General features: G+C 35.0%; 2 protein-coding genes across 3 annotated transcripts; one reads left to right on the plus strand and one right to left on the minus strand.

Moving 5' to 3' along the window:
- Positions 1–925: 925 nt before the first annotated feature.
- On the minus strand, positions 926–59,785 carry LOC149080565 (protein SERAC1-like). Of its 2 annotated transcripts, none has more exons than XM_089239695.1 (14): positions 59,606–59,785; positions 46,696–46,796; positions 46,215–46,321; positions 43,197–43,361; positions 34,553–34,674; positions 31,481–31,603; positions 22,458–22,734; positions 22,051–22,204; positions 20,481–20,655; positions 15,269–15,369; positions 14,630–14,727; positions 3,951–4,139; positions 2,212–2,355; positions 926–1,687 (listed from the first exon to the last, which is right to left on the minus strand). In XM_089239695.1, the coding sequence occupies exons 2-14, from the start codon at positions 46,791–46,793 to the stop codon at positions 1,503–1,505; spliced, it is 1,938 nt and encodes a 645-aa protein (XP_089095821.1). In that variant the 5' UTR covers positions 46,794–46,796; positions 59,606–59,785; the 3' UTR covers positions 926–1,502. The 2 variants fall into 2 exon arrangements, with proteins under 2 accessions (XP_089095821.1, XP_089095822.1); XM_089239696.1 differs by having other exon boundaries at positions 46,215–46,318; positions 59,606–59,744.
- Positions 59,786–69,849: 10,064 nt separating this feature from the next.
- LOC149080566 (uncharacterized) lies at positions 69,850–70,389 on the plus strand. The gene has a single exon (XM_089238791.1). The coding sequence runs from the start codon at positions 69,850–69,852 to the stop codon at positions 70,387–70,389; it is 540 nt and encodes a 179-aa protein (XP_089094917.1).
- The last annotated feature ends 1,700 nt before the right edge of the window (positions 70,390–72,089 follow it).

The raw sequence follows: 72,089 nt of genomic DNA on the forward strand, positions 1-72,089 counted from the left end.
TCTTTTTTTATCCTTGAAAAATTATAAATGATACAAATAATTGTTTGCATTGTTTATAATTTGCAAAAAGAAAAAAAAGGACTTTAAAATTTATTTTTTTTTAGTTCAATGCATCAGTAAATCATTGACTGATTTCACTGATCCTCTTAATCTTTGATGTAAAACATACACTTTAATATACTGTATGGATTCAGTTATAATTGATAAAATGTTTTTGATATATCAACACATTTTATCCTATTAAAATCAAAATTTCATATGAACAATTCAAACATTTTTTTATTTCCTTTCAAATAAAATTGCACATTCAACTTGAAATTTTTGCCAAAATTTTCATTTTACGCTTAAAGAATTCTTTAATTCTTATTAATATTCATGCACCCGTGTATTGATAAACGGTGATCAATAATTATGTCCAGGTTTTTATGGATTTAAGATATTATTGCTTAATAAATCAATAAAGCACTGAAATTATCTAAATTATATCAATTACTGAAATTTTTAAATGAATGTAAAATGTTAAAGCTGATCACATTCATGGATTCATAACTTGTCTCTTGATGTCATCATACACAGTTCTATATCAGTCAATGTCACTGCAACACAGATTGATACTAATCTTTGTCATTCCTACATAGGATGCACGACAGATTCACAGTATGAATCTAAGTCTCTTAAGATGTATCACCTTCTTATCTTTTCACTCTATCTTGAGAGACACAGATCTATATCGTGCATCTGATATAGATCTTTTTGACAGATTCACGATATAGATCTATCTATGTATTTCAAACTATATTATAATTAATTTATTGTTCCAAGTTGTTTTCCTTCAAAGCAAACATTATTAACAGGGAACCAAATACATATTCGATTAAAAAATTGAAGACTTAATCAACTAATAGCATAAATAATTTGCACCATATAGGACGAGATCTGTTTTATACTTTAGTTACAACATCTGATATTCCTCTGACATTCCAATATATAACGATATGGTCCAGATATTGTACTACGTAGACAGGTCCAGATTGCGCTACTGGGGTTGGGGAAGGGAGCCACATGTGACAAAATGTTTTATTCCACTGTACAATAGAGGCCACAACATCCATCACAGCATTTAAATCCATGCCCATGATTACAAAAAACATTGAGGTAGGCTGCATCGGTACACAGCTGCAAATTTTCAACATGAATATATCATGTTAATAAAAAGAGTTCAAGAAAGATAGTTTTCCTAAGGTGCCTATATATATATGGGTATTTCAATGGGCTCTATTTTTTTCCCAATCAGCTATGTATATTATCAATATCACAATACTGAATAGCTTTAACCATTGATTGCAATATTTTAACAAAATGAAGATTGAAGTCAATGTGGATCAACCACTGAGTAATGGGTTTTCCTATGTTTGTTCTTATTATATTTGATTTTCAGTTCATATTGAAAGATGAAAAAACATTTTTTTATTCAGTTCAATTTTATAAACCAGCATAGCGATTCAAAAAAAGGTGAACCAGTCAAACACTGAGCAGCCTATTTCAGTATGACTATCCTCAGCATCATTAGAAATCAATTTTCTAATAAATTCTATTAAAAGCACATAACTTGCAGACTCTCTTGATGAAGGTTTGCATGAGCTCAAATGATTTGTTGGAACTTCATAGAATTCACCGAGATCAGGATCTGAAAATGTAAAGAAAAACACTATACACAGGGTGAAAAGTTACATCTGTTTCAGTTCAAATAACTTGTGAACTGTTGGTTATGAGAAAAAAATCTAAATAGCATGGCTATTTTGGATGTCTTTTTTACTTGAGGCCATTTATGTATGGAGATACAAAATTTAATTTTCCATACTGTCCCTCGTCTTTTAACTTCCAATTAGAAAGTTGTGGTCCTGTGTCTTGAGCCCAACAAAAAAATTTCTACATTTCTAAGTACAATATTAGCCGATATACTTGAATTCAAAAAGAGCTAAAATGAGGGAAAGAACAGCATATATTGAGAGAGCAACCACAATTGATAGTTCTGTGCTGTTCATAAGCTTTTTTTCCCTCTCATTTTCAGTGATTTTTGAATTCAAATATCTCAGCTAATGCTGCACTGAAAAACATGTGACTTTTTTATGTTGGTACAAAAAATATTGAATTCCAATGCACCTAATAACATATATTTGATATTTATATACATCATTAAAAAAAAAATACCTGCTGAATCATTGGGAACCAAGATAGCATTCCAATTGAGGCCAATTTTGCTTTTTATAGTTTCTCCAAAACTAAGACATTGTACATCTTGCTGATCAACTAAACGTTTGAAATTTTCATGTAATTCCAAAAGTTGTGGAGATCCTACAGGAAAATATTTCATAAATATCAAATTTCACAGACTTTATTTGTAATTATTAAATTTTTAATCCAGTTGAGTCACTATATAGGGTTCTGTCCATTTCATTCCATCAAGAAATTTGTTATGTAGAAATACTTTTTAACACAGAATAACAAACATAGAAATACAACATAATAATAACGATAATAAACATAGAACAACACCAAAGAAATTCACAAAAATGTGAGCAGTTCAATAAAAATTGTTTTGATTATCATATAAAAACTACTGTATTTTCTAAAATAAAAATTAACTTCGAATATTAGCCATATGTTTAGAGATGTACTAAAATGAAAGTTTTCTCATAGCAAAGACCTCTTTCATGAAAAGTTAGTAAGAATATTGCTGAATCAAAAAAAAAATACTTCTTAATAATAAATAATACTCACCCTCCAATTTGCTAATATTACAGTTTTTCATCTATACGCTATTCAGAGTTTCGGTGACGTAAAGATAAAAAGGGTAAAATATGGCATCCATCCAAACATTAGAAGCAAGTAACAACTGAAAGTTCATGCACTCAAGGTACAAAAAAGAACTACTATGTTATGAGGTCACTACACACAACTGCAAGAAGAGCTCCTAAATATCATTGTAACTGCCTCAAACTACGGCAACTGCAGTTGCTTTGCTGATATAAAGTGAATTCCAGACTGACTGTGCAGAATCAAACAAAAACCTGGAGGGAAGCTGGTAGATCTGGTGCATTGGGCAAAGGATGGAGCTGCAATTCACACTTTAACCTCTCCTTCCACATCACATGGGGAGGAAAAATTTGTGCTTGCTCCAGCTGAAAAAGAATTTAGTTGTAGCCCTGGAGAAGACTGAGTTGAAGAAGCACAGATTAATGAAAATCAATTTCATTCCACAGATTGAAATAATATCTTGAAAAAATTCAGAACAAAAATATTAAAAAAAACAAAAAGTGCATTTTGAGATACACAACACATTTTGGCTTCATTGTATGGAACATCTGTGTCTTCATCTCTAACTGATATCTGTAGCAAAAGGGGGGGGGGAAGAAAAAGTCTAAATATGAGCTCAAATCTAGCACTCTCACAACCAAAACATTTTGCATAAGATGAACTAGTTTTTGAAACTTTGTACATAAAGAAAACAGGGAAAAAACAATATTCCAACAATTTTTACATTTCTGGAGCACATTGTTTCATGGCGCAATGATGGACACTCTACTTGGTATACAAGTACACAACCAGAAACACTTGGCTCTGTCAAGCATTGTTTCATGCTCTTCTACTTTGTTTTTGAACTCACCCCTGTACGGAAGTGTGATCAGTCTGCAACCCAGTTATCTTGCTGCTGAAGAAATTTGAAAATTTAATTTTTTGCTGAAATTCTGAAAAGAATTTTCCAATAATTTCGGAGAGCATGAGGAAGGGTGAAAAGAATCAGGAGTCCTTTCCCCTATTAAATCTGGAGAACTGATATGTCTGCATGTACATAAAATGACAGTGGTATAGCAAAAATTACTGATTGACCAGAAAATATTTAAGTAAAAAAATGTCGCCAGTAAAATTCAACCAATTTGATTCTCTACCTTTTTTTAAATGTTGAATCTCAGCTGAAGGTTTCAAAATCATCTGATAATGGGGAGAGAAACTAGCAACTTCAGTTCCTTTATGTGGAACACTATAGAAAACCACTCCAATGGTATTTTGGGCAATAACATTGATTTCTTCTTCATCACTTTCAGCAGCTTCCACTAACATCTTTTTCACGATTATGCCTGAAAGAAAGCATTTTAGTCAGTCAATTGAAAGAAAAATATTAGTGAAACACAGATAAATAGAAATAATTACCTCAATAGACAAAAATACACTAGCATACCAAACTGAAGGAATGGTTGGTGTTTTAGCAGTAGTTTTGCATCAGTGCAACCAAAATGAATTAAAAAGTCTTACCTCAGAGACCTCAAAATGTACCAAAGAGGAAATTGAAAACATATTTGCAAAAATAAATTCAAAGTTTAGTCGGCTGCAGTGTTTCCTTTTCCACAAACATAACACTTTTCTTTTTCAAATATGTGATATGGGAAACCATCACAGTTTGCTATTATTACATTTTATGAAAGCTTAATAATAATATTATTGTATGAGACCATTATATAACATGTTTATTTCATGAAAAAATTTAATTTTGGTCTATGAGATACCGACTTCAAAGCAAGTAATTCCATTTCATTCATCATAAAAGAAAATATCAAAAACATTTGAGACCAACATCGCCTCAAGAAAGGCTTATCTAAGGAAGTTACTAAAGGCGCGTATACACTAACGCTCGGATCTTGCAATGCATGACCCTTTGCAGCAGTTCTAATCCGCTTGTGGGTACACAAACTTCCTTTGTGTTCCTTTCTTTCCTTTGTATTCATTGAAAAAACCGATTCCAGGTGGGTGTTTCCAGTGGGAAACAGTTCAAGAATCTTTCACAACACTGTACAAATTACTGAACAACCAATTGCGAATGCGTTCGTTGCATGATCCACACGCTAATGTATACATGCCTTAAGAAGTGCCTGCAAAGTGTTACACATCATAATGCAGAAATACCCTTGCCTTCATCTTACCATGCATTGTAATTTTTCAAATGTTTAATACAGCACAAAGAGGGGTTTCTCAGTAGGAAATATAATATCCTCCATGTAATGGTTGTGAACCACCCAACCATAACAATGGTAATTTTGCATCATCTGGTCATACTCAATACAAAGTTGTCCATGAGCTCTCTCATTGCTCTATTGATGCCCATTCTAAGTGATAGACATTATCAACTTGTAGAAATGTTGTCAAATGTTTCTCCAGAGTGCTCTATATTTTTTCTATAGAATTTAGGCCAAAAGAGAGCGCATATACCAATCCACATAAGTGATAGTCTTATATCATCATCATCAACAATTTTCAATTCACTTCTGAAAATGAAGGTCTCCTCTACATTTTTCCATTTTGCTATGTCTGATGCTTTAGCTTTCCAGTTGACTCCAGCCACTTTTTTGATCTCGTCGATCCATTTTGCATGGGGACGCCTTCTCAGACGTTTAACACCATGGGGGTATCAATCTAGAATACTTGTGGTCTATCTATTGTCCTGTCTTCTTGCAATATGTCGAGCCCGTTTCCATTTCAGACGTTTAATTTTTTCCATGATACCATATACTTTTGTATGGTTCCTTATCCAAGTGATTTGTTTTATGTCTCTTCTTGTGATGCCTAGCATACATCTTCCCATGCTCCTTTGTGTTGTCTGTAGCCTTTGTATCATCTTGCTTGTGAGTGTCCATGTTTCAACTCCATAAGCAGGGGCGTCGGAAGTGTTTCGAACCTGTGGGTGCCCGTCTTGAGATTCATGTAGGAAGTTTCAATTTTTGAATCAATTCTGTGGGTGCTCGGAGCCCTTCTACAAACTTCCGTGGGTGCTCGAGCACCCACAGCACCCCCGGCTCCGACGCCAATGTCCATAAGTCAGTGCTGGTAGCACACACTGGTTAAACACTTTTCTTTTCAGGCATAGTGGCATGTGACTCTTCAGAATTACATAGCTTTTGCCAGAAATGCTCCATCCAATCCTGATCCTTCTGTTTATTTCATTAATGATTTCATTGTCCATGTTAATTTCTTGTCCCAGGTATACATAGCTTTCTACTTCTTCTATCTCTGCATTATTGAGCAAGATAGTCTTCTTAAACGTAAAGGAGTTGAAAATTTTCCTTTATCCAAACGAATAGTTGCAGTTGCTTTTGTCTTTTACAGATTCATTTTCAAACCCACCTGAATACTTGCCTTCGCAAGTTCTTGTATCATTTCTTCAGTTCATCTGGATTACTACTAATAATAACAATGTCGTCCGAAAAATGCAAATGGCTGAGAAATTTTATTTTAATTCCTTTCTCATCCCAGTCCAGTTTTCTGAATACTTCTTGTGAAACAGTGGTAAATAGTTTTGGTGAGATATATAGTATTACCCTGTCTGACTCCTTTCCCAAGTTTAATCTTTGCTTTTCCTTTATCCAAACGAATCATTGCAGTTGCTTTGCCATATATTTTCTTGATGATATTGATGTTTAAATCTTCTCTACCCCAATTATTACATCTAGAGCTTTATCAACAGCAGATGTGAAGACAGAATCAAACACTTTCACAAAATCAATGAAGGTGATACACAATGGTAATTCATATTCCTTGTGTCTCTCTATGAGTTCACTGATTGTTTGGATGTGACCCATTGTACTAAATTCACTTGGAAATCCTGCTTGTTCTTTTGGTAGGGCTTCGTCCAATTTGGATTCAAGCCTATATGTCAGCACTTTGGCAAAGATTTTATAAATTACTGATAAGAGACTGATTGGTCGATAATTCTTGATATCCTCTTTTTCACCATTTTTGTAAAGAAGAACCATCATTGCGTTATTCCAATCTTCAGGAACATCCGATTTTATGAGACAATTTTTGAACAAAGCAGCTGGCATACTGGCAAATTCTTTTCCTGCTTCTTTAATAATGTCTATTGAAATCCCATGTGATTCATCGTACTAAATCTACTTTGAAATCCTGCTTGTTCTTTTGGTAGGGCTTCGTCCAATTTGGATTCAAGCCTACATGCCAGCACTTTGGTGAAGATTTTATAAATTACTGATAGGAGACTTATAGATTTACTGAATTAAAAATATCATCAGTTTCACACAACATACCAATATCAGCTGGAATATATATATATAGGGTGATTATAATTAAAGTTCGTTTTTGAAAAGGCTGTAAAAAAAGAACCATTGATCAGAATGACCTGATATTTCACCTGAATATACATGAAGCAATGGGATTTTGTCTAGCAAAAGAAAAAAAAATAGTTCAAAAAATTGAGCGATAGATGGCGCTGTATTCGTAATAAGATGCAAATTAAAAGACATGACATGCGCACTAAACATTGCAATTGTGATAAAAGGTAGGGAACATGCAGTTCTTGTTATTCTCTGCGTCCGAGGTCACCATGACGTTATCATTTAAGGATTGGGCTCTGCTTTTGAAACTTTTTCACAAGAACAGTGACTGTGGAATCTGCATTAAAAAAATTCTGGACATTAAAGGGTATTAGAAGCGGCTCTGGGCCGATCTCTGCAAACGGTCTAAAGAAGATGAAAAGTTCTAAATTCAAAGAGACGGGTCCATTTGGCGTGCAATGTGGCAGAGGGAGGAAAGCAATTACTTCGACATCAGTGGAGCAAGTGGCTACAGCCTTGCAGGAAGCATCAAGCAGTGCTTTAGAAACGTGCAGTGCTCGGGAAATTGGTTGAACTTTAGACATGCTTGTCAGCATGGTTTGTAAAATTTTGCACAATGCTATCCATACAAAATTAAGTTCAAGAGTTGTTTCCTGTGAACCTGCCAATATGAGAACCTTTCGCCCTGCAATTTCTTGCTCGGATGGAAGTGGGCCATGGAACATTTTGTGTTCACAGACAAAGCCCATTTCCATCTCTAAAGGTTATATCAATACACAAAATTGCAGGATAATGGGGAAGAGAAAATCCCAGTTCCAAATGCAACCATTGCCTCTTTATTCTCCAAAAGTCACTGTATGGTGCAGGTTTACGGCAGTGTTGATCATTGGCCCTTTCTTTTTCAAGGAGCCGGGTCCTGTAATCTGTACCGTCAATGGCACACGGTATGAATCTCTTTTGCGCAACCAGCTCATTCCAGCACTGCAACAGTGTGGATATCACAATTTTCATGCACGATGGCGTTCCTCTGCATATTGCAACACCAGTGAAGCAATTGTTGAATCTCCATTTTGGCAATGACAGAGTTATCAGTCGCCATTTTCCAGCAGTTTGGCTGCCACGATCACCTGACCTGAACCCTTGTGACTTCTGGCTGTGGGGTCATCTAAAAAATGTTGTGTACAGTGGTCCGATTATGAACTTAGCTGAGTTGAAAAACCGCATTTACACTTCGATCTGTTGTGGAACATGCTGTTGTGCGCTTTTGGCTCATAGGAGAAAACGGCGGACAGCATATTGAACATTTCTTGAGTAGCAGCTAATTTACCACATCCTTTTCCTGATGGTTTCATAACTGTTTGCTTTTCTACGATATGCATCTTATAACGAGTACAGAGCCATCTATCGGTCAATTTTTTTAACTATTTTTTTCTTTTGCCAGACAAAATCCCATTGCTTCATGTATATTCAAGTGAAATATCAGGTTATTCTGACCAACGGTTTTTTTTTAACAGCCTTTTCAAAAACGAACTTTAATTATAATTACCCTGTATATACAGCATGATTGAGTCTGGCAAATCATCTAAGAAAATGAGCCTGGAATGGATGTCATCTTGGGCAGACATACTGGAAAATTATACCTCATTGCAATAACACACAGTTTGCCTTTATTGAACCCCTTTAGTGAACAGGTAGCACAACACAATGCTTCAGTACGATGCCTTCCCCTGATAAGAACAGTTTCTCTTCCATATTGATCTCCTTCATTAATGCTTGCAGTGATATGGAGTTTTGATCTCTTTTTCAGATATGCTGAAATGAAGTCACTCATCATACTGAATAGATTAGTCATAGAAGAACATTTTACCCTATATTTGCAGGGCCGCCCTTAGAGGTGTGCGACAGCTGCGGCCGCACCAGGCCCTGCGCTTCTGGTAATAAAAAAAATAGAAGAAAAAAAAAACATTTTTTTGCAAATTTTGTAAAAATTTCAATAATAAAGTTATTTCTGCATTTTGACAAAAAAAAAATGTTCCAAATAATCTAATGGATAAGTGAAAATTATTCTTCACACATATGCTAATTATATACAGTAATGATAAAACAAAAAAGAATCATTATTTGTTGAATGCAGATGTGGGAAGCAGTTGGAAAGGATGCACTAAACATTTCAGCTCCAATATGTATCTATGGGAATACATATATGCACTCGTATTATATCTTTCAAGATTGTATCAATAAAAAGTGTTGGAGTGTCTCCCTCGTGCAGGTGGAGACAGCCACTGAGACCGACTTGTATGAACATTTTGTAGCACACATTGCTTATATATAAGCCAACATAAACACATATAAGAAGTACAACATACACTGACCGTCATGTGATAGGTCGAATATTAGCAACACGTTTCTCATATTGAAGGTCCTTCCAAAGAGAAACTAAGAGGAGAAAAATTGCATGCCTATAAATGGGGGAAATTTATTTACTCTATACGGTGTTGACATCCAGGCTAAATGACAATTTTTTTTAATGTTCCAACTGCAACCTTTTGCAAAACTATGCTATGGTAAAGTTTCTGACTGTTTTTGAGATGCATGGCATTTCGCACGTGTATACAGAGCAATATTTCAATCTAACATACTTGCAAAGTTTCTGTGTGAGTGTGACATTGCAAGATTCAAGTTTTCAACTTAGGGCTATCTTCGTAGTAATAATATCCTCAAATGAGCGTGCCAAATTTTGGAAATATGAATCTGGTAGTGAAAAGGCTAAAAAAAAGGAAAAGTGAAAACAATATTTTAACACACAACATAGTGCATTTGAAAAATTTCTGCAGCCCACATTTCAGCCTTCTGGTAAAGAGGAAAGGATGATATTTCACAAGAAATGGAGCCTCAGCAACCAATAATATGACTGATAGTACGCATATTTGTATGGGTGTATAATCCTCTGACATCAATGTTATTACTTCATTCTATATTTCTAATGTACTCGAAGAATCTGAAAATCTTCCAGAGAATGCCAGATAAAAGATTTATTGACCTCTATTGTAGATCCTGGACAGTGGCCAGACAATTTGAGTCATTTAGATAAGGAAAACAATCAAAACAGGGCCTATCCAAGTTGTCAAATTTGAGTTTCCTTCAAACCAAGATGGCAGACATTTCTCTACACAATATTACAGCGGCATCCTACCTAACAGGGGAAAAATTTTAAGGTGGTGGTTAATTTATAGCAAGAGCAAAGACTTGGCTTTTTGTTTTTGTTTCTATTCTGTAACAAATGTGGAGGAAAATTGGCAGCTGATGGTAATAACAATTGGCATCATCTTAGCAGTAGGCTGCAAAGCCACGAGCAATCACCTGCACACGATGAGAGTTTGAAAAAAGAAAAGAAACACTGGCGAGAGGTATTGAAACATATTATGTACTCCTTGAAGTACCTAGTCAAGCATAACATTGCTTTTAGAAGTTCAAATCAAACAATTTTTACACCTAAAAATGGCAATTTTTGAGGATTAACCGAGATGATTGCCACTTTCAATCCTGTCATGCAAGAGCATATTAAAAGAATAAAAATGACGAGATACATGATCATTACTTAGAAAACCATATCCAAAATGAACTAATAGAACTCAGGGTCAGGCAAATAAAAGGAAAAATATTGAGCGAAATTAAGACATCCAAATACTTTTCTGTTATACTCGACTGTACACCAGACGTTACTCACCAAGAACAAATGTCTATGATCATAAGCAGGGTTGGGTTTTTAACATGACAAGCGTCAAAAACTGGTTTAAACCATCAAAAACTGTTGAAAACATTCAAAAACCTAAATGAATGCTTTTGCATAATGTTTTGAACACAATATGTATATAAAATGATGAAGACACCTTTTTGCATATTACAATGCTTTATTTTTAAACACTAATTTATTACAATAATTAAAAAAAATACCAATTATAATTTGCAATTTAGAATTTTTCGACACACAAATATTCTAGAACAGATAATACATAATTTTATGGTTCATTTTATGTAAACTATTGATTATCTTTGTTCAATTTACTAAGTCAAATAGAGTCGTTTATTTAAAATATGTGTGATAAGGGTTTTTGACCTCAGAAACAGTATTGAAACAGTGAAAAACTTATTGTCAATATTGTCAAACCGTTTTTTTTTTCACCTGATAGATATATTAAATAAAAAAACACGTTCATGTAGATTAAAGTGTATTATATTTTGAATTATAATTACTGTGTATAAAATATATATTTCAATATTTTAAATTTTCTGATCTGCCTAAAATTTTATTCCATATATTAAGAGTGTTCGTGCAGCTTCTGTCAATAAATACACTAATTAAACTAATTTATTTTCACCTAAAAATTTCTTAGCTTAGGTTGTATAAATTCAGAGTTTTAAAGAGTATTTTCAATCAAAGCAGAGCTGGCAGAGCTTGATATACTCAAAGCATTGTTTTGCACATTTAAATACAGCTTCAATTGGAAAAACATTGCATTATATAAAAATGCCAGTAAATATACCATATCATAGTCAAACTTATTCTTACTTTTGCACTTAGAATAAGTTACAAGAGTTTCTTAAGCACCATATATAAGCCAGCACTCTAAATTAAAAGACATTTTAGTCCTACAATTTAGTATTTTCATTGCTAGATATATTTTACTGTTATGCACAATAAGGATATTCTTTTAAATATCAGTGATTATCTAGATAATTTAATAATAACAGAAATCAACATTACATATATGACATTTTTGAACACCTATTTGTTATAAAAAGAGTACAGCATGTGGTTTATATCAATACACATATATAAGCAGTTGAAGAAATTTCGGAAGGTCGAGAATCATTTGGAATTGAAGAATATCAAATAGTTCCATAGTTTTTCCTTCAGTTTTTATGGTATGCTCTATTCAAATTGTATATTTTATACGAAAAAAAAATATATATATTGTACAAAATAATTCTGTAGAGAGTACAAAATTATTTTACAATGATATTCAGTATATTTTAAGTTTTAACATTACATGCAATTAACGTGTGTATTTCCAATGGGAATTTTTGTATTGAAAAGAAATATTTGAGGTTTTTGACAGATTGACAGAAATGACCGCTGACCACCCAGAGAGACCATCTTGGGATGGTGACAGTTTGACAAAGGTTTTTTGACTGAGGGTTTTTGACATGACGGTTTAAACCATCAAAAACTGCCATGTGACAAAAACCTACCAACCCTAATTATAAGGCATGTAAAAGTCGCAAATATTGATAATGATAGTGATGGCGTGTCTGTTGAAGAGCATTTTATAACTTTTTTGAATGTTAAATCGCAAACAGGAGAAAATTTATCTGTTGGAAACACTAGAAGAGTAGGGGCCAAGATTATAATGGATCCAACATGAAAGGAGTAAATTGTGGTATTTAAGCCCACATTCTTCAATTTAACCCCAGAGCTTTTTATTAACTTTGTGCTAATCATATAATTTAAACCTTATTCTATGTGGTGCTTCTGAATGTATGGCAAAAGCTGTGCTATTTTTTTGAAATATTAGGCAGAATTTATACTTTGTTCTCTGTCTCACCCAACCACTGGAGTATTTTGACCAATTCGGTCCCCAACTTGAGAGGACCAAATTGGCTGAAAGAGTTAGAGAACATACAGGGGCAATACGGTACAATATTAAAGAAATACGAAATGCACTAACTAAAGCATCAGAAACTGCAAGCGACCGCAAAACATGATTTACTTTTTGCTGTGAACAGTGTTAGCAATAATCTTCAGTCTCAAAAAAATGCATCTTGGATTATCCTTACGATCACTAGAAGGATTGATACATTTTTTGCAACATTTTTGGAATGAAGGTTTTGTGTAATCAATGACATGTGCTAAAGAAATGCGTGAAAATTTGGGAATACAGGCAAATTTCCAAGAAGTCAGACATAGAAAAAAGCGAAATTGTTTCACTATGAATCAGAAAGTGCATCTGCTTGCACTTCAAGATCTAATGAAGAAAGTTTTTTAAAATCAAGTACTTTTACCTCATCGTAAATACAGTGCTACAATCCATCATAACCTTTTTCAACAAATTAAAGAATACAATAATATTTTTGGATATTTGCTTGATCTCAGAAATTTGAGAAGTATGGAGGAAACGAGCTTAGCAATAAATGCAAACATCTAGAGAAAACATTAACTAATGGGGATAATTGTGATATAAATGGTGAGGAACTGTTAACTGAAATTAAAGTTCTTCACGAGTTATTAACAGATGATATTCAAACTGCTGTATTCATTTTAAAGTTCATGAAAAAGATCCTTTTCTGAATGCTTTCATAGCATATAGGATATCGTTTACTGTTTCAGTAACAATGGCAAGTGCGAAAAAAAACTTTTCATGATTAAAAATAATTAAATCTTAAGATCTGCAGTGAGTCAAGAAAGACTGTCATCTTCAGTAACATTATTCGAAACAGACATAGCGGATAAAATAAATTTTGATGATGTAATAGAGGACTTCGCTAGTGTGAAAGCAAGAAAAATAAAACTTTTATAAGGTGAGTCAATTCAAACAATTAAGCTATTAAGTTTTGTTGAAAAGCATTTAAAATAAGCTGTAGTCAGTTGTATTGTTTTAAATACATTTATTTATTCATTTTTCTTTACTGCCTTTTACTTACTCATGTATCAACATTTTTACATAAATCTTTTACTACTGAATAAGATTTTTTTTCTTTGGGGGGGGGGGGCAGGAAGAGAGCACTGGCATCAACTAATTTTTCTCTTTAGGTTCGATTGACAAAAAATTTCTGTGATGCTCACAGGGCCCTGCGATTAGTTTTGCACCAGGCCCACATCTGGTAAGGGCAGCACTGCATATTTGCATGACCCAATATTCTTATACCATTTTACAAAAATTTGATGTTAACATAATGTAACACTTGTCATCTGGTGAATAGCCTATGGGTAGAGATACCACCTATGTAACCCAGCTATGTCTAAAGTAGAACCCCTGTTTAAGAAACACTGGTGTAGAGTAATACAGTCGATGCTCGTTATAGCAACTCCATCGTCCCATCGAAAATTGAAATTATATTGGGTGGTCGTTGTACCAAAAGGAAAACATATATGATAGTGGTTGTATGAAAACATTTGGGACCTATCCACCTGTTGTTGTAATGGAATGGCTCAAGATAGCATAGGGGGCATTATAACAAGCATCAACTGTACTATTTTTTTGGCTGGTTATGTTTATCACTATACAAAAATTGTGAAATAACAAGGTTCTTAAATTTTATGCAGCAAATAACTTTAACTTTATTTAAACAATAACTGAAAGCTTTTATTTTGCCTCAAAAAACCCCCAAAAAATATCCACCCGGAATCAATTATCTAACATTTCATTATTTTTGATAGATATTCACAAAGACTACAATTCAGTTGTATTAAAAAGTTTTAAATAGCAGTTCTTTGTAATTCTTACCACCCATAGAATGTCCAACAAAAATTACTGGGTTTTTGCCAACTCCAGCTCTCTTCAACTTCAAAAGCATATTAGTAGATCGTGTTTGCAAGTCTTCACTGAAAATGTAGAATAATTATTCTATTATTTCTTCTGTACCAAAACATAATGATGAAAACTTTTGATGAGTTTTACAAAAACTATGCAACCATCTAGACCACTCATGCTCATGGCCAGAGGTGCTTTTGTGTGTGTGTTACTAGTACCTTCCTTCTAGAAAAAATTTTCCAAACATGGTGGAAAAATCATTTTAAGGAGTTTTCTTTTAAAGAGTGTTAAGGGGATTAAAAACAAAATTAAGTATCAGGTCATCCCAAAACTTCTGAGCGTTTTTCTTCTAACTTATCGAGCAAAGGGAAAAAAAAGAGCTGAAGAGTTGACAGTACAATTAACTTCCCTGTATTAAAACAAAATGCTTATTTTATTAGTATGATAAAAAGACACATCAGCAGCTAAAGCATATGCACATAGAAAAAAGATCAGAAATTTTGGGAGGACAGCCTTATGTAAGGTAGGGTCGCTTAAAAATATTTAAAAAAAACATCTTTTCTGTGATAATAGAAATATCAACATGCTAAAAACAGTTATTAGAAAACTAACTTTCCTTGATGAGCATCATATTTTTTTTTCCACTCAGTAAAGTGGCTGTTGTAATTCACAGCTATTACACGAACAAATGGCAAGTCTTTAGGAAGCCAATCCTGAGTAATACAAATATAAAATATGAGCTGCTTTTTAAGGAGATTAATTGGTAATACATAGAGAGAAAACTGTTAGCAGAAAACACCAAGAGCCTTTTTTTCTGGATGGATACATTAACATCCACTACAAGTATAAATCAAAATAGATGCATTAGACTGCGTGAAGAATGCTATAACATTTTGCAGTTTCATATGAGAAAAATGAAGTAAATTTTATTCAACTAAAATTTCAGTAAGTCATAACTTTATCAAATACAGGGTGTCCCATAAATTCACAGCTAATTTGAAAATTCATAAAAATTTAAGGAATTGATTTGTTTGAATGCAAACAATCAATACCAAACAAATCAATTCATTTTTTTTTAATGCAGTTTGCAAAAAAGTTATTCTCACAAGGGGGACTTTTTTTGGTTCAGAAAAAAAGTTCAAATTTTTTGTTGATAGTGGAAGCTGCACAAAAGTAAATCACAGAATTTTGGACCTGAACTTTTCTTCAATCTCTTCTGTGTCCAAAACATTTGAAAGACATCAGCCAGCGATTTGTGCTGAAGTAAACCAACTTCACCAATAGTGCTTCATCTGCCAATGCCAACATCAAAATAAAAATTTCATGTAAGTGCCAGTAACAGGAAAATTCAGAAATGAGCTGTTAATCATACACCCTGCATTTTATATGATGCTGATTTGCATATGCCCAGTGATTTGCTTTCCTGCAGTGCTATCTATTGACAAAAATTTGAACTAAATTTTTTTTTCTACCAAAAAACATTTCCTTTGTGAGAATAACTTTTTTGAAAATCGCATTCAAATATATTAATTTCTTAAATTTTTGTGAATTCAAGAAAACAGATATTTTTTGGATATTATGCAGAGGTGAACTTGGAAAGAAAAGTCATCTTGTCTCTGATGGAACACGAACCCAGGCCCTTTTGCATACCGGGCAAGCATGCTACCATCTACACTACTGGAGACACGTCTCACCTTCCTTATTTCACTCACTGTGGCATGAGGCGCTGAAGTAGAGGCATCAGTAGCCTCTCTTAACTTCAGGAAATGGCCTCCAGGTGGGACAGTATAGAGAGATAGATGGCTTTTCTTTCTCAGCCCAAGATATCAAGGAAACAGATATTTTCTGGATATTATGCTGAGGTGAACTCAGAAAGAAAAGTCATCTTATGCCAGGACATGAGTGTCAGGCGGAGTGTGATGGACTGTGTCTTCAGTGGTGTACATGGTAACATGCTTGTTGGTATGCAAGAGGGCCTGGGTTCGTGTCCCAGTGGAGACAAGATGGCTTTTCTTTTCGAGTTCAACTCAGCATAATATACAGAAAATATGTGTTTCATTGATATCTTGGGATGAGAAAGAAAAGCTATCTATCTTTTTCTGAATTTTTAAACTATTTACGAATTTATGGAACGCCCTGTATATAACTAGAACACACAAAAAACATCTTACTTTATTAAATATAAATTGTACTACTGTTTAACAGTACAGCACCTTGTAAACATTCCTCTTGGGAATTTCTAACAAATTGGTTAGATGCAGAAATACAGTATGTTGTGTGTGTATACGTGGTCCTAATAGGCTCATGATGTTTGAGCAGGGCTCTGTCCAGACTTTTCTGTAGAGTCCTGTTTTTGTGAAAATTTTCCTTATTTTTGTGAAAAAGGTCATTAATTTTGTGAAAAATGAGTAATTTTGTGAAAAATGAGTAATTTTGTGAAAAATGAGTAATTTTGTGAAAAATGAGTAATTTTGTGGGAAGTGAAATAATCTAGTTGATCTATTACAAAAAAATTGAAATGTCAAATTTATGGTTTCATTTTTTTATTTTGTGAAGGGTCTGTCTCCAGGTACAGAATTTAGTGAAGCGTCTGGAAAATCAACCCAAATTTTAGTTAGGCAGACCTCTGTTGAGTTATGCTTGTTTCATAAACTAAAAATCTTATAGTGGTACCTTGTTGTTTATAGTGGTACCTCGTGTTATCAGCATGTTGTGCTTAGATTTGATACTGTCATGAACACAACACTCGGGAAAAACATAAAAAAATTCAGTCAAGTGTCAAATAAACATTAATTTATAGTTGTTGCAGCTGGAATCAGTAAGTGAAGAACTATTCAAATATTTTTCTTTAAAAATCTCAAAAAAAGTTGAAAAATAATGTTTTTTTTAGTTTCGTTTTTGAATTTAAAAAAATGAAGCCAAAAAAGGGAATATTAGCCATGGCCGAAGAGAGAATTAAATAATATTAAAAGCATTCATAGAAATTAATTACTGGATAATTAATGTAATCAATTACAGAAAAAAAACCTGAATTCTCTAAAAGATAAAAAATGTGTTATCCAAGTAGTTGTGAGAAGGTAAATTGCTCTGGCGATGCGAGAAGGAAAAAAGGTTGGGAACCAAGACATAGATGTACCTGTTATGAAACAAAAAAAACAAGAATAATTTTTTGACCGTAGCATAAATAACACATTGGTGTATCCAATGCTTCTTTCAAAGATAAAACTTAACTTTGATGTAATTACTGTTTCCTGGTATTCTACTAAACCTAGTCTGAAGAGTTTAAATGTAACAGTTGATTGCCTCAAACCACAATAGATACTATTCATAATGAACACACAAAATGCAGCAATCAAATTGTTTTTTACATGAATATTATTTTAAACAATTTTCTTTCATTAATTTTTTGTTCCAGAAAAAATGAATGAAATGGTCAAAAAAGTGTATGGTGACGCGGTCACATGAAACGGCTTTTTAATGGTTCAAGATTTTCTCAGAAGATGGACAATTACCAGTAAACGAGGCAACTTTAATGCACTTTCAACTATTACAAAGACTGTCATTAATAAAACAATAACCATTGTTTTGCAGAAATAGAAATAAGTACAGAAAAAAGGGTGACAGTTGGCATTTACATTGTAGAAGGTCTTGGTTAAATGAAATTAAATGTTATACAATACGTTTTGGAAAAGCTAAAACACTTTGAAAACTCCTATAAGACGGCCACTCGGCGTTCCTTAAAAAAATGGCCATCTGCAGAGGTGACTGCCAGATAGAGGTTTTATGACAGGAAAAAAACATTTCAAGGGGGAGCATGTCAAAATAACAGTTTTCAATGTCATAAAAAAATCTTATGCCCAATTTATTTACAATGCCAAAAAAAAAAAAACAGATACATACACAGTGAAACCTCACTAAAATGATACTCGATATAATGATAAGTCCCTGTACAACAGTGTTTTTTCAAATCTTGTTCGGAATCACCTATAGTCTGTAATGTCAAACTCCTCTTGATACAACAATCTCCTTTATTATGATAAACCCCTCTATAATGATATTTTATAAGGATTTTGAAATGACTGTAACATGTTTCTTTTGCTCGAAATATCCTTCAATATATTTTTAAACAATACAAAGGTTTTTAACAGCTGGCTGATGTGAAGATATATTTAGGAAAGAGAAAAATAGCTCTTGTAAGAAATTGAACCCACGTCCTTTCAGACAGTGCTGGTAGTAAGGGGGAATGGCCTGAGGACGCCATTAGATGATGGGAAATGTGATTACCGCCCACCTGGATGGAGATCAAGACCAGCTCCTCTTTATGATTCCCCATTGGTGCCAGAGGAACTAAGGTCCAGTCTTAAACACCTTAGACCACTAGACTACAAAGGCAACAAATCTCTTGGAGCTCGTGTACACTGAAAAATTTTCTCTTTCCAAAAAATTCATTTCGCAACAGCCAGTTGTTAACCGCCTTCATATGGTAACAGAGAGTGATGTCATTCATTCATAAGGTGCCATCTGGTGGCAGCATCAGCAGTTGTGAGCTTGGCCTGAGTCAGGTCCACCCGTTCACGTACGGCCCCTTTCAGTGTGCATGAGCTCCAAAGAAAGATTGAGAGATTTGTTGCCTTTGTAGTCTAGTGCGTTCACCCAGAAAGTGAAAGGACATGGGTTCGATCCCCGCAAAAGCAGTTGAATTTTCTCTTTTCCAAAAAAATTCATCTTCACACAACAGCCAGTTGTTAAAAACATTTGTAAATCTGATGACACCTGATGATAATATTACCTGTCGATAAAAAGATAGCCCTACTATACAATGATATTTTTTCTTGGTCCAGCATTGTTACATGCATCCAGGTTTTACTGTATTTTATGCAGAACTTGAAATACTAGATCACCCAATCAATTTCTTAATCTGTATTATCAGGGATCTGTTCTTTCCTTATAGCAAGTACTGTACATGTTCTTTCTTCACATTTCTTTTACTCCCACACTGTTGTTTGATTGAATCTCTACGTGCAAAAAAGTGATGTGTCCACAAAGCTAAAACTTTCACATCTTTTACCAGTTCAGTAAAGATCATAGGTTATTTTTGTCTTGTTTACCCTGTCACTCTTTGGTTGAACAAGTTTTTAAACTGTCCTATCAGCTAGGATCAATTATATAGCATTAGCCTTTGTTCATTTTATTTACAAATGTTTCCAACCTGATAGTGTCACCCATGAACTGGAAATCTGATTGATCGCGAAAAAGTTATTTATAAAGATTATACAAAGAGAACTATCAGCTCTGAATGCATTGGAAAGAAAAAAAGCAAAAAAAGTTTTTTATTTCATTTCTTATCTGTAAGGAAGTGGCCACAAACAGGTTGGCTACTGACCGCATATAGAGGTAACAGCAGAATAGGGGCGATTTTTGTATTATGTATATGGAGCACATTGTTCGTTCCGAGAAAAACTGACCGCAGATTAGAGGTGGTCGCCTATGGAAGTTTCACTGTATTTGTTTTCATTTCAACCTATCAAAGACAATTTTAGAAAGCAACAGCTTTTTTTGCAGTCAATATTATAATTTAATTATTGAAACAAATTACACACTTGCATATCTGTTTTTATTAAATTTAAAACTAACATAGCACATTTAAGCAGTTCAGAAAATATGTTTTTTGCAGTAAAAAAAAATAATTAGAAGGTAAAGAAGTATATATAAAAGGAAGAATAATTTTTTTTGTCTGATGCAAGAACAGAATTTGCTGTCACTTTATTAGTTTATCTTTTCCTTTAGTATATCACATTTCTGTTTGCAACAAAACAACGTATACCTTAGGCCAACAGTATGAGTAACCAATTTTCTCCCCTTTCTCACTTGTAAAATGCATATCTTCTTTTACACTTCTCTTAGATGTTGGTCTCATGTTGTCATGTTGCCTCCATGTACTAAAAGCACTACCCATTATACCATGTACAAAAACTACATCAGCTACATATGGATTGTTTCTAGAAAACAAAGATTTCTTTTATTTGAAAACAGTCATTACGTGTGCAAATTTTTATAACTTATCAAAGAGATCAACAGCATAATAGACCATGTATTAACTGACTTAAGACACAAAACTATGTAAGAGATTTAAGACAGCACTCAAACTTGTTACATACAGAGGTGTAATAAGTTTGAGTGCTTCAATAAGTTTGATTATTACTTCAACCAAATAAAGAATATCATGGTTTTAGCATAAAATAATATAATATTAGTATTAAATCACAAAATTTAGACCATTTACACTAATATACTCCATTCATAGTAATAGCTGCAAGGGCTGTTTGATAAGTTCATGAAAAATCTAAGAGATGGCACCATTAGCAGGGCAGTCTTAAGAGCATCATGGGTCCCCAGGCTAAGTGATTTTTCTCAGGCCTTACCTGGAAAATTCTCAAAAAATTCAACTACTTCTCGTTTTTCGGAGGCCCTCTTCTGTTGAAGCCCTTGGGCCATTCCCAGGTGGGCCCATGTGTTGAAACGGCACTGACCATTAGTATGTTGATTGTATGTATTGAGTTTATTTTAAATGTCTGGGGCAACTGTTAGAGGCTATTACATTGAATTCAGTTAGATTGGTTCATTACTCAATGTTTAACATTCATTTGAGAATTGAGCAGATGCCGCAATTTGTCAAAAATAAATGAAACAAATTTTAATGCCATGAATAACCATTGAATAAATAAATAAACTTTATTTGCCTATGGGGCTAGACCCATGCAAGGATGACATACAAAGATAAAATAAACAAGTAATAGATTACAAATCATTAATATACAACTCATTAAAAAAACAGAACATCAATATAAAAAATTCAGAAACTTCACAACATCGTTAAAAAAATAAAAGTTTTCCAATTTGAACTTCAGAGAGGTATGATATTTATAAAATAAATTTTTTTTGTGGGATTGGGGAAAATACATGATTAGCATAGCTCTTTGTAAATTAAATAATGGACATTCAAAAATAATATAGAATACATTGCAAGAATGATTAGAGTTATAATTGCAAATTTTTTAATTTAGGCTATTTACTATTTTGTAAACCATTTGTAAATTAATGTTTATAATTATTATAATAAACATTAACTTGGAAAAATATGGTTGAAAAGAAATTTTTATCAAACAAGGAACTTATAGCCAAAACAACTGTATATTTTGAAGAATTGGACAAAGTATGCTTTTCAGATAGGATTAAAAATCTTGAGCATTGTTGGACTAGAGTATAAACTTGAATATAGACTATGTTGAAAAATAAAAAAAATTGTTGCTAAAAAGTTATTTTGCCTTTAATTTTTCCATGGTCTTGTCAAACAACCCTCACATACTTCAATTAAATGCAATCATTTGGTTTACCTAATTCTAAACTGAGGATACAATAGATAAATGCCATCATCATAAATATTATTATTTTCATAACTTCTGTCCATATTAGCAAGTGCTTTTGCTGCAGATAAACTTAGTTGATCATTAGATGATCTAGACCATGAGGCCAGAATGCCTAACCAGCCTGAAAAAAAAAGTTTATAATTGTTTTTGTATAACATATTGCAAAATAAAGAAATCAGTGTCCTTGTTACTACAAAAACATTGGTGGAAATGACCATAGAACATATAAAATCATTTCATCATTAAAAAATAAAGAAACTTCAATTAATACACTACAAAAATTTAAGTTTCATGTGTTATATTATTATGAAATTTAGTTGATAAAACACTATTTGTTATACAATGAAATGAGCATGAATAAGTTTTTTTCTTACCTGTCTTAAAAATATGTTGGTGAAATTTTTCTTCAACAGCAATGTTAGCAATGATCTGGGCAATTATAATTTTTATATCATCATCATCATCATCTTTATAAAGAGTATGTAAAACTGACAGTAATCGCTTTTGTATCATTAAATGTCTATGCAAAGGAACAGTCGAATGAGTAAGAAGGGCAACAAGAGGAGTTTTGTAGTCAGCAAGTGAATGATTCTTTTGATAATACTGTTCAATATCGGGAGTTCCAAAAATATTAATCTTAGAGTGGAATCCCTGAAGATAAATAAGAAACAATTAATAATAAGAATAAAATAATAAACAATTTAATACAATATTTTGTAATATTGAAATCACATTATAGCAATGTTATTTGGTGGGATAAAATATAGTGTGGTATAAAAAAAGTGAAAAAAATTTATTTTGCAAGTCATTATTCTAATACAGTCAATGCCACTTATTATAATCATGGATATAATGCTATCATTTAATATTGTTATCACTAGGACCTGGATGTTGATGAAATTTGCATTTTTTGCCTTTTTTCACTTTAAGGGCATTTTTTCATGTTCCGGGACATCTTTTGGAATTTTTAGGATATTTTTCACTTTTCTAAAAAAATTTCCAGAGTATAAAAGGTAAAAGAAATTAAATATATGTGTGTGCTAATTACATTGAGTATTATCGAAAACATCATTTATAAAACACTTGAATCAAACTGCTTTTTAAGCGAACTATGGCTTCAATAGTGATAAAGGAATTCAATTTAAACAAAAAGCAAATCACACATTACAAAAAAATATTTTCATCCAAATGTGGGAACCAGACAGAAGAGAGCATGTCTATAATTTGGCTGCAGTCACAGAGTGAAGAATACAATAACAGATCACATTGGTATATGAACTTCAAAAGTCTTTCGCCAAAGATAAGAAGTCAGTTAAGCCGTTCATCGGCAAGAGGAAGCAAAGGAAAAGAAGTGTTAGATTATAAATTAATGCATCAAAATGGAATGAAAAACATAGCCAACTACTTGGAAAGGGTTCTCACCACACGATAGGTGTCTTTTGAGCAGCAACATATTTTTTTCTTAGAGATAAATTAGAGCACAAGAGACTATAACTTGAAAATTTTCTCAAGCTTTTGCACTGAAGCTTGTGTGCTAAACAAGGATTGCTGAATTTTGAATAATGCCCAAAAGCAAACCATTTAAATTTTGTCTCTTGCAAAAGCTAATTAAAGAATTTTGGCGGGATGTTTTTCCTACTGATCGGATTATTTTGTTTTGCACAAACTGTGTGAAACTGAAGTTGCAGCTGAAAAGAAATTTACTGTCGCACAGCATATTGGAAGGAATAAGCATAAAGAGAACTGAGTAGTCAAGAAAAAGTCTCTATCATCTCAACTCTTCTTTAAACAGTGTAAGCAGTCTACATCATCTTCAAAGAAGATATCCTTCTTCAAGGAAATGTGTGACACGTTAATATCAGCTAACATACCTTTTGAAAAACTGAGCAATTCAAAGTTTAGGGATTTCTTGGAAAAGTGCAATGGACATTGTATACCTGATGAATCAATGCTGCGAAAAAATTCTGTGAGTGATTGTTTTATTGAAATGAAGGACAAGGTAAAATATACCGTATCAGGCAAAAAACTTTTTGTTTCAATAGATGAAACAACTGATGCTGAAGCCCGCCTTGTTGCTAATGTCATCATAGGAATTCTCGGGCCAGATCACCCAGGAAAAAAGTTTTCTATTAAATTTGAAGATTATAGAGAAAGTCAATCATTCCACTATCTGTCAACTTTTTGACGAAAGCATGAATGTTTTGTGGCCAAATGGTGTACAATAATATTTTACTTTTCTTGACTGATGCTACTCCATATATGATAAAAGCAGGGCGAGCGATCAGAAACTTCTATCCAAAAGCTGTGCATGTAACTTGCTCTGCTCATGAAATGCATAGCATTTGTGAAGAAATTTTATCATGCTGTTTGAACGTTGACCACCTTTCCAATGTGAAAAGGTTTTTGTGAAATCTCATTATACCATAGAAACTTTTAAAGCCAAAGCTCCTACATTAGCTGTACCTCCAAAGCCCACTATTAACATGATGGGGAACATGGCTAAATGCTTGCATATTCTACAGTAAAAATTTTCAAATAATCAAATCCATACTAAATGAATTCAATAAGGAAGTACTGCATGCATTAAAATTTCACAAACTTTGTTTTGCCAAGGAAACACTGAAGGACAGTTGGAATACATATGATCAAACTTTAGTATTTTCGTTTCTACTATCCAGTTAAAGTTCTAAGGCGTGCCAAAGGCGGGGTAGGTCAATCTGTTGTAGCAAGCAGGGCTGCTGTCTTGACGGGAAAGTCTGAAAATTTTGAGATTGAAGAGGAACTAGCTGTGAGTGAATCAGTTTTAATTTTTATTTTTAAATATGCCCCATAACATCTAAACCTTTAAAAAGGTGAGAAGTTTGAATATACAAATTATTTTTTATTCATTAAGTGGATAAATACACTTTTGTGATACATATTTGTATATATTTCCACTTTCAGATTAGATACTCTATTCAAAAATACAATTTTCTATCAGGAAAATTCTATTGGTAATTTTTGATGAAATATAATGTTGAGAGAAGTATGGGAATAACTAAAGAAAAAATCTGAATTTGTACGTCTTGAAACATTTTACTTAGACTTTTGAACATAACTGGTTTTCAAGAACTTTGTATTGTTATTCTGATGCATGTTTTGTTATTTTTAGGAATTTCTTTTCAAGTTTTTAGGGCATTTTTTAGAACTTTTTAGGTCAACATCATCTGGGCCTTGGTTATCACTTTGCAAAGCACAGTATAGACCAGCGGTTCCCAACCGGTGCTTCGCTTGGGGCTCCGTGTGCACTCTCTAAGGGCTCTGCGACCAATCAAGAAAAATATAAAAAAACAGTAAATTTGAAAAAAAAAAATTATAAATATTTTTAAATAACAAATATAAATCAGTAACTTTGATAAATGATTAAAAAATGGGCCTACAGGGCTTTGTCATAGAAATTGTATACCAAAAAAGGCTCTGCAAGTCAAAAAAGGTTGAGAACCACTGGTAGAGACCATTATCATAACGTGGGAAAAATTTCACTTATAAGGACTTGAGTTGAGGTAATCAATTTTTTTATTCAATTTTTTCATTTTCTTTATGCATATTTTTAAGCTAATGTTGAATGAGACTCATTTTTTCCCTATAAGTTATCATTATCAACCTGCAAGACTATGTAGGAAGTCAGAAAGCTCCCTTGTTGACAAAAGTTTTTGTACTTGGTTCATAATGCCCTAATCAAGCCGTAATATAGCAGCAATGATTCATGTACTGGTAGCACTGTTTTTGCAATGGCTTTCCTATAGTGAAGAAATGTGTAAGGTAAAAAATGCCTCTTTCTTTAGTTTATGGTCAGATTCTTTCAACTGACCACATTCACAGTTCCTCAGCCATAAGATTTTAACAAGGGATCTATGAAACATATTGTACATTATAAAAAATTTCATGATACATATTACACAGTTCCATTCTAACTCCTAAAAATCTCTGAATAATAATAAAGCAAAAGAAATCCTGCTTTAGAACAGTATGAAAACCAAAAAAAACAAGGCATATTTCAACATTTTGAAACTAGTTAGGTGGGAAGGAAAATCAAAGTCTGTCCTATTTTTATACATTCTGTTCAACCAAAAAGATCATACGGTCATCCTCATCATTCTTTGGTGTCCCATGTGAAAAAAGCTTAGGCAAATTTTGCCCATTACTCCAACACCAAGTAGTGTAACATGAGTTGTGGATCATGTAGATGAAAAAATATCATTCTGTAGAAATTTCTCAAAGTTTTGCAACAGCGGTGGGAACAAAAGGCATAATATCTGTTACCATTTTACTGAACTCCTGTACGTGGGATATTATAGTAAACTGCAACCGATAAAGGCCACGTATCTAAATAAATGAGGAGGATGCTCCTGTCTGCGATGCCTTTTTTAAGAAAAGGAGCAGAGGAGGTCTCCCAGGGATATGGCCAAGAACTCAACATGAAGTTATTGGAAAATAACACATGAGAGTTCAAATTAGAACAGAGAATTGATACTAACCATCAGTTCAAGTGTTTAGTATAATTAAGAAAATTTATCAAGTTGTAAATGCTCTCTGGCTTCATTTACTACTTCACTTAGTGTCACCTGATGATAGCCAAAGTAGTTCCTTCTTGGGATAGAGAAGATGGTACATCGTCCCACATAGTGGAGTGGAGTTTTGTCTTCCTCTCCACACACAGGACAAATAGGTGAATCTGCATAGCCACGGTTGTGTAGGTGTTTCGCTAGGTTAGCATGACCAGTGATGATCTGTATAACCCCTGCCCAATCTATTTTCTATTCAATGAAATAAGTTTTTTGTCAATATTCGGTTGGGTTCCCAAGGCCAGTTTGGCCTGTCTGCAGTTCTGCCTCAAGTTCCATTGCCGATAATGTTTATTTTCAATCTACTGTTTGACATCTCCTTTTATGGTTGACATCGAAACAGGATAGAAAGATTCAAGTACAGATACCTTCATGTTTGCTGCCTCTATGGCTATCGGGTCTGCAAGTTCCTTTCCCTGGAAATTTACATGTCCAGGAACCCAGTAAAGGTTGATGATGTTGCCTAATACTGCCAAGTTATTCAGCATGTCAGTGCAGTATTTGACACAGTTTAAACTTGAGGAAATTGTCAAGAGCAATTAATGCCACTTGGCTGTCAGAGAAGATAACAATTTGTTTGCCATGATACTCTTTAGAAATCAGGCTTTCAGACAATATGGCTATTGCCAGTACTTCAGCTTGGAAGACTGTAGTCGTTTTGCCAAGATATAAATATATCTTATGGTAGTCATGATCCACTCCAGAGGTGTTGAAAATTGCTCCAGCCCTGGTTTTGGTTATCCTGGAGCCATCTGTGTAACATTCGATAACTCCCGTTGAGATGTTATTATGTTAGCAACTTCATTTCTCCCAGGTATGGGGATGGTAAATTTTTTTTTGGAACGGGAGTCATCATACAGTCATCCTACTCACTACCAGGGCTTCTTTTGGAAAAAAAGTTATAGAATGGTTATTTTTAACAGAAAATCCAGAGTCCTGGGGTGATAAAATTAAGTGGCTGCACTTCAAAAATCGATTGTGTTTTTTATGGATTTTGGTTGCTTTTTTTTTGGAAATGACAGGAGTGTTGTCATTACGTAATTTTTAATACTAAAGTGTATGAACTTAATCTGGTATGGTCATAAATAATAACATGGCAGAGCCCCTCCCCTTATTTGGCCCAACCTGGGCCGAAGACCAGCCAATTTAGAGAAAATCCAAAAAACTGAGGGGATTAAGCCCAGTGTGAAATTATTTCTTTATCTATTGTATATTGAACCTATTAACTACTTCATGGAGAAATATTGCATTACACATACAGTAGAGCCTCAATAACCTGAGGTGAACCACCTTGGAATTCTGAAAACTTAAATTATTGGAAAAACAATATAAAACTACTTCCAAAGAGACAGGCAGTGTTCCCTCTAAGCTTTGTGTACACTCCTGAGCATGGCAATAGTGCTCCCAATCAAGCAAAATGATGAAACTCACCATTGGGATACATGACAAATTGCCTTACCATTCACAAAAAAAAAAAAAAAAACAGCTCAGTGCATGTAAAAAAATAAGAGGGAATGTTAAGGGGAGGGACAACAATATATTAATTCTATGTCAAATATAAATATAAATACAGTAAATACACTGAAGAGAAAATAAAACTGGTACACCTGCCTAATATCGTGTAGGGCTCCCGCGAGCTCGAAGAAGTGCCGCAGCACGACGTGGCATGGACACGACTAATGTCTGAAGTAGTGCTGGAGGTAATTGACACCATGAATCCTGCAGGGCTGTCCATAAATCCGTAGGAGTAAGAGGGGGTGGAGATCTCTTCTAAACAGCATGTTGCAAGGCATCCCAGATATGTTCAATAATGTTCATGTCTGGGGATTTAAGTGGCCAGCGGAAGTGTCTAAAATCAGAAGAGTGTTCCTGGAGCCACTTTGTAGCAATTCTGGATGCGTGGGGTGTCGCATTGTCCTGCTGAAATTGTCCAAGTCCGTCGGAATGCACAATGGACATGAATGGGTGCAGGTGATCAGACACCTGTCACCTGTCAGAGTCGTATCTAGACGTATCAGGGGTCCCATATCCCGCCAACTGCACACGCCCCATACCATCACAGAGCCTCCACCAGCTTGAACAGTCCCCTGTTGACATGTAGGGTCCATGGATTCATGATGTTGTCTCCATACCCGTACACGTCCATCAGCTCGAAGCAATTGGAACCGAGACTCGTCAGACCAGGCAACGTTGTTTCCAGTCCTCAACAGTCCAATGTCGGTGTTGTCGGGCTCAGGCGAGGCGTAAAGCTTTGTGTCGTGCAGTCATCAAGGGTACACGAGTGGGCCTTCGGCTCCGAAAGCCCATATCGATGATGTTTCGTTGAATGGTTCACACGCTGACACTTGTTGATGGCCCAGCATTGAAATCTGCAGCAATTTGTGGAAGGGTTGCACGTCTGTCACGTTTAATGATTCTCGTCAGTCACGTTCTTGCATGATCTTTTTCCGGCCGCAGCGATGTCATAGATTTAATTTTTTACCGGATTCCCGATATTCACGTGAAAACCCAAATTTCATCGCTACCTCGAAGATGCTATGTCCCATCTCTCGTGCGCCGACTATAACACCACATTCAAACTCACTTAAATCTCGATAACCTGCCATTGTAGCAGCAGTAACCGATCTAACAACTATGTCAGACACTTGTTGTGTTATATAGGTGTTGCCAACCGCAGCGCCGTACTCTGATTGGTCCCATATCTCTTTATTTGCATACGCGTGCCTGTACCAGTTTTTTTGGCCCTTCAGTTTATCATACAGTGAAATATTAAGAAAATACAGGGTCCATTCCCGGATCTTAATGAAGAAATGGAACTTATTTTCATTTGATGAAATATAATTGTTTCAACTTGTTCGTTTTTTTGATTTGACTCTTATCTTTTTTTGTTTTTAATTCATCTGGCTAATTCATTACACATTAGGGCTGGCTGCCAAGACCCACAGTCACTTTATAAGGAAAGTTCATGGAGGGCCAGATGTCAAAGCCATTATTTTTACTATGAATTTACTATAAATATAAACACAAAGGCCACAACAGGCAAACGAGGTGGTTGAAAAAAGATGCCCATAAAAATATGGATGTCAAATATCAACATATAATACAGCATACAATCAAAAAGAAAAACTAATGAATACTATAAAATACACCGCCCATAAAAAAGCTTATGGTTGTCTTATTCCAAGTATGGATAGATCTCGATTTATCCCACCATGTTTATCCCACTTCTTTTAAATGTGTCAATTGTGTTAGAATTCATGACCCTTGGAGGTAAGCTATTCCATTTATTTACAACCCTATTAGAGAAAAACTCCCTGCGACACCACATCCTAGAATTGTCCCTTACTAAATAATACTGGTGTCCCCTTGTTGAAGCAGTTGACTGATGATGTATTAATAACTTGTGGTCCATCCTATCCATCCCATATAAATTTTCAAAAACTTCGATCATATCCCCCCCCACACATGCATTCCTCCAATGTAAACATATTCAAGAAATCAAGTTTTCCTTCAAAGCTCAAGCCTTGTGTGCCAACAAGAGCACACGTAGCTGTTCTCTGCAACTCCTCAATCAAGTCTATGTCTCTCTGTAGGTATGGTCTCCAAAACCTTACAGCATACTCCAGTCCAGGACAAACTGAGCTTCACAAAAACGAAGAGCGACTGTAAGAGGACATTAAAGAGACATTTTTATAGAGATGCCCAAGAAAAATTCTAGCCTGAGAGTTAGCTGAAAACTCTAGCAAAAGGATCAAGTATGACTTCAGTCCCTGTGAAAAACTCCCTATCAACTGAAATTACTCAAATTCGTGGGAAAAATAAAAGAAAATGTGTTCTTTGCCAAAAAATCAAGAGAGGTTTTGAGAAATAATTTGGAAAAATTCCAGCACCTCATATTATCCAGATCCTGGAAATTTTGAAACTCAAATTATCAAAATTTAACTGACCTGCATTTAAAAATTAGGCTAATAAATTACAATGAAAACAGGAGATAGTATTTCACAGAGCAATTTGTATGTGAATTACAGGGGTGTGAAATTTAAAAAATGTCTAAACTACATAAGTGAACACTCTGGCTATATATACACTGGTATTAGAGAGAGAAAATGTTCATCTGAATCTATAACTATGTACAAATAAGAGAAAAATTATGTCTCATAGCTTTTTAATTTTTTTAGTTACACAAATAACGACTGAAAACAATTATAATGAAATATGAGTCAACAACACATAATGATGATTTTGGAAAGGAAACTTTCATGAATATAGAGCCAAAATGAGAAAGCAATTGCTATGAACCATTGATAATGGTAACCAATATTTTTTTCTAATACTTTAGTACTTCACACAATACTTAGTTTTAAATTCAATTCATTAGTTTTAAACAATATTTTTTCAGTGTTGATTCCAAAATCATAGATAACATTAAAAATTTCTGTATATATGCTTCTCAACATCATCTGATATGTGGAAACTATATTCTGTAGCAAGAAAATACATTTTTTCTACCCCTCTCTTCACTGCAAACTTAACTGCAAAGATTAAACAATGTATAATATACTATGTATAGTACTTAGTGCGCTATAATATTACGGTGGCTACATTTATTAATGATAGAAGGGGTTTAAGTATCTCTTGAAATCTTTCCTGAGAAAGGAGCAGATTTGAACTAGATTGAACATTCAGAGATGTTATGAATCAAACTCCCCATTAGAACTAGATGATAACTATTCAAAGCTCTTGTAATGAAAATATATGTAAAATATTAGAGGAATAATAAAGATTTAAATTACATTTCCAGTATTAAGCAAATCTATAGCTTCTCTCGTTTTCAGATTAACAAATCTATCTGTTATTGCTGTTGTAGATATTGGAAGTGCAGACAAAATCTCCATGAGATGTTCTTCATTGGAAACCTGAAACAAGAAAAGTTTGCTATTATGAGAAGTGATCTTAAGAAATATGAAACAAAAACAAATATAACAGGTATTCTCAACTTTACATAGCAGTGTTTTGATTCAATACAAGCATTTGGCTTTCTCTTTCTATTCTTGTTTTTTTATTGATTAAACATTGAACAAATTATTCATTTCAAGTTATAAGAAAAAAACCAATGTAACAACATTGTAAATCAAATGTATAAGGCCAGGATTACATTATAAAAGGTAGATAACAGATCTTTTACAAAACTTCAAAAATGCAACCAATAAGTGTATCAGTTAAATTCAAGAGAATATTGTTGTAGACATTCGACAGAATGTAACCAATAGACTTATTGGTTGCTTTTTTTTCAAGTTTCATGAAAGAACTTTTATCAAACTTTTATAGTGTAATCTCGGCCTAACTGAATAATATATCTAAATGGATAACAAGAAAACATATACAGACGTGCTAACTTTTGGAATCCAAAAATCCGGGGATTCTCCCGAGGGGGGTACCACCCCCCCCCCCCCGGCACTCAGACTCAATAAAAAAAACAAATTCACAAAAAAATTTTCGCAATTTTTTTTTATCAATTAAGAAAAAGTTCCATCCCCCCCCCCCCAAGGCAGGTTCTGTATTGCCCTTGAGCAGAGTACAATTCAATGTCAGTCTTTCCATGCAGAATAAAAAAAATCACATCTACATACTGTTCATAAAACAGTATCTGTTCAGTACAGTTCATAAAAAAGTGTTTCCTTTCATGGATGCTATCAGTGATTGATAATCTTGGATATACAAACTCTTAAAAGCTTTATATTTAGCTTCATATAGCTTAAAGTTTTATATTTTCTTTCTGAAGACATGTTTAATCGGAGGAAACAATTTAAAAAACTTCAAAATACAAAGCTGCTGATGAAAAAACTTGTGTTTACCACATGGCTGTTAATGGAATACAATAACAATTATACGGGAATTTCGGCAACCAAGGTCATGCCCATGATAAATGATTGCAGATAAACGCTACGTAAACAGTCACGTCTTTGCCAGTTGCTTAAATGTGGTCACCAATACTTTTTTTTACGGCTGTTCAATTGAAATGACCACGGCTGTCCTCTGTGGGTGTTTTCCCTAAAGACAACGGCAGTCATTGACGCCACAACGTGAAAGGTCGCGTAAAATCTAATTTTCTGCCAAAATCCAGAGAAATTTTAACAAATCTGGAGAGCAGTAGGTAGGATGAAAAATTCGGAGAGTTGGCAGGTCTGCATATAGATAGGCAATATAGAAATAAAACTTTTACATGCAAGAAACACAAATTATTTTGTTGATGGCATTATTATTTTTTTTACATTAAGGAGAATATTTTCAAACAATAACAGTTTCCTCTCAGGAAATTGTACGCACAGTCAAATTTGTTTAATACAAGCTCACTGCTATTATGACTCATGAGCATTCCTAAAACAATGTTTGGTTTGCTATACAGGGTGTCCTGTAAGTGCTAGAATGGTCTTTATCTCATCAACTGTTCATCGTAGAGGTATGATTCCAGTTTAAAAAATGCTCAATGGGCATTCAAAAATTACCCTGCACCAGTTTTGAGAGTGAAAATACAGTGTGTAACAAAATAAAAAATCTAAATTATTATATGCCCCCTCCCTGCTCGAACTTTCATTTAGAAAGTTGTTGCCTTATCTCTCCTGATGCCAACAAGTTCTTAACAACCTGTTCCTAAGTGCAATATTCAAATCCTAAAAAACACAAAATTTGGGAAAGAACAGCGTTAAATGCAGGAAAACCATTTTACTCGCATTTAATGCTGTTCTTTCCCAAATTTCCTGTTTTTAGGATTCGAATATCTGTGAATATTGCACTTAGAAACATGGAACTTTTTTTTGTTGGCATCAGGAGAGATAAGGCAACAACTTCCTAATTGGAAGTTTGAGCAGGGGGCGTACAACAATTTAGATTTTTTATTTTGTTACACACTGTATTTTCACTCTTAAAACTGGTACAGGGTAATTTTTGAACTGCTGAGCATATTTTAAATTGGAATCATACGTCTACAATTGGCAGTTGATGAGATAAAGACACTTACAGGACTTACTTATCTTGTGTAATTACATTATGAATTTCACACTTTTTATGTGAGCAGTCAAATAAAAGTTTGGTTAACATGCGCAAATTTTTTTTGGCTCTCCACATATTGTGTTATTAAATTTAATACACCAAAAGGAAAATTTGTAACCACTGAATTTTTTAAAGTAATTTCTTTTGTTAGTATAGTGAAATGCCTAAATAACAATAATTAGGTGACCAGATAAATGTATTATTCTTATAGATGGAATTATAATAACATATTAACACAATGAAGTGCATCAGGACCAGAGAGTAATATTGTTATATAGGAATTTTCATTGTACATAATAATGCATGTACTGTACTAGTGTTCTTCAGAAGCAGGATGATTACTAAGAGAATCCACAATATAAAGATACTCTAATTTAAAATACCCCCCCCCCCCACACACACATTTAATTTTGTGTTTGGCGAGAAGTAGCAGCACAGGTGCAGTCACATCATTAGCACATTCCAACAGTTACATTACAGGTTGTACAATTATCTGATAAGATGGACACAAGATGCCCTCAGAAGGAAAAAACTAGACAATGTAAATAAAATGAGATTTTAAAAATTTCAAATAATAAATAAAATTTAAAAATACTTTTTGTTTGAGAGAAATAATTCTCAATGTAAATTAACAGAAATTTATGGATTCCAGTAAAATTTTTGTTGTATGGAAAAATTTATGAAATAAAAGTTTATTATTTAGATACTCTACTGTATAATAAAACAATATAAATTGTTAATTTATGACTTTATTTTGTCAGGATCAATTGCATCCATAAGTTGGCAACAACGTGTACACTGATTTCTGTCATTACCTTGGGATGAAATAAGAGTGGTGAAGGAGAAAGGAAAAATTTGAGTGAACAATTTGGTGTGCGAGCAATCCCAACTGAAGTTCTCATATCAATAACTTGAGCCAAAGTTTTGTATTGAAAATCTATAAAAATGAAAATTATATTATTGCAAAGAGCAATAATAGTTCTTATTTTTCAAGAACTGTATCCACTTACACATGCAATATAGACATAAAAAATATTCCACATCAAATGAATTAAAAAACTCTTCAAGATCTGAATTCATGTATCGATAAAACTTATGGGAGTTGCTCTACCAATAGCAAAAGCAACCCATTGCAGAGCTACGTTCAAATTGTAATTTTGGAAACAAAAAAATTTCTCATATAAATCAAAATTTAAAAATGCGTGTGTGTGGGAAAATTTTCTTTTTATTTCTTAAAAATCAATTTTTTGGATTTGATCCCTTCTCTCTTCAAACTGATGATTCAATAATACCTACAACTCGCAAACAGTCAAAATGTGTACAGATGCAGATATAGAAAGGAAACCAGTAAGAATGAGTCACTTATAAAAGATTAATATTTCCAGTAGCTTTAATCAAAGAGGCTTCCTGAATTGATGTTATAATCATCACAATCCCTGAAAACTGAGCAAAACCAGAAAACAATCTACTATTTCATGGTAGACTAGAAACCTAGGATAGTCCTTAAATCTCAAGGAAAGAGAATGAACTGTTATTTGATTTATAGATATGTCTATTTTAAATTATATTACACTATAAAATATAATGGTGTTTGCATGATTATATAGTGTATCTAGTGATGAAAATATATTTGTCTTTGATTCATTACTCTTGCACTAATTGTACACTAATGAAATTCATATTCATCAGATTTGATATTCTTTTCAGGACTGTATGTATCGTATTTCTTGGCTTATTCACTATGGTACTTATTTTTTTTTAAACATGATTGCGGAAACTTGCAATACTTGCATTAAGGGGGTTGGTGCATGCAAATTTTCCAAAAAACACATTTTCCAATTTTTAAATACTATGAAATTTTCTGCGTCTAACTGTGTTTAAGTTTTTGTTCTACCTGTAATAAAAATATTTTTAAAGTATTTTTACATTAACTCTTTAATGCCCAGATAGAAAACCTGGGAGGGTCGTGAAAATACCAAGTTTTTTGTGTTCGAAGTGGACTCGTCCAAATTTCGGCCACTTTCCTTCTCCCCGCCCTTTCTCCATGAGTTTCTATTCATGCCACCCTTTGCATTGACGTTCACCCTTTCATTTCAATGGATTTTCGGGAGATAATTTGTCTATATACTGAAAACACCCCTTTCCTCACAGTATTATCTCTTTGTAAAATGCATTGAGTACCCTTAGTCCATTCTCAAGGAACATTCTAGTACATCAGCTTTTAAAATCCCATTGATAGGGCATTGCAGTTGTCTTCTCCGTTCCCGCCTCTGACAAGAGCTTTCATCTCCTTCCCCGTAGGTGACAAAAGCCCACCAAAACATACCCATACCCCCTAGCTGGGCCGACTTGAGGCGGTTATGGGCATTAATCTACTCGGCCGACTTTGGGCGATCTGGGCATTATAGAGTTAACTGCTGGCAGACATTACACATGCTAATGTTTTTCATTAAAATGCATTTTCTCAAAACTATGTTTATTGTTAGATAAGGAACATTTTTTTCGAACACCGCTCATTCAAATGTCGTGAAACTTCGTGTGTCTCTCAACACTTTAGTGTTACACACTTTAACACGAGGATTTTTTATTAAAATTATTTTAAAATTTTTTATGGCACAAAATATGGGCAAATTTTGATGATTTTTGAAAAAGTTGCATGTTGTTGGAGTTAAATTTCGATAAAAAAACAACCAACAATTAAAAAATCCTAAAAGCTCATGTTAAAGTATGTAACACTATAGTGTTGAGAGGCACACAAAGTTTCATGACATTTGAATGAGCGGTGTTCGAAAAAATGTTCCTTATCTAACAATAAACATAGTTTTGAGAAAAACGCATTTTAATGAAAAACATTAGCATGTGTAATGCCTGCCAGCAGTTAATGTAAAAATACTTTTAAAATATTTTTAATACAGGTAGAACAAAAACTTTAACACAGTCAGACGCAGAAAATTTCATAGTATTTAAAAATTGGAAAATGTGTTTTTTGGAAAATTTGCATGCACCAACCCCCTTAATACAGCACACATGCATTTGATTTTTCTGAAAAACACAATCTCTAAGAAACTGAATACAGATATTATGATATAACATTCAAATATGAACTAATCAAAGTGCATTTTAACTATTCAATTAACTATTCTCCCACTCAAAAAATTAGAAAACGTTGGACGGGGGAGGGTACCCCCGTTAGACAACATAATCATAGCATAATTAAAAAAATCCCTAAAAAATATTTTTTTAAATTAAAAAAAAAAATTCATAGCACTATTTCAGTATCTTGTAAGATTGACTCCAGCCAAAGCAAAATTACAAAAATGACTTCATAAAAACAATTTTTGGCCAAAATAGGGTACTAGCAACCACATAGTTTTTCCTGTCTCTCCTCACAATATATATTACATTATTTTTCTGCCAACTCTCTTCGACAATGCACACAGCTAATTATGAAGACAAGCAAGTTTTTTAAGAATGATGCTCTTTCTAGATTACTTCCAAAAGCACAGTGCAAAATGTGTAAATTACAAGGTCTGATATAAATAAGTCAAGGTGGACCAATAGTTATACTGCATTGTCCATTAGGGTGGAACAAAAATTTTTTTTTTCGAAATTGCCATTGTAATAGAATTTAAAATATGCCTTTCTGTGAAGAAATGCCATTCCTAATTTTTTCCGTCAAAATTCACACTTCTTGAGGTTCCTCATCGCCTCTAAAGTTTTAGGCACGTGTGGAATTCTGTAACATGACACTGCAGAGGAGGCTTTCCTATTCTTCGTGATTCGTTCAGTGAACTCAATGTTTTTCCCTTGTTTTCAGTATTCATTTGCAATCTCTCTTACCCCTTAACTGAGAAGGTGTATAGCAGTCAAAATAATGACCAGAAGCTTTTATTGTTGTGACATTTTAGGAAAACTCCCTAAAGAGTTGGATTCTTGGATCTTGCCCACCTATGGCGATATTATGCTTTATTTGCTGACTCAACGCAATATAAAGGCACAGAAATCAAGAAAAGATCCAGCTATTGCAGACATTCTTGAAATTATCGTGCCAAAGACAAAATATTTGTAAAACTGCTTCAATTCCTATGGTTTCTTACCGCCAGATATGCAAAATTTGCAAAGACTTTTACTGTAAATACAAGAATCTTCAGAAAAATATGAAAGCAAGGAAAGATTCTCAAACTTTCAAGTTGAACTCAAAATCTTTTCAGTGCGAAGCACGGAAATTGTTTGACATTGCAGCATGCAAATGTGATTTTGAAGACTGTAAATGTGACAAGTTGAGAAAGGTCCTAAATTTAGAGCGAGATTTCTTGCAAGATCATAGCAAGAAGTACACACAAGATGGCTATTGTTCGAGTAATGTCCTAACAACGAAGAAATTGAAAACAATGAACAAAGGAAAATGAAAATGGTATCCCATTTGAAGTCATCTCAAGAAGAAATGGCGCAAACTAGTACATCAACCACTGAAAACTCATCTATATCCAACGATTCTGAGGAAAGTGATCTATATGAGACAAAACACAGTTTACCGTTAAGAGAGAAGTTAGCATTTCCATCTACCAGTACCTGAAGAAGGTCCATTAATCGGTGTTGAAGCAAGTACTTCATTTTTCTTTTGAAGTTCTACCATCATCCTCAAGATGAGAACTAAATTACCAAATGTTGCTCTTGCTTGTTAGCTTGTCATAGAACTGGTGTCTGATCACTCAGCTGCAATTATTGCGAATGCTGTGCTGGAAGATGTTGGGTTATTGACGAAAGAGAAGCCAAATATGACAATAGACCGCATGAAAATAAGGTGTGAAAGAGCATCACACAGAGAGTTCTTTTGCACGATAAAATTCCTAGAACAAATGTGCACGGAATATATTTTGATGGTCAGAAAGACAAAGCCTTAACTTATGTCAAAGAAGGTGATTCTTTCCATAGAAGAACCATACCTGAAGAACACATAACCGTATTGCAGGAACCCGCGGGTCAATTTATCTCGGTCACACAACTCCAAGAAGCAGTAGAGCAAGGGATATAAAATCATCAATCCTAGACTTTTTGAAGCAAGATTTTGATATGAAAGAATTGATGGCGATCGGATGCGATGAAACTATTACCAATACTGGTTATAAAAATGGTGTTATCAGATTAATAAAGAAAGAAATAGGCCATCCCTTGCAATGGCTTATTTGTCTTTTTCACTTCAATGAGTTACCTCTAAGGCATCTTGTGCAGCAACTAGATGGATGTTCCATCAGTCCACACAGGCTTCAAGGTGATATCGGAAAAGTTTGGAAAATTTTGAAAGATTACCTATTGTGAATTTTAAACCAATCTCTAATAACCTTCTGATAATGAACAGTGACAACAGTGATTTAAGTGCAGATCAGAGATATCTTGTGGAAATAGTATGGGCAATAGAAATGGGTGATTTACCTGCTTCGTTATCATACAATGATCCAAAACTTTCGCATGCTAGGTAGCTAACGCTATTTTAAGGTTATACTCTGCAACAGAAAAGCCCAATGAAAATCTCAGCATTTTGACTGAGTACATAACAAAAGTTTACGCACCAATGTGGTTCAACATTAAGATAAAGTCATTGTGTGTGCTGATGGAGCAAGACATTTTTTCAATTTAGTGGAGTTATCCAAGTTTTTACCTGACAAAATATTATGCATCATTGGATTGGATTTTGGGTTTAATGGCACAAGGGCCAATAAGGCCACAATGTGCCAAAACAAATGATTAAAAATAAAATGAAACTTATTCTTGTCTAGTCCAGAAAATAACTATGCATGATAAAAAACAATGTTGCATGAAACATAAAAAAATGACATGAATTGTAAAAAACTATAATTTATCATATAAACCAATGGCTTTGATGAATTTAAAAATGTGAGATGCATCGCAATGGTCAGATAAAATGTCACGAAATGAAAGATGACTCTGACCAAAAGCGGTTGTAAAATGATGACGATGGTGCGAACAAGTAAAAGCATGAGCAATGGTAAATGGACTTTGACAATGAGGGATGAGGGCACTCTGGTTGACTCTCTCTCTTAATAACAAATATGATTGTGTGATGTGACTGTGTCCTATGCGTAACCGGGCAAGCAGAACTTCCTCCTTTCGGTTAGTCTTGCAGCTCGAACGCCAATGGCCAAGTGTGGGCTTGATGGCATGTAGTTTATTATTTATTTTATTGTTCCAATGATCCTGCCGATGCATCACTTTTTGGAGGATTGAAAAGTGGTCACTGGCAGGAACCAAAAGATTACTGTCAATGTTTGATGTTGTTCAAGCTGCGGTGTCTGCTTTCTCATTGCCCGGTATTCCTACATGACCTGGTACCTAGTAAACTTTTACTGTGGTACCATGATGAATGAGGTAATGCATTTCATGAAGAATGGCATGAATAAATGGCCCGGCCCCTCTACCTGCCCAGTAATGTAACCCCTTCAGCCACCGAGGTGACCAGAGCCAATTGACCGGGACGGGGCTAATCCAAGCCTCCCGCTTTGGCTGAATCCGAGGCCAAAGCTAGCGCATGAGGCTAACCAGGATCTCTATCTCCAGCCTTACGGGTCTCCACGCATGGCAAACACGCAGATAGACAGCGTCCCAGATAGGGCATACACTAGAAGCAATGCCCCGTCTGGGAGGACAAGCGGGGCCCACAATGAGGGGTTATACATAAAAGACGAGAACAGGACAAAACAGCTAGACAAGTACTGTAAATGTGTGGAAATAAACATACAATCTGGACTATAGAAAGTGAAGGGTTTGAGCACAAAAATGCAAAGACAATGACGTGTGATAGATTTGGCGTTACCCAAGGTGCACCATGAGGAGACCTATCACATTACACCCCTATTATGCATCATTGGCCAAGTTATTCAAAGGAACGATTTCTACGCCCACCCAGAGAATTAATTGCTCTCATTACTCTCAGATGAGAATCTCAAAGAACTGGGAATCAAGAGAATTCTAAAAATTAGAAATAAAGGATTATCAGAAGCAGAAATCTGTACTAAACTAGTCCGAAAATAAACTTTTCTGCTAAGCACTATTCAGAACTAATTGCATGTGATCAAGTGTGAGTGACTGAACCACCTATTATAAAAAATCAGGAACTGGACCCACAAAAACTATCTGAACCTGCTTTTTCCATCTATACCAAATTTTATATGTCAAACACAAGCAGTTGAACGGTGCGTATGACTCATAACTGAAGCATCTCTCGCTGTATCAACAACCGAGAGTCGTGAAGGCTTCATTCTCAAGCCAAAATAAAATCAAGGAGTACTCTTCCCTGTTTCAAAAAAAGTGGACTATTTTGCAAAAAAGTGAAATGTGATAACAGAGGAAGCAATAGAGGCATTCTTCTGACACCTATATCATCCAGACTATGTTTATATGTATATATAATATAATGTTTAAAAAGATTTTTATAATGTGTACTTAGAAAAGTCTTTTTGCTCGACCTTTAGAGTCTGTGAGGAACCTCAAGATATTAAAATATTTTCCTAGATTATGGTATAACGTCTTAAAACCTTGAAAGGTATCTTTTGAATACTAAGGCAACATCATTTTCCAAAAAAAGTGAAAAAACACCCTTTTCGTTCCACCCTATTGTCCATTTTTATTTAAAAGGATGTGTTTAAATTTTAGCGCTCAACGCTGGTGTAATCGTTTTTGACAAATGAAGCACTCATTTCTAGCTTTCTGCTGAGCGTTATAAATATTGTTTATGCCTCTGCATACCTTAAAAATACAGAAGACAATTGAATATTATTGGGTATAAACAGAGTCACAAAACTTAGAATAGGAATATGTACCCAATGTTATGCAAACTGTTGTGTCACCTATACACAAAATGTGCACCATAATTTTGAATGATGAATGTTAGTTACTGTTCAAGACCATGAAGAGTAGTAAATACAATTTTTTTTTTTTCAACTAGGAAGAAGTTTTTAATGACTACTCTACTTGTTGAACCCTCAAACTAAGCAAATGGCAAATTAATAAAACCTAATAAACCAAATGATCCACATACACTCCCCCCCCCCAAATAACTTTAAAAACAATACTATTTCTGCTTTGGCAGAATCATTAATTGCAATCTACTACATTTGTATTATTTGGCATTATATCGATGATTCCCTCCTGAATTAAAATCAATTATATGAATTTTGTTGATAGGTTTTGGTAAAAAAGTAGGACAAAAACTAGAAAGTAGGACATTTTACCAAAAAGTAGGAAAAGTAGGATAAGTGGGAGCCTTGTATTCAGTATTGGTTTTGATCATTTTACAAGAATTTTCTGAAAAATATTTTAATACCCGGTAAAAAGGATATATTTTTTTCATATTTATCAAACTTGCCAATTTTATTTGGAAATTATGCATACTCACTGGTAAAAAGAGATGAATGAAGTAAAATTTATCAAATTTACCAAGATAAACAGTGATCATGCATAATCACCTGCATCATAACATATATATTAAATATTTAAACAACATAGGTCAACAAGTATCATCACCTTACAAGTACAGCTTCCCAATGAACACACATATACAAGATGTTTCATAAAGAGTATTGGAAAAAAATGAAAATTCTATGATTGGTTTTAAAATTGAAAATATGAAAAAATGACTAACAAGAAGAGATAAACTGAGATGTGATTTTTTGATTTTTTTAAAAATTATAATTGAATGAAGAGTAAAAATTAAAATTTTTATATAGGCCCTGAAATAGAAAAAAAACTGTGAAGTGTTTAAATTTGCATCTTTCTTTATATACTTGAAAGAATTTACACATCCTTTAGATAGGAACTTCCTGAGATATTGATTATCAAAATTCTTGATTTTTTCCCTTTTTTATATGACTATCTCCAAATATAAAATCAAGAAATTCAGTCACAGACATCTCAATAATTTTTTATTAAGATGATACAGGCAGGGCTGTCTCAAGACCATCATGGGCTCCCAGGCCAAATGATTTTTTAAAAGGCCCTACCTGGTAAATTCTCGAAAATTTGAACCGGATCTCATTTGTTGAGGCTCCTTCTTTGTTTGAGGTTCCTGGACCGTAAATGGTTGGGCCCATGCATTAAGACAGCACTGGATACAAGGTAAATTCATTTCACTATAATAAAGAAAGACGCAAAATTTTCCTACTAATTTAAGATTTTTTCTATTTAAAGGTCATATAAATATTCATAATCCTCAATTATGAATTTCCTGGGCTAAATTTATCACAGCTGAATTTCTCTTATCTTGCTTATCACATTTCATATCTTATTTTAGTTTCAGAATTACCTGTAGAATTTTTATTTCTTCTAGATGCTCTTCATGAAACACCCTGTGAGTGCATGTATGTGTGTGTGGTTACTCAAGGCAATAGCAGATACTGTATTATTAAATCAACTCTCAAATAAAAGGTAAAAGAACTTGGATACCTTCAAGATGAAGTGTACATGCTAGATCACTAATAGCTTTATCTTTGACTTTTTGGTTTTCAGATCTTGTCAATTTAAGAAGTTTGTGACTAATCATTCCTTTTAGTGCATATTCAGTAATTGATGACATCCCAGCATTATTAGATAATCCAATGGGAGGAGTAGCTGAAATAATCATTTATTTAAAACCAGTTTAATTGAAAATAGGGTTTGAAATTGTGAAACTAGATTTTAGTAATGAAATTCGACCTCACTTTTGTTTAGTAGTAAATTTCAATATCAAAACAAACTTGTTCAATAAAACATCTTTGCAATATATTGTGTTTTGAAAGTTTACAGACAGAAACTGAGCAAATTTATTGCACAATTCTGGTACAATTACTCCTATATTCAGTGATAAAATTATGAGCTCGCTGCTTGCTTTCATACTGTATAATGAGAAGAATATGCTGCTACTTGAATAAATTATGATAAATACGGGACACCCTAAGACAAGACAAAATTCTTGTATTTTAGATTTCACTTTCAACCATGCATCCTGTGGCAAAAAATGACTGCAGTGGTGTGTTCTATCACCTCTTAAAATTTGGCTCATGTAAAAGAAATGCCCTGTGTGTGTGTGTATATATATAAAATTCAATAGACTCTCAATAATCTGGCCCATCCAGTAATTCACATTTTTTAGGCGGGTTTTCTTCAAGCATAGAAGAGGAAAACATGTCACTGTATGTCTGTGAGCAGAAATTTATGCAGTCTATTGGAGAGTCAGTACATCGAATGGAAAAACATATTGGTTATTTGTTATATGAAAGTATTTCGGGCTTATCCTATCGGTCATTGTAATGGAATACAAATACAAATACAAATACAACGCCACAACAGGCAAATTGCCCAACGAGGTGGCTGACTTAAGAACATCATGGATCCCCGAGCCCCTACCTACTACTGCTACCCCACACATGCACCCCCCCCCCGCGGAACCCCCCAACGAATCGGTAAATGCGGGAATGTGCGTGTACGTGTAGTGCAACCTGACGTATAGTTTGTTTCTGTGCAATGCTTGTTATGTGTAGTGCTGTCATCTGCCCCCAGTTTTACTAACTATGAGTGAAGTGTTATGGTTGAATGATTTACCGTTGTAGGACTGTTGCTCTCTGTGGCGAGACTTTTTAACGGGGAGATCGGCTCGCATTTGCGCCTTGAAGTTGGGAACCACAGAAAACCAACTTCAGCCGACCACCACTGTGGGGTTCGAACCCGGATCCTCGCATCACGAGTCCGGCACTATAACCACTCGACCACCACAGCGGCTGGAAACATAACATGGAATCATTATAATGAGCTTCAACTGTATTATTTAAATGGGGTTTTTTTGGTTGACTTCCAGTAATCCAGCGACTTTGATAATCTGGCACATTTTGATCTGATATATGCCGGATTAGCGAGGGTCTACTGTCCTTAGAACCATACTATCCTATGTCCATTTCAGTGATTTTACAGTATGAAGATAAAAAGATAATTTATCCAATTATTTTGTTAATTTCTCAAAAAATATCATGTATATTATCAAATTTTAATTAAAATTATTTTTGCTAAAATACACTACTATGGCCCTAAACTCCAGAATGAGAACTACAAGAATACAGTATATCTTAGAATTCGTGGATGACGTCACTCTCTGCTATCCATACACAGGTTTTCAACAGCTGGCTGATGCGAAGATATTTTTGGAAAGAGAAAATTCAATTGCCCCTGTGGGGAACCGAGTCCACTCGGATAAGTCGCCATCTGGTGGCTTCATCAACAATTGTGAGCTTTGGCCTGAATTGTGTTCGACCATCCATAAACGATCCCTTTCAGTGCACACGAGCTCCAAGGAAAGACTGAGATATTTGTTGCCTCTGTAGTCTAGTGGTCTAGGGCATTCACCCGGAAAGTGAAAGGACATGGGTTCAATTCCCCACAGGGTCAGTTGAATTTTCTCTTTCCAAAAATATATCTTCGCATCAGCCAGCTGTTGAAAACCTTTGCATATCTCAGAATTGACAAAAATTGGCATACGATAGTATGGTTCTGAGATATAGATGTATATTTCATTTGTTATATAATTATAGTCCAGATATTTTTTAAAGTTGATTTTTCAATGGAAAACTTTTGCTTATACCCCTTAGTTTGCACCTGCTGAAAATCGGAAGAAAGTCTACTTCATTAATAAAAGATATGGCATTTTGAATTTAGTGATTTCTAATTGCCGCTCAAAGGGTTAATAAGTGTGTTTAATACAGTATAAACAAGCTTTTGTGCTCCTTGCTAAAACACAATATATAGTTTGAGCACTCTAAACTATCTTTGTTCAAGGTTGGAATAAATATCAACTGCTGAAACCTTTGGAGATGCAAGGAGATAGCCAGAAAATTTTCAAATTTTTTCAAGTGGGAAAGTGGACACTGAATAGGCATTTTGGGGGGCCAAACTGTGATTAAAGTAAACTTAATCATGTGACTCTATGTACCATAATTATCTGGGTATAATCTACCGCAAATGAAAATTTTACTACTTTGAGAGAAAATGTGATTGCATAGTCCACAGAGGTATATTATCTATATGCAAAAACTTCATTCATCAATAATGAAATTTTAAGGTATGGAAGGGATTTTTTTTCTTTTTTTTTTTGTAGGAAGAAATGATGATTCTCACTATTTAGATTATTTTAGATACATTTTCCTGCCATTGGTCATGTTTCATTGTCAACAGAAAATCTGATAAGAAATGAATAAGTGTAAATGCATATTTATTCTTTCCACTTACTCTATGTTTTGTCTTGCATTCATCCAAAGTTTAAAATGACTAGTTATATAATATGTTACTGCAATTTTTTTTTCACAGATTTTACAAGTGACAGCTAATAACAGAAAATATTAAACTTTTTGATTCTTGTATTGAGTTAAACTGTAAATGAAATGGATTACCAGATACTATACCAGTATATTTAGAAAAAAAAAGTAGAAGCATTCAAACCTTGTTTCTCAGGTGACAAATAAATATATGTAGATTTTTCCTCACTACAAAATATTTCATCTTTGAGGGTAAAATTCTTGTAAGCAAAATAAGCACCACCAGAGCTACTATAAAAGATATCAATTTATAAATTAAATATGAAAGAGTGATTATATTTTTTCTGAACTGTTTATTTTATTGATGTAAAATTTGTTACAATAATGAGTTTATGATAGAAAAATATTAATTTCAGTTATTAAAAAAATTAACATTTTTACTGAAAACATGAGACAACTAAATAATTTATTAATACCATTCTGTTCAATAAAATATGGGACATATGATACACTAAGAATAAAACAGTGAATAAACTTCACTTAGAAAAAATTATATCACAGTATTCATCAATGATTAGAAAAAAAATATAATATAGTGTATTAACTATTGAAAGAATAATGAATATATAATTAAAAGTAAAACTCTTAATCATCAAGATACTCACCCAACTAAAATGGAGAGAATAACAACTTTTCTTTGGTCTTTTATGACTTTAACAAAAATATTTTTTTCCAAAGGTTTAAGCTTTGATAGCAAACTCATAACCTATATTTTAGAGAAAACCATGAAATTTATAGAAATATGTTTTTAATAATGAAAATACTGATTACATACACTGAAAAAAGTTAATACTAGTTGAACAAATAGGTAAACAGATTTTAAGAGATAGAGTTTTCTTATATATAAGATAAGCTATAAATAATGAAAGTCCTATATACTGAGTGTCATTTATAAGACAAAACTTGCTACTGATTTACACCACACTATCAATGAGCTAATGTTAAAGATTCTTATCACCAAGGCCCAGATACTGTTGACCCAAAAACTCCTAAAAAATGTCCATGAAAAATGGCCTAAAAACTCAACAAACAAAAATACCCTAAAAGTTTTTAAAAAATGCCTTAAAAAACTAAGAGAAATTCCCCAAAAATTACAAAAAATACTAATAACAAAACAAATTTCTTTAGAAACTGAACAAGTCATTATATTAACTGGAGGTCAAAGAAAAAATCTTATAGTATCTATTGAAAATCACATTCATTCTCAACATTGGATTTAATCAAAAATTGCCAATGGAATTTTTCAAATAAACAATTCATAATTTATGAGTGAATTAGGAAATCTAAAGGCAAAATATAAATTTCTGAAAAGACAGGCATTTCTGCATATACATACATAATATTTTACAGCATGCACTAATTTGTGAAAAATTCCTAGAGGAATCAAGGAAACAGTTATTTTCCGGACACTATGCTGAGGCGAGCTCGGAAAGAAAAGTCATCACGTCTCCGCCGGGACTCGAACCCAGGCCCTCTTGCATACCGGGCAAGCATGCTACCATCTACACCACTGGAGACACATGAATCTGCCTTCCTAATTTCACGCACTGTGTCGTGAGTCGCTGAAGTAGAGGCATTAGTAGCCTCTCTTAACTTCAGGAAATGGTCCTCGGGTGGGATGGTTTAGAGAGATATAGATGGCTTTTTTCTCAGCCAGGGATATCAAGGAAACAGTCATTTTCCGGACACTATGCTGAGGCGAGCTCGGAAAGACTGTTTTCCTTGATATCCCTGGCTGAGAAAAAAGCCATCTATATCTCTCCTAGAGGAATGTTTACAAGGTGCAAGTACAGTGTAGTAGTACCTGTAGAGATATACACTAGATTTGAATCCATGTGATTTTCTTCTATTTTTTTATTTGATTGTTTTTTCTTATATTACTGCCATTTTCTACACAAGGTAAAGTAGACCAGGACCTACAGTTTGTGGCTGATTGCAAACAGATTTACTTTCCATGTCTCTCACTGGAAGGTTGGTGCTCTCACTCAGTGAGAAGACTTGCTGTGATAGCAATGTGTTTTACAGTCATCATCTTGGTGCTGCTTTTTGGTTCACCTCAGTTTTGGGAAAGATTCTGCAAGGACTGAACAGGTATCAAACTTGCCATAACTCTGAACATCCTTGGATATAGTATCTGATCAATCTGGCCAATTGCATCCATATATCTTATTTCATTTATAGGATCACTTAATGGACAAGGTATACCACAAACTATTACAGAACCAGAACATTACATCTGTAATCACAGGCAGCAAGACAGGCATAAAGATAGGGTGGTGTGGGTGTACACTATGGTGAAGTGGGAGGGTCTGGTGCTGTCTCTGAAACATACCTATTTTTAGTCACCCGAATGTTATATTTTTAACATTTCCCTTGAACACTGAAACAATTTAGGGCACAATATTTTGTTTTCCTAGCAATGTAATATTGGCAACACTGTTCATATGCTGCACTGAAACTTCATGTTTAATTTTTTGTCTGTCAGATATTTGGTGTCATCCACACCTTTCACAAGCCAATTATCAATTGTAGGGAGCAAACAAAATACATGGATAGCAGAAAAATGAATTTTGCACTTCACAACCACAGATCTAGCTAGCCACTAGCAATAGTCAATTTTTTGTCAATGGAGGAGAGGAATCGCAAAAGGCACCTTTTTCCGTTCCTGTTTATGCGCAAATTTAAAATTGTGCATTCATTGAAAGTGCTTTAAATTTCATAAAAGAATCAAATTAAATTTATTCTACGTTTTCACAGTTTGTTTTTATTCAAATTAACAACATTAATTCTTTTTAATTGATTTAATTATTTTTATTTTTTAATCAAGTTTAAAATTTGTAATAAAATTTTAGTATAGACTGTATACTTATAAAAATACAAGGCCACAACTGGTAAACTGCCCAATGAATAGACTGAAAAAACAGATTAAAATTTTAAAAATTAGTAGAAAATAAAAATAATTAATCTTCTAAGAAATGAAAGTTTAGAAAAATTTTCATAATTCCATCCATGGCTTTTATCATTTTACACTGTTATCATGAGCAGATATCACACAGTACTAGATTGCAGAGGCTCGTGCAAAGGATGCTGTGAACCTAAAAAGTTTTGAAACTATTGTTTAGGAATTTCAGACGAATTGGTGTGTGCTGAATAATCTTGCATGTGTGCCTAACATACTGTATTTTGGAATATCGGAGGTATGTAAATTGTTTGAAGTACAACTATTCATGTTCCAAATTTGAAGTGAAAGTGGCAGGTGTGTGAATCAATTGAATATCAAGTGAAATAATTTTCATGTTCATCGGATCTACCTGTTTTTAGTAGGAGACTTTTTTAAGGAAGGGCCTGCTGGATGTTGGAAAACCTAAGCAGGCATTGTGCATTATGTTTATTTTTAGTTAAATAAATCCGTAGGGTCAATGGCGACTCAAGGCTGAATTTTCACCAGCTCAAAACATTTTTTTATAGCACCTCTCTGGCGAATAAATTACATTAGTAAAACAACCACAGAAACTCGCGACTGTGTTTCCAGCTAGATGAAATGCATCAAAAATTACAGTTTTTCATACAAATCATTCAATCCGATGCATATTTGGTGCAGTTTGTAATTTGAATTTTACACAGACAAAACATTTTTTCCCCCTTACCTTGGATTTGGCATCCCTCTTATCATGACATCCTTTGCGGTCGCACAGACCTATAGAGCCACCCTTGAATGGAGTGTATTTCAGAACATTAAACCTTAAATAATCCTTTGCCTGCTTTAATCACAAAAAAAAAAGAACCAACGAATGAGGTAAATAAGAGAAAAAAAAACAAAATTTTATACGATTTGACGCACAATTGGTGCAGTCTTCAGATGATAAATATGACCACTATCATGCTGACTGGGGATTCTACTTAGATGAGTTAGCAAATCTTAACTTGAAAAAATATTAAGCAATTCGAGTCAGAGATTCTGACCTCAATGACTGACTTGCACAGATATATTTTTTTCACTGAGCAACCAGGAGTTGAGATTTGGTGACCAACTCAAGTGGGATCCCCTGGTCGGCATGATAATGGTCATATTTATCCTCTCAAGACGGCATCCATTGTGTCAAAACGCGTTAAAAATTTTATGATTTTTTTTCTTTTATTTGCCTCATTCGTTGGTTATTTTAGTGATTTCAGAACAAATCAGAAAAGAATTGAACTATAGCAAGAGAGCTGGAGATGAATAGACAAGGCCTTTGTTTCCCTCATTGTTTGACCAAAGGGTCCTCGAGTAAGTGCTGATTGGAAACTACTGATAAAGTTACATGAGTAAATATAAACTGAACATTGTTGAGGGTATTCGCTTTCGCTGATACAGTATATAGTCATGCCCCCTCCCCCCAAGGGTAAGGGTAACAGGGCTTCAATCCAGGAGCCAGAGACAAATCTCATTACTTTTGTTATTTTTACAATATAAATTCACTATGGAGAGGCTCTTATTCTATCAAAGATCTCACCTTTTCTCAGCCTGCAGACCCGGATCAAAGATAGTGGGGGGCAATGTATACAGTGGAACCTCCCATAATGGATACCCCCTGCAAGCAGACACCTCCCATTAATGGACACTTTCTTAACTACATCAACAGGATTCAATGTATTTTACTATCTATTAACAGACAATTCTCGTTACAGAACAAAAATCACACAATATAGATTGCTGTCATTTCCTCTCACCTCATTCTCTTCATTTGAGAAGCTTTGGGTCTATTATAGCTTTTTTTTCTTTATTTTACCATCTTCAAATAACTCTTCCAGTTTCTATAACCCTATTGTCTGACCTTGGTTGTTTTAGGGCTTAGAATCTCTGAGTTACTTTTCATCTTTTCTTAATTTCTGACAATGACTTATGTGCAAGTTAGAAATTCTAGCTAAGGTGCTTAGAGAGATAATGTGGTTTTTCTAGGAGATCCAACTCTATCCCTAGGTGTTCTGCTAAAAAGCTCTGGTAGAAAGAGCAAGAATCTGTGAGCCAGAAAATTTTGAAGAAAAATTACATCTGATTAGGACCTTCCAGGCCAATGGATGCTCTACAGGGGATGTAATGAGAGCCATACATCCAAAGAACGGCTCATGGAAAGTAGAAGAAGCCGCGACCAAAAAAGTGCTTCTGCCTTACATTCCTCGTGTTACGGACAGAATCGAACAACAGCTGAGAAAATTTGGCATCAAGACCATCTGTAAGCCAACCAAAAAGCTAGGTGAGTATCTCAGGTCGGCCAAAGATCAACAGGATGGACTGAAAACAGCTGGGGTTTATCGTATTCCATGTAGTTGTAGAGAAATATATATAAGTACTACACAAACAAAAAGATTGATGATGGCTAGATTAATCGAGCACACACGAAATTGTAGCCTGGGTCAGGTTGACAAGTCAGCCGTAGTGGAGCATGCCCTGACCAAGGATCACAAAATTCTCTTCGTGAACACCCAAGTGCTATAGAATGACATAAGATACTTTCTACGCATTTTTAGAGAAGCAATTGAGATTCAAAAGCACAAGAACTGCTTCAACAGAAAGGAAGAGTGGATGAAGATCAACAGTGCTTGGTTTCCAGTCTTAGAAATGATGAGATTGAAACCCAAGCATTACCCAGAGCCCTTAGAAACAACTTCAGCCAATGGGGAAATATGGACCAATTCTGCTGAAACAGTGCGACTCAAGCAGGGAGGTGTCGTAAGTAGCAACCTTTTGTCTGCCGTTGCATATGTCTTGAAAATGTTCGCCACCCGTATGAACGAAATGTCGAAAGACAAAAACTTCATATCACGTCGCCCAAAAATCCTGAAAACTTTCAAATTTAATTTACATGATGGCCATGAAAGCCTTTTTTTGTTTCAAGAAAAAATATTGTTGTAGAGGAATTATTGTTATATCACAAGAGGCAACATTATCACATATCCTCAAATTTATGCTGTTATAATCTTTTCTAAATTGGCATTGTTAGCACCAGTAGAAAATGTGCTTTTGTGTATTTATTTGCCGCAAATTGTAATTAATTAGTTGATTATTAAAATTCTGTTAAATGCATTGTCTTGTAAAGTTATTTACCACATTGCACTGTAGTGTCATGCACAGAAAGTAGAAATATAAATTACTTCCTTAGCACTTTCTGTGATCCTATAGTGAAAAATATTGATGTAATAAAGAAATTCATTCTTTGCATTCAGAAGAATGAAAACAAGTGACAAAGTTGTTAAAATCAAATTGATTTTAAGCAAATTAAAAAATATTGTTGTAGCAGTTTTTAAAAATATATCATTTTAAGGGGTTTATCGTTTTCAAGGATATCGTTGTATTGAGAGGAATTTAACATTAGACCATAAGTAACTTCAAACAAGATTTGGAAAAATATTGTTGTAGAGGGATTTATTGTAATATAGATTATCATTGTAGCAAGGTTTCACTGTATTTAATTAATGTACACATAATCGCACATTATTTCATTAATGTGAGAGTTCAGTATAACCAGGGCTGGACAAATGGTGCAAAGTCGCCATAAAATTTTTATTGGCACCTAAAGTTTTCATTGCGTAGTTACTAAATTGGAGACTGAGAGTAGCACAAAATATTTGAATTTTATAACAGCACATCTGCCGACATGAAAGAGGGTCACTATGCCCTGAAAAAATCAAAAGAAGCATTATTTTGGCCTTTCTCTTTGGATAAAAAAATTGTTCTGGTGCCTAGATTTATATGCAATTTGTCCAGTACTGAGTATAACTGTGGCAACACTTTGTGTGACGTATGATATCAGCCACCAAAAGTATAAAAAGCTGTGTAATGCTCACTCTCTTGCCTTTTTCTTGATCAGATTTTTAGTTTACACGCATGCAAGTGACATGTCACAATTTTCAGAATTTAATCATGTTACAATTCTAAATAAATATTTTAGGTTAATGCAATGCTGGGATTTCTATTCCTTTGTTCTGAATTTAAGAAACTAAATTCCAAGCAGCTCGTGGCTGCTTAATTTGGTGGCCCGGACGTGATTCGAACACCCAACCTTCTGATCTGGAGTCAGATTAGACTAAATTAAGCAGCCACAAGCTGCCTGGAATTTAGTTTTTCTAATTCAGCACAATTGAATAAAAATCCCAGCGATGCATTGACTTAAAATATTTATTAAGAACTGTAAGATGATTAAATTCTGAAACTTGCATGCACATGAACTAAAAACCTGATCAGGAAAAAAGGCAAGCGAGTGAGCATTAAACAGCTTTTGGCTGACTATATACTCTTGGTGGCTGACGTCGTATGTCGCACAAAGTGTTGCCACATAACCTCTCATCTATTAGTCAAATTATTATAATTTTATCATTTAAAAAATCAAATATAATACAATGCATAACATCAAAATTCTCATTAAGCTAGTTTTACAACAAAAAAAAAAAACATAGTTGAGCCACGGCAGTGAAAGAGTTTAATTAATAGGCCTTCCAATTTGTGATTTCCAAAACATTAATTAAAGTTTGATTAGTGCAAGAAGCAAATAAATTGGCATCACAATTTGTGTGACCAAATCAATGAGAAGGGAAAAAAATACCGATATAATTTTATGCTCAAACATACATCACAACAATGCATATTACAGACAGAAAAAGATGAAGTTATTTACTTTTTTTTTTTCGAGATTCAAATAAGGGAACAGTGCCTAAAATCCATCCCTTGCCGTAAATTCATTCCCCTCTCTAATTTGCATGTACAGAGCTGCTATCTTGTGAAAGTGCCAAGTGCCAGGAACTCTTCAGAACCATTCAGTAGACTATTTGTAGTGTCACAGTTGCTTTTTGCTTCTCTCTCTTCATTTATAAATGCTTTAATTTTTCGAAAATAGTTTTTGTTATAACTTATTACAGTGCGAGAAATCAGCTTCGAACAGTTATATTTATGCCTTACGGTAAGTTTTTCAGCAGTTAGCGATTGATAATTATTAGGGCTCAGATTTCTATGTCTGCATATTTTTTTGCATATTTTGCTATTTTTACGTGATAGAGTATATTTTCACAATTTTAAGGTATATTTTGCATATTTCATAATATTCGATGAAAAGTAAAGTTTTTCCCTCACTATTTCCAATTCCACTTCGGACTGGTTCTCTCAATTCCCACCTCTGACAACAGCTCTTAGGGCTAGGATTTTTATGCACTAAAAATGAAACGTCGTTGCTTATTGGTTAAACATCCTGAAATTCAGGTCTTTCAACCAATCAGCAATTGTATTAAATATTTAGAGCATAAAAATACTTGCCCTTCAATGACACTGGTTTGTGGCTTTAAAGATGAATCATCTGAATCAGTTTTGGTGATGGTAACTCGTTGGAAAAATAAAATTGGTAAATGGGGCGAGGGGAGGATTTTTCAGAGTTTGTGAGAAATTTTGAGAGCTTTTATCAAATAAAAATAATTATTTAAACATTTATTATTTTTTTAATTTTATGCAATGCTAAATACAGAACTTGGCTAGGTATTTTCACACCTAGAGATGGTAGCACATTAATTTTGAATTTGTGGGGGGGAAAAACTTACTCAAAAGGGAAATTTTGGCTCAATGAGATTAGTTAGTAAAACGAAGAATTTTTTTGCATACAAATAAGTAATGGTTCAAAATATTGGATTGTTAGGAAAGTAATTTTTTTTATGAAAATGAAAGACAATTTTCTTATAGTGAATAAATATTTTATTGAATTATATATTGTCCCTTCTGATCCAATACCTTTTGCCATCTTTCTGGCAGTAGCACGATTCCACGCTCATAAAATTTTTGTTGTTTGCTGGCAAAAAACTGATCCAGGTGATTTTTGACCTCCTCATTTGAAGTAAAGGTTTTACAGTCTAAAAAATTTTGTAGAGACCGGAACAAATAATAATCAGAAGGTGCCAGATCTTGAGAATATGGTGGGTGTGGCAGTATATCCCATCCCAGCTGTAAAAGCTTTTGGCGAGTTACCAAACTTGTATGAGGTCTCACATTATCTTGGTGGAACACTACACCTTTTCTATTGATCAATTCTGGCCTTTTCTGTTTAAGTGAATCATTTAATTTGTCCAGCTGATGACAGTACACTTCAGAATTGATCGTTGTGTTGCCCGGTAGAAGGTAAAAAAAAACTTTTTTACTTTTTCTTTTTTTACTCCATGATCTCTTGCGTTTAACATTTTTGTAGACAACTCATTTCTCGTCCATAGTGATGATGCGCTTCGAAAATGGATAATTTTCTTGACATTTGAGAAGCAAATCACAAGCTTTAATGCGACGGCACAAATTTCTTTCCGTAAGAACATGAGGAACCCATATGTTGAGCTTTGAGAAACCTAGGCGTTTCAAATGATCATGAACGGTCAAGTTCGATAAATTTAATCTCTGTGATCTCACGAGTTGTTATTCACCGGTTTGCATCAATTAATGCCTTTATAGTGTCTTCGTCAGCTTCTCAACAGAACTTGACTTCCTTCCAGAACTTCGTGCATCTTCAACATCAAAATTGCCGGATCGAAATTTTGCAAACCAGTTTCGGCACTGGCGTTCTGTCAATACATCTCCTCCATACACATCCGATAATTTTTTTCTTGCTTGAACAGCATTTTTACCTTTTTTATAGTAAAAAAAGTAAAATATGCGAAAATGCTGCTTTTCACTTTCCATATTTGAAAGGGCACCAACCAAAAACTACTGCATAGAATCAATCGAACTTTTTCACAAGCAAGCTTTGCTATATCAGCTGTCAAAATTTATAATAATTATGCGGCTTAAGTGTGAAGCTGGCTGTGAAAAAATACAATTAAGTCCTCTGTTGGAAAAAACAAATTACTTTCGAACAACCCAATAGTTAAGACAGCATCGCCATCACTTTTAATTCTCATATTATTTTACTAAAACTAATGTTATTTGAGATAGGAATGAAAAAATTTTAGGACATATTTCTCATTTTAAAGAGCAAATTTACGGTTTTTAAGAGCATAAATGCATTTTTATAGAGCATTTTTTAGAAGTTTTTACAGCATACAAATCCTAGCCCTAATAATTATAGACTGCTACTTGAATATTTCACTGTAATCATCATAGTCGTGTAGCTGTAGTCGTTTAGTCAGGAGCAGTCACAATTTTTGCTATAGCTGAATTCCTAAATCCGTTCCCTCTGAGTATCTCCAATCTGTCCTGGGGACACTCATAATGTACTTTTGTTGTAATTTTTTTCCCCCGAATATTTAGACTCATTTTGATTAATGTATAATCACTTGTCACCCTTTTTATACTTTTTGCACTTCTATGTCTTAATGTTGAAAAAAAAAATTAATGCTAATTATTGAAAATTATGCACTAAGAAATATGTTCATCTTCAACAAAACTCATAAACTTTGTTTGCAATTTATGTTTGGATGACTAAATAATTTAGATGTGCAGTGCACGACATAATTATAAGACGCCACAAATATTCACAAAATGAAATGGAAAGAACATTTCCACAATATTGATACTTAATTATATGAATTGGTCATGCTTTTTACAATCATGAGTGAAATTAAAAGGACGTCCGAGAAATAGTTTTTGATATTTTAAAATTTTTGTGAATTCCAGTTTGAAATCAGGACAGAAATAAGAAATTTTTATTTGCACCATTTTACGGTAGTGTTATACACTACCGTATTGTGTAAATAACACTGTGTTATTTTATGCAAATCAATTTTTTTACGTCACTGGATGTCCAATAAAAATATTTCTTCACAACTACCTCATCAGTAGAAAAAATGTCACAGCGTACAAAGCTGGAACAAAATGAAATTTCTGAAATTTGGCTATTGCATGGCACCAGTGCTTCTAAAACATATATAGCAAATAAAATTGGACATTCTCGATGTGCCGCCACAAATTTTTTGGACCTTGGAATATGTGGCTTTGTAAAAAAAAACAAACCGATCAAATGATCTGCTCATGTTTGTGCTCTAGCAGTAAGGAACAAAATGTCATCCAGAAATATAAAATCTGCCTTACAACCGCAGTGCTTACAGCAAAATTCCAAAGTTTCAAATTCTACAAGTAACATCAAATTCATGAAAATGAAAAAAAAACCTCCATCAAATTTGAAACACAAACAGAATCGTTTGACCCTTTACAAAACGTACCATGCCTTGGAATCATCAGTGGTATTCTGTTATGTTCTCCAACGAAAAGAAATTCGATCTTGATGGTCCAGATGGGTTTCCATTTATATTGGCATGATTTGAGGTCTGCATTGCAGCAATCATTTGAGCCATCAAATGGATGGTGGTTTAGTGATGGTTTGGGGAGCATTTTCTGCCCAAGGTGGTGTAGTTTTTCTACCCTCAAGAATAAACTCATAAAGCTATGTAGAACTTTTGCAGGAGCAACTTAGTATACATAAAGAAGTTCTTTGTGGCGAAGATTGCATATTCCAACAAGATAATGTGACAATTCATGTGTCAGGTCACACAAAGCAGTGGTTTAAGCAAGAAAAAATCAATGTTCTTTCATGCGGGCTCGTTTCCCTGATCTTAAACCCCATGGAAAACTTGTATTGCATCCTTTGCAGATCAGTATACACAGGTAGGATGCAATTATCTTCTATCGAGAATCTAAAAACCACTATATCACAGGCTTGGAATGGTCTCTTGTGATACTCTCATTGATTTGGCTGAATCCATGCCAAATCACATTTTTTTTTTTTTTGCTTTGATTAGCAGCAGAGATGGTTGTACAAAATATTAATTTTGATAATGGCGATGGGGCAGATTTACACGCGGCCTCTTCGTAATAATATTCTGTAGGCCTACTATTGTTAGTTTTTATTCATTGTAGTTTTTTTCAGATTAACAATGGTTCGGAATTACAAAAGTCAAAATATTGACCCAGACAGAATGAAGATGGCAGTCGAAAATGTAAGAAGTGGGCCATCTATGAGAAAGGCAGCTGCAGCTTTTGGTTTCAATTTCAAGACACTTTCTAATTATTGTAAAAAATTCAATGCCCCATAAGGCAGCGCCAATGTTCCAAAAGATGTGACGCTGACAGTTCTCTCAGCATGACCAAAAGATGTGACGCTGACAGTTCCGTCAGCACAACCAGAAAAGTCTGTAGAAAATTTAGAAACTGGCACCTGAACCATTGTCTGCTAAGATCTTGGGCAAGGAGCCTGGACCTTCAGATGATGTGAAGGCAGAGTCAGAACCTATGGATATTTTGGAGACAACGAAGACTGCAGAGGCTATGGAGTTGAAACCAACACTTGGTGTGGTGTCTTCCGGAACTGTGTCAAGACAAGAGGACGACCTCGAAGCTCAGGAAAGAAATGTTGAGCACAAAAAGAAACAAAAAAACCAATGAAATATTTGACTCTGCTGAAGAGCATGACGATGAAAACTATGTGTGCATTTACTGTTTAAGACCATACAAAAATTCAGGACCTAGAGAACAGTGGGTACAATGCACCCAATATAAGAGGTGGACACATGAGGACTGTATTACCACAGGGAATTCAAAATTTTTTGTTTGTATAAATTGTGAGAGCAAATTTAAAACAATGAGGATTCGCTATAATTAATGTTTGTAACCATACTGCATACTTCTTAAATAAACTAGGTTCCCTTGGGATTAATTTGTTGTATTTTATTCACAGTAAGCCTCATATTTCATCATTTTCTGGGGTGTGTAAATGTACCCAAGGCTTTGTGTAATCTTGCCCCAGTCATGGCAAATTTATACAGGTGACATCATAGTAAAGAAAATAATTTAATTAAAAAAATTGAATAAGTTAAGGTACACAAAATTATGCACCATATATCTTAAGTCCTAATTAATTAATAATAAAAATGAGAAAATTTATGTAATGGCTAAAAGTAGAAAAACAAATTAGTTTAAAAAGTGTGTAAACCTGCCCCGGTCTACCCTACTTTTACTTACTGAAAATGAAAATTGACCAAGATAATCTAACAATTAATTGGTTTTATAATGCAGAAATCTATGTTGTGGAACAGTCCGATTTTGATTTACTGTGTTTATATTCAAGTATATGTAAACGTAAAATGATGTATTCGTCGGCTATCTTCCCCCATACTTTGTAAACAAAGCAAGATTTTCAGAAAACTGGGTGTTGTATGAAAAAAGATGCTGATTTTTATTTTTTTTTCTAGAAATATATTGATTTTCTTTGGAAAGAAAAATGCACCTCTACCTCAAACGGAAATCGAACCCGGGCTCCTTGTATGCCGGACGAGTAATCTTACCACTGCACTAGAGAAGCATAGAATTCCAAGGAAGAAGGTTTCTATCTCCTCTACAGCTTAGCAGTAAGAGCACTCGCCTGGCATACGAGGGGTCCGAGTTCGATTACCGATAGAGGTGAATTTTTCTTTCAAAAAAAATAGGCATCTTCACACAATATTTAGTGTTCCATATATCCCGTCTTATAAAACAAATCTTGTTTACAAACTTATTGCAAAGCTTATGTTGAATTGTAAGCTTACATTGATCAGTGTGTCTACATTTCAAAATAGATTGCGAGTAAAACTGAAGTTTCTGAGTCTTTGTGTTAGGTTTGTACACAAAATATATCAAAGTTCAAGACAGAAAAAAATAGAAACAGATGGCAAAACAGCATTAAATGAAAACAGCGCCCAATAGTACGGCAACAATTACGTTGATGCCACATTTCATTGGAGATACTTAACTTGAATATATTTGGGTGACTATACAACCCATATTTCATGGGACATAATTATTTTTTTTCATAATAATCGGCTATATTATCGTTTCGCAAAGTGTTCATTTCGTCAAGTTTTCTAAGAATGCTCCCTTTGAAATTTTTAAATTTTGAATTCGTTATTTAATGTGAATTATGCATCCCGTTTTCAAATGTCCCGTTTTGCAGTGATTTTAATGGTTTGACCGTCCGACCCGTTTCACCGAAAAATCCCATGGAATAATGAATCTGGCCATATTTCCTAAAAAAAGATAAGGGAAATTGTGATCCTAAATACGGGTATATACGTTGCATATCGTGTATTGTCACGAAAAAACCTTGCCAAGTATGAGCAAAGTTGCTATATCCTTATAATCACTTAACTTTCACTTTACTTAACTTTCACTTTACTTAACTTTCACTTTACTTAACTTTCACTTTACTTAACTTTCACTTTACTTAACTTTCACTTTACTTAACTTTCACTTTACTTAACTTTCACTTTACTTAACTTTCACTTTACTTAACTTTCACTTTACTTAACTTTCACTTTCCTTATAATCACGCACTTTTTTCAACGAACACAAAGGGAGTTTGTGTACCCACGAGCGGATTAGAACCGCTGCAGGGGGTCGTGCGTTGCAAGAGTGGCTCGCTAGTGTATACGCGCCTTAACAACTGCCAATAGTGGGGAGTAAAGTGCAACCGCAAATCGCCATGCACTTGAATGTATTTTTCAGCAAAAAGTCTAACACAACAAACATTCAAGATCAGAGTGCTACTGAGAGTACCAATTTGAATCTTTCAACTGAGAAAACAGGACAAATCTCGGAATTCAATGATAAAAACCGGGACACGATGCTTTACGATGATGAGAAAATGAAGTAAACCAGGTAAAGCTAGAATGAATTTCTTTCATTTGCGTTCGGATGAGATACCTCGTCCGTGATCGTTAAGGGGTTAAATGCTTGAATTATGCAACAAGCTTTATGGTCTTTGGATGACGAAAGCCGCAGGGAGAGGTGAAGGTTCTTTATCAAATAAGGATTTCGTAATACCGTATATACTCGTGTATAAGCCGACCCCCCCTCCCCCCACTTCAGGACCACCAAAACAGTAATAAATTAAAAACCCGCTTATAAGCCGACCCCGAAAAATCCGTGCATTTTAGAGGAAAAAAAATTCTTATATTTTCATAGAAAATGAATAGCTCTTGCGGAAATTTACATCAGGAAATGATTCAAACTTTTTAATCCGTTTCATCTGAGTCTCGAAACTCATCGTAATTCATCAGATCCTCACAGGGTGCGGCATCTTTGTTTTTATCCTCATCTGGGCTGTCATTGCCATTGTCATTTTCAAAGAGGATATCATCTTCAGTTCCGTCCATCGCATTGCTAATGCAACACTTTTTGAAGAATCAGCGGAAACAGAATTCCACGCCTCATGTACCCATTGGCACACTAGGTCAATGTCAGGTTTCTTCAAGGCACCACTTTATCTAGTTTCTTGATCATCGGAACTCATCCATTCGATCCACAAATTCCTCAAATAGTCTTTGAGAGGCTTTTTGATGCTCACATATAAAGGCTATGCAAACGACGTTAGCCCACCTGGTATCAAAGCCAATGATGTTTTCGATTTATTTGCCTTGGCTTTGACATTATCGGTTCTGTGGGGTTTGAACATGTCCCACACCAATAATTCGGGGGTCGATATTTTCTCATCAAAAGCTGACCTGAGTATAAGCCGACCCCCCCCCCCCACTTGAGGAACGAATTTTTCCACAAAAAAAACTCGGCTTACACACGAGTATATACGGTACTTTGAATCAATAGTTTCCAACTCGTGTTCCACAAGAATTTTTCTGGGGTTCAGTATGAAGAGTTACGCGCTTTTTCTTCATGGATGCAATAAAATATACAGTGGAACTTCGTTAACGAGCAATTCGCATAACGAGAAGAAACAGAAATTTTGCGCTTTAAGTAATTAGTTTAATTAGTTACTAGCGCTTTGGGTTATTAAAGTTTATTTATTATCATAACTTGAAATAATCATAACTTTCGCTTTCGTTTATACTCATACTATGGTCGCAACTAGACGCTTGGTCAGTCGAGGCAAGCACGCATCTGGCGCCCGCCCTAGTCATGTTGAAAAAGAGGTTAAAGAGTGAAATCTGCGCCCCCTCTGCTCCGGGGCACCAGATCCACCTGCTCCCCCCCCCCACCTAGTCGCGACCCTGGTAATGTAGGCAATATTCTCCCCTACAGTCCCGGTTTGCGTGTCTCACTCGAAAAATGAACACAAGCGTAAGCGTGACTGTTTACAATACGAAACTAGATGTAGCATAGTAACCACGCGTATATACGTGGAGTTTTCTCAAATTATGCTTGATGAACAGGAGTCAACATTTATCGAAGAGATTGTGTCCTTGGGGGAAGACTATGGGTCTGGAGGTACATGAGAATGACATTCAAAAACTAGTGTTAGAACATGGTCAGGAGTTGACCGTAGATGAACTGATGGATCTCCTTTGTACTCAACATCAGTGGTGTAGCTGGGGGGGGGGGCAATCAAAATTTAGCTGGGGGGACCCAATCAAAATTTTGCCTATATTGGTGCCTATTCGCCCCCCCCCCCCATATGACTTTTGATCTTTAAAAAAAACTTGATGAAAAAAATTGAATTTTTCATTTTCTACCTTTATTGACTAAAATGATGAGAGAGAGAAATAAAATAAAAAAATGTCCATTTATATATGGGCCTCTTGCAGTTTCACAGTGATTGGGTTTGTACTAGTCCTTTAAGAGAAGAAGAAAAAAATTGGAGGTTTTTCACTACCATTTTTGAAAATTGCTCTCAAGCTCTTCATCTGGAAGCATGCTCAGATTAGTCTCTGTTCCCACCTTTATTAAAGGACAGAATTTTGCCCGCTTATTGCTGTAACTTTTTCCCCCCTCTATTGGTCATTCTCGGTATAGCTCCTAGAAATACCTTTCAGAGTTGCCTCAGTTCTGAGGATATGGCGCTCATGAAAGGCTCATTCTGGTCTGAAGGGTCACCAAGAACTTTGACTAAGGCGCCTTCTGAAGAAATTAGGCGCAGAAACCTATTGTGGAGAGACCACTGAACCTATGAAGTAATGGCTAGGATTCAAGCTCCAAGAAGTATCGCCTTTTCTTTGGGCGCCTTAGGTAGGTCAGCTCCTAGAAATACCACTTTATGTATAAGAGACTTGGCTAGATTTAGAGTGCCTAGAAATGTCACGTTATCTGCAGGTGCCTTCGCAAGAGCTACTAGCTTGTGTATAGGGCAGTGTCAAAGAATAAGAAAAGGTGGAAAACTGCTCTGAGCTTTTGAGCCCCAGAAAACCCAATATAAAACACAAAAAGGGTTCTGGAAGAGGTTTTTATTAAAGGTGGGTGAAATAAAAAAAAACCTATAATTTTTGGTGAATAGCGCTCTAAAATGCAGAAAATGAGAGAGGAAATCACAGTCATCTATATTTGTATGATAATATATTGTACTATATGTGTTGATAATGCATAATTATATTAAAATGTGAGTTTCTCAGAATCATTGTCTTTTTTTATGGTGTAGTTTCTCTTTTGAAGGATTTTTTAACAGCTGGCTGTTGCGAAGATATATTTTGGAAAGAGAGAAAATTCAACTGCACCTGCGGGGAATCGAACCAACGCCCTAGACCACTAGACTACAGAGACACCGAATCTCTCAATCTGGCCGTCCATGTACGGTCCCTTTCAGTGTACACGAGCTCCAAGGAAAGATTGAGAGATTCGGTGCCTCTGTAGTCTAGTGGTCTAGAGCGTTCACCTGGAAAGTGAAAGGACGTGGATTCGATTCCCCGCAGGGGCAGTTGAATTTTCTCTCTTTCCAAAATATATCTTCGCAACAGCCAGTTGTTAAAAAACCTTCGTATGGTAGCGGAGAGTGACGTCATCCTTGTATAGTTTCTCTTTTCTTAGAATCACTGTTTGTCTCATCATTATGCATACACAGTAGTGTGCTGAATCGGAGAAATTATTCCCTAGAAAAAGTTATGACCGGTGTGTTTGTTAACTCATGACACGTCCAATTAATCCAGTGTTTCTTAAACTTTTGGCGTCCGTGGCCCCCCTGACTTCGTCATTGTTTATCCGTGGCTGCCCAGAATAGCTTAACACTGGGGTTCCCAAACTTTTTCCACCCGAGGCGCAACTTTCCCTTATTCAATGCTTATCCGCGAGCTTCGCCGGCTCCCTAGAGCTTTTTTTAAAAAAAAAATTATATTCGAAAAACCTTTGTCAGGGTCACCGCTCCATGACGCCCATAAAAAAAGGTTGGCGATGAGCCACGAACTTTGAGAATCCGTTGCATATTTCCGAAATAAAATAATATAAATGCACTGTATATACTCATTGCTTTTTAAAGCAGTATTCCATGTGTTATTTGTTTTTTTAATAATTTTAAAAATAAAATAGAATTTGCATTTTTTAAATTAATTAAAAAATAAAATAAATTAACCAATTGAAAAGTAATTAATTTAGTTTGAAAAAAAACATCAACTGAAAACAAAATAAATTTAATTTGATTTTTTAAATTGAAAAGTTTCAAGTTCTTTCTACTAATGCATAATTTTAAGTTTGCACCTAAAGCAGGAACAAAAAATGGCGCCTTTCCGAATTTCGCTCCCTCACTGACCAAAACCTGGCTACGCCACTGCTCAACATCAAGAGTTTATAGACGACATCTCGTCTGAGAAAGAAAGAAGTGAGAAGTGCCTCACTTTTTACGAATAAGACTAAGTTTGTCTGACCCGAATCAATCCTTGAAAGTTTCCTTAATACACATTCCCTTCTTATCTCTGGAGACTGGAACCTCCCGGGAATCAACTGGAAAAATTTAAATTCGCTGTCTGGCAACCACCGAATCAACAATAAAAGTCTTGGACATCTTCTATAAGCTTAATCTTGTCCAAAACATTTTAGTACCAACAAGAACTACTGTTCACTCCAGCTCCACCTCTCGATCTTATCCCCACCCCTAACCAAATTCAAATTTTTGATACTTACACCTTCGAAGGTTGTTCAGATCACAATATCCCATTTATTGATTTTTCTCTTCCTTACTCTATCCCTTCTTACAAACTCGCTCCCAAATGTAATTGTATCAAAGCCAATTACCCTTTAATACAATCCATTCTTCGCTCCCATTTCAATAATTTTCTATCAATATCCCCCTCCAACGATATTCATATCCTATGGTCAACTTTCAAACTTATTATAGACAAATGCATAGCTACAGTCCCGACAAAAATAGTTTCAGCTAAGTTTCTCCACAGTCCTTGGATCAACGGAGACATCATTCACCTTAAGAGGAAAATCCGGCGTGCCGCCTTCAAATATAAATCCAACAAATCTAATGCACTCAAATCCCCAATTTTTACCGGTCTAGGCTCAAGAACCATCTCTACCCAAAAGTCCAAGTACCCATCCCACTCTTTACCAAATTACTTAAAAATAAATCCTACCAAATTTTGGAACTTCCTCAGACCTAAATCTGTTAGACCCACTTCTCTCAAAATCTCAAATAAAAACGTCTCGTGTCCTTCAGATATTGCTACTGAATTCAATTTGGCTTTCTGCTCAGTTTTTCAGTGATCCCCCTCCACCACAATACTCATTCATCTATTCTGTCCATAACTCAAATTCGGTCCTTTTTACTAAAGAAGGTATTTTAAAGTTACTACAAAACTGAAACCCCATTCTATAGGCCCCGATGACATTCCAACCTCCATTCTCAAATATTGCACGGAAGAAATCTCTGACTATCTTCTAATCTTATTTAACGTCGCACTAAATACCACCATCCTCCCCCATCGATTGAAAATCAATAAAGTTATTCCCATTCACAAAACCGGTCCCTCTCCGACCCCCTTAACTTCAGACAAATATCTATTACTTCATCCTGTTGTAAGATTTTCGAACATGTTATAGCAAAGGAAAAATCCACGCTCATTTAGACTCCATTAACTTTTTCCCAACCAACACGGCTTCAGACGATCCCTTTTTACTACATCCCAACTGTCCCTTTTCATCCATTACCTTTCCAAAGCCATCGATAATAAGTTACAAACCGATATCATCTTCTTGGATTTTTCTAAAGCCTATGTGATAAAGTTCCGCACAATAGACTCCTCCTTATACTTTCAAATCTTGGTCTTAATGTACAATTACTCAAATGGTTGGAAGCTTTCCTAAAGAATCGTAAACAATTTGTTCATTTTAAAGATCATGATTCACCTTTTGCCACTGTAAATTCAGGTACTTCTCACGTACGTACGTGAATACTGGATCACGTGATTTCGCTCACTGTCTTTCAACCCCCAACTCAGTTCGTTTAACATTAGATAGACAATAAGGCCAGTGGGAAACAGTTAAGTTGGCGCCATTCTGCTCCAACGATTTCTAGGTCAGAATCTAAAGGGATTTCAGTAGGGGGATAGTTCACCGTCACCGTAGTGGTGGTCGGCTGAAGTTGGTTTTCTGTGATTTCCAACTTCGAGGCGCGAATGCGAGCTGATCTCCCCGTTAAAAAGTCTCGCCGCAGAGAGCACTTCAAACACTATGAGTTGAGAAAAAACTCATAGTTTAAAAAAATTGATTGCAAATATGACAGCACTACACATAACAAGGATTACACAGAAACAAACTTCACGAAAGGTTCACTATACGTACACACACATTCCAACATGTACCAATTCGTTAGAAATTCCGCAGAGAAATATGGACGAAGTGCATGTCTGGTTTAGTAGCAGTAGTAGGGGAATAGAATTATTGAAAATTAGTGCAACACCCCCTCCCCTGAGAGTTTCTGTCTTATCGGAAAGCATTGAAACCAGGCGGTAAAATTTCGGAATTAAAAACCGTATTGTCTAACCATGATTATGTAACTGCAAGGAATTGGGAATTATGACTAAGCAAGATTGATTCCAAAAAAATCAACTTTGTCTTAAACTTCGAGTGTTAATGGTTCCCAACTTGAAGACTTTATTTTTCAATTTTGGGGTTGGGTGGATGATGCGAGTGCTCCGGGAGTGGGGTGGCCTAAAGGGGGGGGGGTAGTGGTTTGAGAGGAGTGGGAAGGCGAAGGAGGGTTATTATTAGATTGGGTGTGGAAGATGGGGGACAATATCGTTGATAGTGGGATCCCAAACATATTTACAGTTATTTATAAGAGAAAAATTATGAAAAAGTTTGACTTTCTGGCCCCTATCACGGAACTTTTGAGAAGCGGGCCAAATTTTCCGACGAAGCTTGCGTGTTTCAGATGAGAAGTCTTCAGAAATTTATATGTTACTATTTTTTTAATTTACAGACAATTTTTAGAATATCACTTTTAATTTTGAATTTATCAAATTTGATGATGGGGAGTCTGCATCCGAGGGTCCTTTTAGGGCCTATTCTGTGACAACGATCTATATCGCTGGGTTAAATGTTCAATTCAAGGTAGTCGGAGCAGCATTGAATGATTTTGGATTCTAGGGTGGAGGGAGACTCAAAGTCAACTTCTTCAGGGATGTTACGGAATATCAGGTTGTCACGGCGGGAACGGTCCTCCAAATCAGTAATTTTGTTGGTGAGGGAAGATTTTAGTTCGGACAGATTTGAGGAGAGATCATATACTTTATTTTGGAGTTCCTCTACGGGAAAAAGTTTCTCCTCAACTGCACTAAGACACTCACATAATCTATTTAGCTGATGACTGAATGAGTCTTGTTTTTGGGTGAGGAGGGAAGTTGGTTTAGAATAGTTAACTTGGGTATCCTGAATATTACGAATGGATGAATCGGAGGAATTATCTGATAGTGTGGTAGTTATAGGCGGAAGATTTGATCCGTTTTGAGAGCGGGTTGGGGAGCGATTGACTCTGGGACCAGGATTAGATTCGATATCTCCACGTGCAGTAAACGAAAGTGCTGCTGAATGTAACAAATTCGAACAGAAGTTATATGTATCGGACTGAAAGGGATTTTTCATTGAATATAGTAAAAAAGAGGTTGTTGGTAGAGAAATAAATATAAATACATTGTACAAAAAAGATTCAAATGCCAGATGTGGGATCGACACAAAAATTAACCAATTGATGTAAATTAAAAAACAGTTTAAATTGAAAATGTGAAAGGGACTAACCTGTAGAAATAAAAACGAATATATCATCGTATATGAAAGAATATCGATCCCGTATCTTGACAGTCCACGGAGAGCAGTGAATTTATACCAGCATTGATACGCCCACTTCTTGAGCAATAATGAAAACCAGGTGGCACCAGGAGACGAGGAACAGGTCCACTTTGAGAGCGAGGAAGTTTGATGGCTCGATTCCCAGACATATGATGACATCCCACGAGGATTGAATCGGGAGGAGATGGGGGAGAAACAAAAGTAGCACCATGACGAGCACCTATTTCTCCGATAAGTGAGCAGTAAAGAAGAGTCGACGGCTCCCTTAGGGCCGTATTCACCGACATGGTTTAAACTGTAGTCACAATTTTTGAATAGGAGATCAACATAGATTTGTTAAAAACCTGAATTTAACCAATCCGTGTCGATCTCTCATCAAAAAATTGTGACTATAGTTTAAACCACGTCGGTGAATACCACCCTTAGACGCAGCACAAAGAACAACTGTACAAATAAAAACGAATATAACATCGTATTTGAAAGAATATCGATCCCGCATCTAGTTGTCTGCCTTGTACAGCATATTGTAAAGTACATGTGTATTGTAGAAAAAAAAATTGCAAAAAAAAAAGGAGATGTTTAGTTCAAGATCCGCTGATACGCATACAAATTGATAAGATTGATATTAAAATGTTTTGTATCTTTTCCTGAACAGATTGGATGTATATGAAAAAAAAAGAGAAAGGCCAAGCCACGAGCCCCCCGACTCCCGGACCTTAGGGCTGGAGCCCTTCAGTCCCCCCCCCCCTTGTGGGGGGGGGGGGTAATCGGGATAGTTGTATAAAGTCGGAACGAACAAAAATACAAAAATGTCCCGTAAAATAGGACAAGTTTTCACACAACTTATGCTGTGAATTACAGGTCCATCGAATCATCTCAGATATTTTGCTGGTCCTTGGGTTCAGAAAGGTTGAGAAATGCTGCTCTATATATAACCTTTGAACACCCTTATAACCCCCTTAAGGGTTGAATTTTGAAAACCCCCTTCTTAGCGAGTCTTTACATCATAAAATAAACTGCTGGGCAAATTTCATATTTATAGTTTGAGCGGTTTCAGCTCAGCATGATTTTTTACATAACCTTTGAGCCCCGTTATGACCCCTGGATGATCGGGGATCGTTTTTATTTGTTTTCTTCCTTTTTATCAATTATTTGCATTATTACAGTTTAGTAAGATGACAACAGTGAGTCGAATTCTAACCATCATGGTGTTAAGTCACACATGTATTTTTGTGTTTGAAATAAATCTAACAGTGTGGTATGTCGGTTTATAATTCTGGGCAAGTAACCATGAAGCAAAGCTCCAAGAAATCAGCAGGCGTAAATTGTGAAACGAAATGAAATTTGTCCGTCGAGCCGGAACGACTCTCAATGCCTGGAGCTCCACTTTCATTGAGGACAAAACTGGGATGGATACTGGCTGGAAGGATACTAGCTAAGAGTAAACGGCAAGGACTCAAGGTTAGCTGCATTCAGACTCAACTACGAGATTCTCAATCGGTTTTGGGAACTGTAAGCGATTCCCTCCGAAAGAGAAGAGTTGTCCGACGAAATGATGTGTGAAGAAATTTACCTCTGCAGATGTCAAGCGATGTGATTCGGGACGATATATAATGAGTCTGTCATTCAAATCTATAATGGCTAAGTTGGGTGTATCAAGATCCATAGCAGTCAAACGATTCAAGACACTGCAGAGACCAAGCCAACCTGAACTCAGAAGGGAATACGTGTACTTCATGAACGAGTACCAAGAACTGGGTCATATGGAGTTCATTCCAGAATCAACATGAATACTCCTTGCATCGAGTATTTCTATATGTCGTATCATTGTGTCCTGCGAGAGCAGAGTATCACCACCAAACTCAAATTGGTATTCAATGCCTCGTGTAAGACGTCATCAGGTATCTCACTAAATCAAATTCTGCATTCGGTTCCGAGACTACAGGAAGATATCTTTGACGTTCTTATTCGATTCAGATCGCTTGCTGTTGCTCTCACCGCCGACATAGAAAAAATGTTTCGACAGATTTTCGTTCAGATGAATCACTCGGAGTTTCAACGCAAAGTGTGGAGAAACGATCCACATGAGGAGTTAAAGGACTATAGACTGACTACAGTTACCTGTGGTGCAACCTGTGCTCCGTTCTTGGCCATTCGAACAATTCTGCAGCTGATTCAAGATGAAGAGCGACAATTCCCAGATATTTCAAGGATCGCATCGAAGAATTTCGACGTCGATGATTTGCTGACCGGTGCTGCAACCATCAGTGAAGCAAGGACTTTGATAAATCAAGTGATAAAACTTACGCAAAGGGGAGGCTTCTAGTTGAATGAAGTGGAACTCTAACATCAAGGAAGTTATGGATGACCTTCCCCCGGAACTCCAAAATTCTACAAATCTGGTTCAATTCGAAAAACTCCCTTCACAAAAATTCTGGGAATTCTATGGAATACATGTGTGGATACCTTAAGTGTTCAAGTTGATGAAACTTCTACATATATTATCAAAAAAAGACAGCTCTTATCTCACTTTGCTAAGGTTTATGATCCTCTAGGTTTTCTAAGTCCGACCACTGTGATCCTAAAAATTCTAATGCAAGGTCTGAGAAAGGGTCATAGATGTTGGGATGAACCTTTTGACGACTCATATCTGGTCGAATGGAGAAAAATTATTAAGGAATTTTCTCTCCTGAAGGACATTTCTGTTTCCAGATTTCTCATGGAAAGTACAAGTACTGTCAGGAGTAGGACATTCATGGATTTTGTAACACATCATGTAAGACATATTCTGCTGTTTGTTACCTTCGTACTGAGTTTATAGATGATATAGTGAACGTAGCCTTGATATGTGCAAAGACAAAAGTTGCTCCATTGAAATCTACAACCATACCACGTCTGGAACTGTGTGGAGCAGTCTTGCTATCTAAACTATTCGAATGAGTGAATGGAACTCTGAATCTGGAAATCAGCAACATAATTCTTTGGACTGACTCGAAGACAGTGCCGTCTTAACTCATGGGCCCACCCGGGTACGGCCCGGGGGCATCAAGAGTGGAGGGGCCTCATAAAAATGAGATCTGATTAAAATTTACTAGAATTTACCACAGGGCCTCAGAAAAACCACTTGGCCCGAGGGCCCATGATGCTCTTAAGATGGCTCTGCTCGAAGATTATGCTTCATTGGATAAAATCGGATTCCACCAAGTGGAGGACATTCGTCGCAAACCGAGTGGAGCAGATTCAAATATCAAAGTAATCCAAAACAATGGTATTACGTGTCCGGCAAGGGGAGAACCCAGCCGATTGTACCTTCAGGGGGTTACCACCGTCTCAGCTGAGAGAAAATGTCCTTTGGTGGAAAGGGCCAAATTGGTTAAGTGAAAATGGTTTGGTGATACCATCCGATTCCGATCCTTCAGACAAGTTGTTGGAAGATGAATGAGAACTGAAGGTTCTGAAGGTCGGTGAATGCAAACCAATCTTTCGAAATCGTAGAAGAATGAAGTCTAATCAGCAAGTATTCATCGTTTACTAAACCCCCTTTCCAGGTTGAACCCTCCAGTGGTTGAATTTTGAAAACCCCTTCTTAGTGAGCCTTTACATCATAAAATGAAACTATTGGAGAAATTTCATAGTTATAGCTTCAGTGGTATCAGCTTGGCGATGATGAGTCAGTCAGGGGCTTATTTACTTATGCTTATCAGGAATCCGATCCATATTCGAATCGATTATGACAATATAACGATGAAAGGGAAATTTTGGTACTATCGGCATTACCCCTCCGATAACAAGCATCGTTTTTCTCCGAATATTCGGAGGAAGATACGGATAGGGGAGACCCACTACTTCAGCATCGGATAATAGCATTTTCTACTCGTGATGGCTCCGTTAGTGAAAAATTTATATTTCTTCGACTTGAAAATTTATTACGATGGCTAAAGTAGTGTTTTCCTTGGAAGAAATCTACTCATAACGAAGTGTAGTATACAGTGAAACCTCGCTACAACGATACTCAATGTAACGATA

The sequence above is a fragment of the Pholcus phalangioides genome, unplaced genomic scaffold (assembly GCF_987345545.1).
Source record: "Pholcus phalangioides strain wild (caught in Gottingen) unplaced genomic scaffold, Ppha-v1.0 ptg000011l_1, whole genome shotgun sequence".
NCBI lineage: Eukaryota > Metazoa > Arthropoda > Arachnida > Araneae > Pholcidae > Pholcus > Pholcus phalangioides.

Coding starts and splice junctions, on each gene's coding strand:
- LOC149080565 (XM_089239695.1), bottom strand. CDS start 46,793: ATGAGTTTGCTATCAAAGCTTAAACCTTTGGAAAAAAATATTTTTGTT. Junction 4,140..14,629: donor TGTTGGACATTCTATGGGTG/GTAAGAATTACA, acceptor GCTTTCTTTCAG/GCATAATCGTGAAAAAGATG. Junction 1,688..2,211: donor GGTTCCCAATGATTCAGCAG/GTATTTTTTTTT, acceptor TTACATTTTCAG/ATCCTGATCTCGGTGAATTC.
- LOC149080566 (XM_089238791.1), top strand. CDS start 69,850: ATGAATACTCCTTGCATCGAGTATTTCTATATGTCGTATCATTGTGTC.